Source organism: Cryptomeria japonica, chromosome 11 (assembly GCF_030272615.1).
Source record: "Cryptomeria japonica chromosome 11, Sugi_1.0, whole genome shotgun sequence".
NCBI classification, from domain to species: Eukaryota; Viridiplantae; Streptophyta; class Pinopsida; order Cupressales; family Cupressaceae; genus Cryptomeria; species Cryptomeria japonica.
Window position 1 is genome coordinate 259862833 of NC_081415.1, and position 72089 is coordinate 259934921.

Genomic DNA, 72089 nt, shown 5'->3' on the forward strand with positions numbered 1-72089 from the left:
CTCATACATATATGAGTATTTACAATATACCATGTTGGCTTACAAAGATCAATTACATTACAATACATAAACAAAACTTTGTCTCAAGTCGGCCTAAGATCTGGTATACTTCATTACAGGTGTAATCTAGATGTCGGTGAAAGTGTCTGCTGGTGTCGATATATGATGTCAGTGCCGATCATGTTGACGGTGTATGTGTAGAGTCCTATTACTGGTTGGTTGCCATCAATGACAACATCAACCATTCTCATAAGAGTGTAGAATGCCAACACGTTCCTCCCCTTAGGAAGAAAAAAAACCAAAGGTGTATCCATGAACTCTCCCAAATCATGAAGGGAAAATGTAGGAAAAAAACTCATGATGTATGGAATCTCTAAAAAATGGATCAAGTGTCCCCATGTTGATGTTGAAAGTTACCCCCTCGAAAGGTGGTGTAATGATCCACAATTCTTGAAAAAGACACTCCAAGATCTAGTGGAAATTAATGTAGGACAAGTTCCAAAGACTCACATGTCTCCTCTAAGGATAAAGAGACCTCCTCCAACTGTTCTAGATAAGAATCCAAAATCATATCAACCTCGAAAGAATGATCATGTACAGAATGAACACTAGGGTCAGATTTTTCCTCTCAACAATTAAAGGAGAATCTTCATCAAAGAGAAGATGAATATCATCAATGATGTCTCCCAAATCTACAATGTAGGACTCCACAAACAAACCTGCAATGGTTGTCAAATAGGCATCCCAATGAACTGAAGTTGGAAGACATGGAATACCCTGTTGCACAAAATCACAAGAAGGGAAAATTGTCGCATCATCTGCATCATCAGGTGCAATAGGCGATGTGATATCATGAGGAGGATATTAAATGCTATTCTTGAAAACAAGTTCACATGTGACAATCCCCAAGTTCAAGCAACAAAAATTATCCTCAAAATTTAAATCGTCACAAGTAGTGTGAGCATCATGTGAATAATCATCATCATCAAAAGGACCAAAATGTGAAAATGATTACAACTGAAATACATGATCGACTACCCTATTTTCAAGGATAGGTCTACTCTCCAAGTCTCTAATGATAATTGAAACAGGTATGAACTCCACAGTTCTGCTTATTGCCCCATAAGTGATTTTATAGATAGAAAGAAGATTATTTATCAAATGAGGTGCACACAACACATCATTGAAGGAGTTAGCCCCAATGGAAATAGATCCCTTCCCAATCAAATTCATGTAAGTATGATTGCCCATCACAATCGTTGGCATGTGGCAAGCTCAAATGAAGAGAACGTATACTACAAAGATGCCATATGATGAGAAGCCCCTAAAACTAGAAGCCATCTCCCTGACTCATGACTTGTAGTAGCACAAAAAGATTGTCCTTTATGTGTCCAAGAAGAATGATTCTTTCCCTTATCAATTTCATTTTCTTCGGAGGATGAAGGAGAATCTGAAGTAGACATTCTAGAAGGTAAATGGATTTTGTTCTTCTCAAGAAGATGCTTCAATTCATCAATATCCTTCTTGTAACAATATTGTTCTTCATCTCTTGAATTCTTGCAATATGCACAAGAATACTTCTCCTTAGATGATTTCCCCTTAGATGAGGATGAGGATGTAGAATCACTTTGTTGTGGAGAGGTTGGTTGTGTTTTCTCTTGTTGTGGATTTTTCTTAGAGTGCTTATGCTTCTTGTTGGAGCCTTTTCCTCGATTCTCTTGATTAGCCACCAAATCCATAGACTTTGAAGACTTGAGAATCCTCATTTGCCTCAACTTATCTTGCTCAAGAATCAACAATTTTGTCAATGTAGCAAAAGTTGGATCCTGGTATGAATTGCTTGTCAATCTTTGAGTATGGAAGCTAGAGGCAAAAGTTGCATATTCTGATGGAAGCTTGTGCACCAAATTGAAAACCAATTGATCATCATCCCTATTTATACCACAATCCATAACTTGTGATCTAAGATCATTAGATCTGGTTACATAATTCTCAATGGAATCAAAATTCTTGGGATCAAGACTAGAGAGTTGACTATCAAGCATGTATCCCTTAACCTTATCAACTTTGCCATATAAAGAAGCAAATTTGTCCTAAGCATCTTTGACAGTTTTACATTTTTCAATATGAAAGATGAGATCTTTTGAAACATATTTCCTTAAAGTACCAATAGCCATTGAGTTTTTAAGAAGCCAATCTACTTGAGCATTAGGATCATCTTTAGGATCCATGGGTGTTGTTATTGTTCTATCAACATATTGTATCAAACATTTTTCCATTAACTTGCTCCAAGCATCAATTTTCCAAGAACCGTTATGTGCAGTTAACAAAGGAAAATTAGGTGAAACAAAAGAGCACAAGATCACAAGGTAAGAGCACAAGAGAGACACCCCCCCCCAGATTCACTCAATCAAGAAACCCCCCTCCCAAAAAAAAGATGATTTTGGCACTTTATGTGTAGTGCATATACAATGGACCACTTGCAATCAATGAAAAAGTGGACTTTTGATTTTATTTTACAACTACCACAATTAGGCTCTTATAGACACAAATCAAAAATATAAATGATCTCCTAGAAATTACAAGTACCAAACGGGTCAAAATATGACCAAATGCTGAAAGTACAATATCCACTAAAAATCATTGTAAACTGATGGCAGATTATGAAAGTAGATGAAAAAATATGCACTTTAAAAAAAATGGCAACTAAAAAGGAGGTCATATGAGCCTGAATGAAGCCTTTGAAGTTGCAAAAACAAGGATTGGATGGGTACAGTCACCAAAAACTACAAATTATGAAAAATATGTCTACCAAGATCAAAAAATAGCACCACAACTATGAAGAGAATGAAAAATTAGTCCAACTAAAAAAATGCACCGAAAAAGGAGCAAAATTGAGAAAGTTATGGCCTTCCAAAGTTTTACTGCAAAACTCAAAAGTCCATTGGAAATGGAGTGAATTTTTTTTAAAATGCCTGACACAGTGTTGATGTCATCATTTGAAGTGCTTTAATTTGACACTCATCTGGTAGTCAACAAAACTTCATACCCCTACGTGGAATGTTCATACTATATGGATTGGATAGCATGGTTAGATTGGGACATGACACGTGGTGTACATATAGTACCAAAATCTGATGTGGCGGTCTGACTGTTCACTATACAAAATATAAGGTGGCGTGATGATGTGGCTTATGTACATTATGTAGGCCAAGTGTCCATTGTAGGCACTGCGGGATCTATTGCGTGGGCCAGTAGCAGATGGTTGTGTGGTTTTTGATTTGATGTGGCTTTGCAATGAAGCATAGGCAGTGAACAAAGAAAATGCCAATGGGAATTTGTAGGAAGCCAACAGGGCAGCATTTGTCAATGTGAGTTTCATGGCAGGGACGATTGATAAGAAGTCATGTGGGTGCCAGTAGTAAGATGTGGTGAGGAGAACATCGAGAAAGTTGCACTGTGTGGCCGATAGTCGGCAAGGTGGCTTGAACAATAGGCACCTGTGGGAAGCTTTGCTGACAATGTGGGAAATCGTTGTGGCTGCTGGGAGAGGAAGTAGTCATCGAGGTGGAGAGCCTACTGCCTGGAGTTAATAGTAGGTTGTCAGCAGGAGAAAGAGACGAGTGGCATTGAAACCTGTTGAGAGTAGCATTCGATGTCAAGAGTGTGGGCCTTGTGAAAAACTCATAGCGACAAAGTACGATGGCTAGGGGGGTTTAAACCCCCTGCCCCCCGAAAATAATTTTTTTGTTGAGAGTAGCAGTCGGTGTCAAGAGTATGGGCCCTGTGAAAAACTGATAGTGACAAAGAACGGTGGTGGGGGGTTTAACCACCTCCCACCCCCCCGAAAAAGAAAAAAAAACTTGACAATTAAATTTTAAAAAACTGCGAATATTTAAAAATTGAAAAATATTAATTTTTTCACCAAAAAAAAATAAAAATAAAAATTTTGAACAAAATCATAACATACAGCCTAATAAGCTAAATTCCTCCAAAGGCCAGAAACTGATTTTCACCCAATATAGTCAAATTTATACTCAAAATTCATGGAAACGGCCTCCTGGATGCAACAGTGAGGTCAAAATCGCCATAGAACACACCCAAAATGAGTAGCTCCCCAAATCCAAAAAAGAAAAGCTCCAAAATTTCTCAATGAAGCCCCAATGGCTCTGAGACCATGTAAGAATTTGTTGAAAATAGCCAAGATCAAGATCTTAATTAATATCACAATAGAGAGACAAAATAGATTGATAAGAATAAACTATATTTTATATAAGATGTAAAATACCGATCAACTGGATCATTAGAAATTACATACAATGTAAATGAGCTTTCTTATAAAGGCAAGGATAAGAGATGAGAACACACAATGATGACATGTGGCTCAATGAGATGCAAGGGTAGGTAGGAGAAATAATAAAATATTCCACATGAGGTGGATCACCCACCGAAGGTGGAATTATCATCTCACAATAAGTAGATATGTTAAAGTAACAACAATATCACACCATAAAAGGTGTAATTTCTCCTACATACACACTACTGATGTATGCACATCCCTAAGTGTCTCATATGCAGACTAAGATATTATGCATTTACCTAAGTCGACTTAAGTAAGGTGTAATTATATCCTATATGAATAAATAATTACATCAACAAAGGCTACTACAACCTACCAAGGTGGAAACAATTGGGGACTCATCAATTAGAAGATACCTTCACCAAGAAAATTCCCTATCGGGCAACCTAGGAACAGACCTAAAGGAGGTAATGTGTGGAACTTCTCTAAATCTTATGGATTTTACACAACACATCACATGATAAATATGAGGCAAGAAAACCTTCATATGATAACACATCAAACTAATTTCCTCTATGAAATGGAATAGAGGTAGCACAACAAGGCTAGTACAACCTATCAAGGTGGCAGCATTTGGAGACTCATTAATCAAAAGATCCCTTCACCAAAAATTTTCCCTATCAGACAACCCAGGACCAAACCTAAAGGAGGTAATGTGTGAAACTTCTCCAAACCTTTTGGAGCTTATACAACACATCACATGACATATATGAGGCAAGACAACCTTGAAATGGGTTTGCACCCATCTGTATCAAGTGGTGTGCCTTCTTCAATTATCTTGAGTCAAACTATACGTTTCACTTGAAACCTAATAGAAGTAAATGTGGATCACTCCTAATGCTTGGAGATAGTATATAAACACCTTCAATGATCTTTGGAAAGTATCTCTCACAATTACAAAGGTAGGGGCTAGAGAATTAACATTTGAAATATTTTTTTACATTTTCATTATAATAAGCCAATGGTACTAGCCTATGTTTTAGCATGTGGGTCCACTCATCCTAATGTATTTGAAATATGATGAGCCTACAAGCATGTATGATTTTTATTTTCTTCCATCTTTTTGTTTTATATTCAGTTAAAAGTTCAATTATGCTATAAGGTTGGATAATTCATTCCAAACCTTCCATCCTTAACTGCATTAAGTGGTAGCGAAGCTAGATTCAAATACTTTGTAAGTTTGTGTTCTATAAGAAATTGGTGTGGATAAATCACTGACATAATATAGGTTGTGGGTGCTATCAACCAAGTGCCAATCTGAAGTAGTTGCAACCTTGAACTAGATAGCCACATTGAGGCAATCGCACCTAAATTAAATGAAAGATGTCACTAAGAATATTGCCAGTAATATCCAATGTCATCATAAGGGTAGAGGAGATGATGGACATGATGAGATCCATGAAGAACTGATTGGATGTTGTGAAGAAGGATAGGAGAAAGGGCATAAACCCTAGTCCAAGGAGGGGAGTGATGATGAAGAACGAAGGCTCCAGGAGCAAGAAGAGGAGAGAAAAGAAGAAGAAGATTTAGATTGTATCAAAATAATGAAGATTGTCATGATAATTGGGAAGAGGTTGAGGATCTATATTCTCCCTTATGCCAAAATTTTGAATCTCATGGAGTGATTGATTGGATAAATGAGATGGAAGAGTAATTTGAGTATGAGAAGGTTGAAGATGTAGAGTGATTCAAGTTTTTCAAAACTAATATGAAAGGAAATGTTGTCATCTAGTGGAAGGAGATGCAATTGGATAGAAACTAGAGAGGAAAGGAGAAAAACACAAAAAGGAAAGGATGGTAGTGAAACTAAAGAATCAATTCACACTTCTTGATTATGAGTTGGAAGTGTTGAACAAACTTCAAAACTTGTGACAAAGAGAGAAGACAATAAAGGAGTACACTTAGGAGTTTCGTAAAATTATCATCAAGAATAAGACATAGTAAAGTTGAAAGAGAGAAGGTTGTGCAATACATCAATTATCTTAGAACCAACATTCAGAGGAATTAAGCTTGGTTCAAATGACCACCATGGAGGAGCCTACTAGTTTGTGTTGAAGGTAGAAGAAAAGTTATCTAGGAGAGTAGAATGGATGCCAACAAGTAGAAGTTAGAGACCTCTATAAGCCTAATCAAAATGAAATGAGAAGAGGTCATATATTGAGAAAAAAAAAGGGACATAGTCCTTACTAGAAGGAAAGAAAACCCAGGGATTACTCATATCGAGATTGAAGGGAAGGAGAAAACTACCAAAGTGATGATGGATAACAAAACAAAGAAAGAATATTTGATCGACGAACATGTTTTAAATGTAGAGAAGTGGGAAATTGTGCCTTTAAGTCCCATCAAGGAAGTATGAGGAAGCAAAGAGAACCCAAAGCCAAAATAGCCTATGTTGAGGAAGAACTAGACAGGTCATCTAGGTCCATGGAACATCTATAAAGAGGAGAATTGTTAGTCATGAGAAGAGTCATGTTGCAAACTGAGGTCAAGGAGAAATCAACATATAGAAAGATATTATTCTAAACAAAATGTAAGTTGAGAGGAAAGTATTGTAATGTCATCATTGACAATAATAGTATAGACATTTTGGTCATAGAAGAGATGGTCTAGAAACTGAACCTAAAGATGATGAACACCCAAAGTTGTACTGAATTGCTTGGATTCAAGATGACTATGAAATCTTAGTGAGTATTCCTTGTCAGTTTTTGTATTGGCTCCTATAGAGATGAAGTGTAGTGTGATATTATGCTAATGGATGCTTACAATTCAATGTTTGGGAGACCTTCACAGTATGACAGGAGATCTGATCAATGAATGAACACCTGCACTATAATTATGAATGGAAAGAAAAGCATCTTGATTCCCCTAAAGGAAGAGATGAAGAAAGTAGTGTGTGGCAATGAAATAATATGTTTGGTGGATGAGAGGAATTTCCTAGATGGATTGAATCTTGATAAAACCTATTTTGCAATCATTTTGAGAAAAATGTGGTAGTAGGGTTTCAAAATATATCGCCCTAAATATATAAGAAGCACCACAAAAGGAGGTCCAAAAATGCTTAAGGAATATCAAGATATTGTGTCAAAGAATGTTTTGAAAGGAATCTCACCAAACCCGAGTATCAACCATCACATAGATCTCATGCCCAAAGAAAGCATGCCTAACAAAGTGGCACACCGGATAACATTGATAGAGAATGCAAAATTGAGTAGACACATGTGGGAGTTGTTGGAGAAAGGATTAGTCCAAGAGAGTCTAAGCCCATGTGTGGTACATGTTGTCTTGGCACCAAAAAAATATGGAGAATGGAGGATGTGTACTGATTCAAGGGCCATCAATAAAATCATAATTGAATACAAGTTCCCTTTGCCAAGGTTGGATGACATTGTGGACTTTTTGAGCAATACAAGATACATCACCAAAATTGACCTCAAGTAAGGATAATTTACTATCAGAATTGGTGAAGGTGGTGAATGGAAGACTGCATTCAAATCCAATGAAGGATTATATGAGTGGCTAGTCATACCCTTTAGACTCACTAACACACCAAACACATTCAGATCAAAAAGTGGCTAGTGTGTATTCCCAAGAGCTCAACGTAGGAGAATGCGATAAAAAAAGAAATATTTCAAAGGATTAGTGAGACATTGTGGCATTGAAAAAATTGTAGACCTGGTGAGTGAAATTTACTTTTGGCCTATAATCTACAAGGATGTTATAAATTATGTACAAGAGTGTAGGACCTCTCAAGTGGTGAAGGGGACTAGTTCGAACACTAGCTTGTATCAATCTCTGTCAGTTCTAGAAAGACCTTGGGATGTTATAAATATATATTTTGGGTTAGGATTGCTAAGGACACAAAGAGAACATGACTCCATATTTGTAGTGGTGGAATACTTTTCTAAGATGGTGCATTTAATTCCCTACAAGCAAAATCATGATGCAATGCATATAGATAGCCCATTATTCAACGAAGTAATTAGACTACATGGACTACTATGGAGCATTGTTTTAGTCCGAGATACCAGATTTACTAGATACGTTTTGAGAACACTATGGAAAAATATGGAAACATACTTGAAGTTCAACTCCATATTCCATCCCCAAACATAACTCAAAGACATTATCTTAGAAGAAAAGTGGAGAGCGAATGCAAAAGAGTTTGTAGACCACATGAAGGTCATGCACAAGGAGGTCAAGTAGCACCTAGAGACCATGAATGGTAAGTACAAGGAATAGGTTGATACTAAAAGCTAACATGAATTTTTTTTATCAAAGACAAAGTCATGGTGTATCTTCAGAAGGAGAGGTTTCTAATAGGCATGTATAAGTAGTTGAAGATAAAGAAGTTTGGGCCTTGCAAGATCCTTCAAAAAATTGATTCATTTTTTAAATGCTTATGAGGTAGAGTTATCAAAAGGTATTGATGTCTCACTAATCTTCAACATCAAAGACCTCTATCAGTACCATGAAGCGCAAACCAATGAGGACAAAAAAAAGCACCACTTTAGGACCAACTATCACAAATTCAATTAGAGTATATAGAGAAGACTTTGGTTTGTCGAGAAAAGAAAAATACTGAAAAAAGGAATATTTTGCCAAGTGGAGGGGGAATCTAGTAGAAGATGGAACATGCATCTCATAACCTAAATTGGAGCAATTTGAATCATATCAAGAGCTAGAAACATCCGACACACAATTCTCACATAAACTTGGGAATCTAATACATGGGAATCCCAAATATTTTATTTGTATCATACAAAATCAAACTAATTTCCTCTATGGAATAGAATGGAGGCAAAAAACCAAGGCTACTACAACCTACCAAGGTGCCAATATCTAGGGACTCATCGATCAAAATATCCCTTCATCAAAATCTTACCGTATTAGGAAACCTAGGATAACACTTAAAGGAGGTAATGCATGGAATTTATCCAAACTTTGTGGAGCTTACACAACCCATCACATTGTAGATATGAGACATGACAACCTTTAGATGGATCTGTACCCATCAACATCAGTTTTTGTGTCTTCTTCAACCATCTAGAGCCAACCAACATATTTCATTGGAGAAAGAGCTTGGAACCTAATGAATGTTGATGTGGATTGATATAGGTGCTTGGAGATAGGTAATAAACATTTGCAATGATCCTTGGAAAGTAATTTTCATAGTTAGGGATTTAGTGATTAGGGACAAGGATCTGGAAGAATTTTCTACACTTTCATTGTAATAAGCCCATGGTGTCCTATGTGCCAAAATGTTGGCCTAATAGAACTAATGTATTAGACATATTAGGAGCTTGCGAGTATATATGAGCTTTGTTTTGATCAATTAAATTACAGGTTTCTATTTTGTGTTCAGTTCTATGTTGAATTTTGCTACAAGGTTGGAGAATTCATTATGGATCCTCTATCCTTGAATGCATCATTGATGCGCAATATTTTAGAGGGTTATTTGGTTTGAATTTTGAGTAAATATGAGACACAAACTAATCATATTTGATATTTTAGGATAGTCTTTTAAATGTTGGGATATACTATTAGGTTCACTATAATCATAAGAATTGCATATTCAATGTAATTAGTCATTGATATATTGGGCTTAATTGTATATAGGTGAGGAATTGAGGCTAATACTAAGAATATAAATATTGTTATTAAAATATCTTTGCCTCAAAATTTTACACAACTTTGTAGACACCAAGGTAAAAAATCAATTTATTTCACTTTATCTCACAACTAGAAAACTAGACTTTATGTTTCAATAAACTATTAAAGAAAGATATCGACTTCCAATGAAATGATGACGTGGCATTGTAAATTATAACCCTTTATTATTTATAATTTACACCACTTTATGTGTCCCCACTGTGTTCCCTCTTAGCTCTTATCCAAGGCCATTTTTAGCCTTTTTTACCTCAAAATTGATGTCATATGTCAGCATGGTGATATGAAACCCTATCTTGAGATGTGAGTGCCACATTCTCATCCTATTTACCTTGTTTTGGGTGGAAAAAGGAATTTGAAAGCCCTTGTCCCCCAAAACCAAGCCCAAAATTGAATATAATTGTGCTTTATTCTTGCCATTTGGTTCTTAATGATGGTGCCTCAATTTGACTATTGGAGGTTAGCCTAATTTGCAAACTACCTTGACAACCTTATATAAGAAAATTCTTTCATTCGTTCTTAGAGTCGTGAATATCCATCCATAATCAAACTCATTTATTCCAATCACAAGTATTTATCCACTCATTGAGCATCAAAAATACCATTCACTATATTCTTCAAGCATTCTTCAAGATCTAGGCACCTTGATGATTAAATTACTCATGCAAGCATGTGTTTATGATTGCACCATTTATTTCATGTTATTGTATCAACACTTGTGATCGCATTCAAAGAGCATTGCATCATCAATATTCATCAACTTTAACATGCTTGAGGTATAACATTCAACATTTCCAAGACTCTCCTTAGGGATGTAGTTTGTATGGTTGGGGATAGGCCTTGGACTCAATCATTGGACTATGAGGGTATTCCCTTTCGCTGTCAAAAGTACTTCTCTACAGGTCACTTGGCTTCAAATTGTTCTCTCTCTCAACATAAAGGCTCTGCTACTTGGTGGAAGGATGTTACTGCTAATCATTTGACATTCAATGTTGTTGATATTGATGACTCCTCTCAGGCGGATGTTGACTCCTCCCAAAATGAGGTTGTGCCTCTTACTATTTTTGAAGTTCTTGTTGAACCCCTCGGTGCTATTGGCTTGTCCTCCTCTGGCCCTATGACTGCCACTCCTATTATACATCATGGATCCACTCCTATTAATGTTCTACTATGGCAACCTGTTGATGTTCTATTGCAGTAGCGTACTACCATTCTATTACAGCAGCCTGTTGCCGATGTTGATTGTAACTTTCCAGGACACTCCCTTCCCAATCTTTCCTTTGATGGTCTTAATGATATCATTTCCCATACCATGGTCCATCGTAGGTGAAAGGGAAAATCTCCCCCCCCCCCCATTTTACCTTGGTTCGAATGATTTTCCTCATCTTTGAGTTGGGTTTTGGGATGTTGCAGGTTTGACCTTGGTTCCTCAGGTGACCTTGGTTCCAATGGGGTTCGTATCCCTATTTTTTGTTTCTTTTACTACCTTTGGGTTGTGTTTTTAAGATTCTACACCCTTGTCTATTTTTTTGTAATGTTGATAATCTTTGGCTATGTTAAGGGTTAGTGCCCTAGTTAACGTTGTTTTTTTTAAATCAAAAATATTTCACTTCAACATTGTCAATTCAAATTAATTCAAGAGTTAATTCCAGGCCCAAGATTAAACCTAGGCAAACTCCTATCCCCAACAAAATTTATCTTCTTTTGTGTGTAGGTGATGAGTTTGAAAGACACAATTGCATAATCAATAAAAATAGACAAAGATAATCAAATCTAGCTTTTAAAAAGGCAATAACTGGAGAAAAATGTCCCCCCACACACCTATGTCCAACAACTTGTTGGTGTATCCTTGTTTCGCACTCTTAGGCTCAGAGTTCAAATATAATTCATTCTCAATTCCTTGATTCTAGATCTATATTTGTGTCTACATATCAAATCTGAAACTACTTCTTCATGATGATTTACATTAATTTCACACATTTAGCCCTAGATTTGGCATTCAATTTACATATTTTCATTGTTCGTTTTCAACTCAAAGGAAAAAATAGAAATCAATCAACATTCATCCTATGAATCTATTTATTTCATCTCTCTTTAATGTAATGAACGCTATAAATAGGCTAATTCCTTGTTCACATAGCTAAACTAGTCAATGCCTATTTCCACCATTACATTTTGGTAAACCTGACGCTTCTAGCATTTTGCATATTTCTAATTGGGTGTTTTCAGATCTGATTTTTCATAATGGAATGAAAAAATCTGATCGGTTTTCTACTTCACATGTGATTTTATTGCTCATTATTTACTTTTATCAAAATCATGTGTTGGATAATAGTTTCTTTCACTTCATGTTGCTTGCATTCATTCATACAACTTTAATGTATTGTATTATGAGGGTTTCAAATATTTTTCCTACATTCAATTTGTTTCTCAAATCTTTCATACATATTTCATGTTGCTATATGATGGTATTTGTAAATAAGTTAATGGAATATTTAGATTTCATAAAAGCTTTGGTAGATGTTTCAAATGGAACCCATGCTAATCTTAGAGATTATATTAAAATGAATCATAATTGTACCTCTCCTAGAGTATCATTCATTTATAAAGAAAGAATCAATACTCCTATAAATGATCTCTCCAATGGAGATCCAACATTTAAGAGTAAAATTGAAGCATCCTCTTCTCATAAAGATGCCTTGGCACAACAGGGACAAGGCAAACATGTTATTTTTAGTACATCTATCCCTCTAGATCATTGTTATTCTCCTAGATCATATCTTAGTCACAAACACATTTTAAGGCAAAATGATGTTATGCATTTTAGTCATGACCTATCTCCTAACATAACATTAGGAAAAGATGAATCTTTAGATGATGAGAATACTTCTTTCCAACCTAACAAAGTGAATATGAATAGTGGTGATAGAAATGAGAATCTTCCTACAAAGGTTGTTTCTTCCTAATCTATTCCCTTGGCCATTAAACGTGTCCTTACACAACAAATTAAAAATATATATAATTAAAGTCCTTCACAATAAAAAAAAACTTTTTGTGAGGTTGGTTATGATATGATATCTAAACAAGGCTATAATGGACAAGATCTTGAAAATTTAGAACAAGGAATCAAGGTCCCTATAGATCCTTTCTCATAATGCACTAGAGAAGGCATAGGATATCCTCACTCATTACCTCAAACATCTATGGATGATCTACTTAAGCATAATTTATCTCCCTTTGTTTTGCAAATAAATAATTTGTAAACCTAATCAAGACAACAATCCTTTTTGCACATATCATCAAATCCATGGCCACCTTAAAAATTAATGAATAGCACTTCCTTCGCCTATTATGTTGCTCCTAAGTATGTGACACTAGTAGCTTGCCTTTTGGGGCTCTTTGTCATTCGTGGTGGTACAATTTTATGTGAAATAATACTTTTTTGAAACATAATAGTCTTTATTATTATTTTCTACATGCTTGTGGGCGAGAATAGTGTTCCAATCAAGCATGAATAGTGTTCCAATCTTCTCTCTTTCCAAGGATTTCACTTCCCTTTGTTGAGTTGCATCTTTTATAAGTTGATGTCCTTTATTGCATAGAATTGTCTCCCATGCAAGAACATGTGTGTCCCTTAGGAATTTTTATTTGCTTGAAATGGTACATCTTTTATGAATAATATCTCCTTAGTGAATGTGTACAATCCTTCACTAAGAATCTACTTTTTCTAGCATTAGGGAAGGTGTGTATTTTTAGTTTCCTTCCCCTTTCAAAGATGTCATATTTATTAAAGATCTCCTCTATTTTTTGGAGGTAGATATCTTTGGGTAAAGATCTCTTCCTCCTTTCATTATGCATCCCTCAAAAGGATCCCCTTACAATTGTTGCAAGATATTTCTTTTACAACTATCTCTTCCTTGCTTCAAAAGAGTTATGTCTCTTTAGCTTCGAGTGATGTACATTTTTGTTTAAAGAATATCTCCTTGGTGATGAAGCTATTTATCCTTATATTTTATTTATACCTTAAGACACCAACATATGTCTATGTTGACATATTAATGGGAGGGCATATATGCGGCCTCCTAGTTGCTTCTTTTCAATTTCATGTTGTAGGATTTATTTATGAACAATGTGCTTTGTTTGGTTATCATTATTCCATGTTGTAGGATTTCCTTACAAACAACATTCTTCATTTGGTTATCCTTGCCATGGTGTCCCACTAACACCTTCTTTGCAGTTGTTTGCCTTGTGATAAGAAATATTTTCTTGGAAAAATCTTTCTTTTTCAATGTATTTTTGTAGAATTCCTTACAAAAAATGCTTTCTTTGGTTATCCTAGTTGCAATGTCCCAATAGCACCTTTTTTTCAGTTGTTTTCCTTGTGATAAGAAAAGCGTCACTTGGAAAAAAAATTACTTATTGTGAGATTATTCTTGAATCAACCAAGATCAAAGAGACTGTAAGATAGCACAATGACAAGAGAGATAAAGTATGACAACAATAAATTGTATTCCTATCAAGATGCAAAAGAGATCAATTGGATCATCAAGATTACATACAATGTAGGGTAAGCCTTCCTATAAAGGCAAGGCTAAGAGACAAGAAACCACACAATTATGACATGTGGCTCAATGAGATGCAAGGGTAGGTAGGGGTAGGTAGGAGAAATAGTAGAATATTCCACATGAGGTGGATCACTCACTGAAGGTGGAATTATCACTCCACAATTAGTGGATATGATAGAGTAGTAACAAGGTCACACCATAAAAGGTGTAAATTCTCCTACATACACACTCCCAATGTAGCACATCTTCCTAGGTGTCTCATATGCAAACTAAAGTGTTATACATGTACCTAAGTAAATTTAAGTAAAGTGTAATTATATCCTAGATGAATAAATAATTACACCAACACCCCCCTCCCTTAAGTGCAACTTACGGGAATGCACTTAAGTATACAATGCAACTAAGCAATGCAAAATAGGTATTGGCTACATGGCCATGTTAGGTACCCATGTATAAATGCAAATGCATGCAAACCAATGCAATCTCTCATAAAGCGATGAAAGAGAGAAAAAACCAATGGGAAAAAACCCTCCCCCAAAAGAGAGATGAGGCCTATATACAAAGAACTCTCAAAGAAGTATGTGAAGGACAAAAGCCCATGTGAAGATAAAGTCCCCCCCATATGAGAGAAGAAGAGAGACTAAGTAGCCCCCCCCCCCCCCCCCCAAATGTAGAAATTGTACCAATGGTAGAAGCTCGAAGATGTATGAAGAAACTACTCCATGAACGGCGAACAACGTTCCTCCCCTTAAGAAGAAACAAAACCAGAGGTGTATCCATGAAGTCTCCCCAATCATGAAGGGAAGATGTAGGAAAAAAACTCATGATGAATGAAGTCTCTAAAAACTACTCAAGTGCCCCCATGTCGATGCTCAAAGATACCCCCTCCAAAGGTGGTGAATTGTTGCACACTGGTTAAAAAGGAACTCCAAGATCTAGTGGAGATGAATGTAGAACAAGTCCCAAAGATTCACATGTTTCCTCTAAGGATAAAGAGACCTCCTCCAACTTTTGTACATAAGTATCCACAATCATGTCAACCTCGAAAGAATGATCATTTAGAGAATGAACAAGAGGGTTAGAGTGTTCCCTCACAACAATCAAAGAAGGATCATCTTCATCGAAGAGAAGATGAATATCATCAATGATGTCTCCCAAATATTCAATGTAGGATTCCACAAACAAACCTACAATGTCTACCAAGTACTCATCCCATGGAATTGAAGTTGTAAGACAAGGTATATCTTGTTGCACTAAATCACAAGAAGGAAAAAACTGTCACACTATCTACATTGTTGAGTGCAATAGGTGATGTGATATCAATAGGAGGAGATGAAATGCAAGGATCAAGAACAGGGTCACATGTGAGAATCCCCAAGTTCAAGTACCCAAATTTCTCTTCAAAATCTGAATAATCATGTGTAAAATCATCATGTGAAGAATTGTCAAATGCAAAATCATCCTCATCAATAGGAACAAAATCTGAAAATGAATATAATTGAGATGCATGATCCACCACCCCAGTCGTAATGATATCTCTACTCTCCAAGTCTTTAATGAAAATTGACTCATGTGTGAACTCCGCAATTTTCTTTGTTGCCCTGTGTGTGATTTTATAGATGGAAAGAATATTGTTTGTCAAGTGGGGTACACACAACACATAATTGAAGGAGTTATCTCCAATGGTAATAGTTCTTTTCCAAATCACATCCATGTATGTATGATTGCCCATCAAAATCTGCAGCATGGTGCAAAGCTCAAATGTAGAAAACATAGACTATGAAGATGCCATATAATGAGAAGCCCTTGAATCTAGAAGCCATCTCCCTTATTCATGACTTGTAGTAGCACAAAGATCTTTTCCTTTTCTTTTCCCAAAAGAGTGAGTTTTCCCACTTGTTGAGGCCATGAATGCTTTCCCTTTCCCCTTTGATTGTGAGGAAGTGGAAGGTGATGAATCCTCCTTCTTGTAGGCATTAGGCAAATCAATGTTGTACTTTTTGAGGATATGTATGAGCTCATCAATCTTCTTAGAATGGAAACGATGCTCCTAATGACCAACCTTTTACAATAGGCACAAGTAGGTCTCTCCTTCTTTGGTGAATTGTCCTTCTTGGAAGAGGATGAATCTCCTTGTTGTGGAGAAGGTGGTGCTTTGTCCTTAGGCTTTGATTTCCATTTCTTCTTGTTTGAGTTATCCTTTCCTTGATTTCCTTTGTTCCCTTGAGTTGCCACATATGTGTTGGTTAGTCTTTTACACATTTTAATTCTTTAACTTCTGCATGCCCATAAACAAAAGACAAAACACACCAACAGTTGGATAATTGCTTAAACAATTAACCTCTATATATAGAATTACAACTCCCCAAGAATAATTTTCAATAAGCTTAGGTTACAACAATTTCTATGCACACTTTTACTAGAAAGCATCAAAGGTATTTAAGCATTCATATGTCAACACAAAATGAACACCACAAATGCTTTTATGCATGGATTTCTTTTAAAAGCTCACAGACTTTCATTATTCTAATCAGCAAGACAGACATTTCAAATTTTTTCTTTTGCACACTCACATACATTGTATTAGAAAGATGACAAATTCCACAGTTGAATCAAATCTTGAACAAAAAGCACATTGTCGTCAAGACCATGCACTGGTTTTTCTGCTAGGAAGTTCATTACTCCATACCTCTGGTTATCTCTCATTTGTTTCAGTATAGCTACCCATTTGCTTTTCTCTTTTTCCCAGACGATTATTTTTGTTTCTAACTCCTTGCCCACAGACTCTACATTTTCAAATACCTTAACCAGATAAGATTTATAGCTTGTACCTTGCTAGACAATTGATTCCAGCCACTCACTAAAGACGTCTGTTATCATCCAGCTTCTCTGAACCTAATCAAGCAATTTTTGGTTCGTTTGTGACCTTGGATCAAATGACAAAGGTACTTGGGAAAGCGGTTGTGGATTGGGATGCCGTATGGCATTGATGTACTGGGCCATCTGCATTATGATCCGTTTCATTTTATTTTTATCCTTTTCGTCCTTCCAAGTCCTAGTCAAAATTCTCTTGGTGGAGGTCTACAAGTGTTTAGCGTCAGCAGCTCGAGAGGTCACCCCCAAATCAATCTTCTCAATAACAAAGTCCTTCTCAGTGATACTCTTAGCATCTTTATCCATTGGGGGTCTAGCTACCTCTGCAATCCAATGCCATGTTTGATCATCTACATCTATCATTGCTTCAGTTTTAAGTCTCTTGAACTTTGACGTTCTCCCCAAACATTTATTGACCATGTCTTCCATTGGAATTGAGATTGGAATTACATTTCTTTTCTTGCTAAGTGAAGCACTTAACCATTTGGGAACAGTAGATGTTTCCTTGGGTGCAGGTGATTGTTAGTTAGTGATGACAACAAGCATGGTGTTTACAAAATCCTCGGCTTCTTGAGTTTCCTTTCTCTTATCAGCAACACCAGCAATGAGCTTGTCCTACATCTGGACATCCATCATCCCTTGAATTTCTTCTTCAGAGTCCAAATCTAATACAAGTGGACTTGTAGGGAGTTTCTGACTGTCTTCTTGCTACAGAATATTGTAACACGAGTAGGGGAGGAACTCAAAGAAGATTCTTCTAAGTTTGCAATTTTGATTTTCTCAGTCCTCTATTTTTCATTACCTGCAATATCAATAGCAACGTTAGAAGAGGGAAAAGATACTTGTGAATTTGCACGAGTTCGACCAACTTTTCTACTCTTAGGTGCAGAAATAGGTTGTTGTCCAAAATGGTAGTCCTTTAGCCATCTTTCTATCTATCTAATAACATTGAAGGTTCTATCTTGAATGTTGTCATCTCCTTTTCTATCCCAATCAACTTCTGGAATAAGATGCCCATGTATCTTCTCATTGAACTCAGGATCAACAACTTCTTTGCCTTCATCCTCTTGTAATCAAACAATTTCGGGAATAAAATAAATTCCACTATACAGCAAAGGAAACGGACAACGGCTAGCTTCTAGGCAAGAAAATACAACAGAAGAAGGAACAATTGAAACTAACCTGATCCTGACAGAAAATTATTGAAACTTTCAGAGTGCAAATACAATACCTTCGGCCTCCTTCGCTTTCACGGCTACTGAGAAGTTACTAGAAATATTGCTAGCTTTTGCAACAAAAATGAATAAAATCTCACTCAAATCCTAGCTAGTTGTACTAATTAAGTAAGCTCGTGTAAATTGAAACCTGATTTGATGGATATCCGGCATGCATTTAATTTTGGGTCATTCCATTACATGTCACATGAATTACCATGATTATTTGCCATAATTAGAAACTAACATCTCAAACTACCCAGAATATTCCCTTTCTTGCCACCATTTTCCCTCCATGATACGCGCACCACTTCTCAATGACAACTCAGACTATGAATTTCAAACTTTGAATGTTGAACCAAGAACCCAAAGGTTCAAAGGTTCAAGTTCAACTTTGAGGAAGAACATAGAACAGAACATAAAACAGTCTTCACGGCATAAAAATAAAAGACAATGAATGAGCAAAGATACAACTGGCGCACAACCAAATTTGAACCTTAAACCTTGAACCAAAAGGTTCAAAGGTTCAAGTTCAACATGAACTTTCAACAAGGCGCTCACCTTTACCATGAAACAAAGCCGCGAAGAAGACTATCTTTAAAGTGTGCATTGAACTTGAACTTTGAACTAAGACAAGGTTCAATCACTTGATTTCAAGGGAAGGAAAGACACAACCAAAAAGGAAAATAAAAATTAAAGGAAGACTTTCGAAATGAAACTCAAAAGAAAAGAAAGGAGGACTAACAATACGCTTGAAACTTAGAAGTATTAAGAATGCCCATGCTTATTAACTTAGTTTGTTACATCATCAACATATATGTGAAAGCATCAAATGTAGGCATTGTGTAGCTTGAACCCATTGTCATCCTATGGGTTTGGAAAGTAGAAACAAATGTTGCATATTCTTATGGAAGCTTGCCCATCAAGTTGAAGATCAATTGAGTATCCTTCTTATCAATGCCACAATCCTTGAGTTGTGCCCTCAACTCTTTTGCCTTAGTGACATAATCTTGTATTGTATCAAAGTTCTTGGAACCTAACATGGTGAGATCAATATCAATTTGATAACCCCTAATCTCATCAACTTGACCATACAAGTCTTGAAATTTTTCCAAGCATCCTTAATTAAGGTATATTTTTCAATATGAAAGATGAGATCTTTTAATACATACTTTCTTAAGGTACCAATTGCCATGATATTCTTAGTGAGCCAATCCAAGTGACCATTGAGATCAACCTTAGGATCAGTAAGAGCAACAATAGTTCCATCAGTGTAATGAGTTAACCATTTCTCCACTTGTTTACTCCATGCATCAATTTTCCAAGTAGCATAATTATGTGGAGTTAAGAGAGGAAACTTAGGAGAACCCATAGCAGAAAAATGAAAGAACACAAGAGCACAAAATCATAAGAGGCACCCCCCCAAATTCACTCAATCAAAGTAACCCCTTGACGGAAAGAAACGGCACCTGAAAAGGAGTTCGTATGAGCCCAAACGGAGTTCTAGAAGTTGCAGAAACGAGGATTGGACAGGTACAGTCACCAAAAAATAAATTTTCTGAAAAATATGTCCATCCAAATCAGAAAATAACACCACCATGTGAAAGTACACAAAATTTTATCCCAAATCAAAAAAAATTGCACTAGAAAAAGAGGTTTTGAGCCTGAAATATCGTCATTTGAAGTTTGCTTACCAAACTCAAAATGCAAATGGAGAGGGGCTGAAAATGCCTTTACATATCCTAACGTCAGAAAAAAAAAAATATTCTCTGATTTGACCATATATCTGATGCCAAAAAAAAAATTCCCTTTTAAAAAGTTTGTTAAAAAGTTTTTATTAAAAAAAAAAATTAAAAAAATATAAGTGGAGGAGCCCATGTGGGGCCTCCTCTCCTCACAGTCCACATCCCACACGTGGGATCTGAAAATAAATAAATTTAAGTTGGTTAAGAAATCTTCAAAACAAACAAGTGCTTTGCAAGCCAAATTTGGAAAGAGTCACCACGCAACCCAAATCATAAAACTATGACACCAATTAACCGACCTGCCAAGAGTCCCTACACTAACAAGAAAATATGGGAGTAGCTGCAATCAGAAATGACATCTTGCAAATAATGAATATCGATCAAGGCACGCAAGATGAGCAATGCATAACACGATTCAAATGGCAAAACTCACACAATAATGAATCGGATCTTGTCAGATGCTTGGTCAAGAGGATGATCCCATGAGTTGGATGTCTCTAGTTCACCATGGACAGAAGCAATGAAACCATTGGTTCAATGAAATGAGCCTGGAAAAATCAGAATACGAGCAATAATCATTGTTATCTGCAAAAGAGATTGTACCAGTAGGCCAAAGTATGTGCGACAATATACAACAAATTTGCAAACTATGCAAAGTCTGAAATACATATAAATGTCGCAATCTAATATTTTGCCTTGAATAATATAAATTGTCCCAAACAAATACTTTTTCACCCGAAACAATTGAATATCCCAGATCTGAAAAGAATTTGCAGAAATAAAATAATAGCATAAATAAATTTATGTTAATTGTAGTTGGGATGGGGCCAAATGACCCTTTGACTAAAAAACATTTTGCTACAAAAATAATTTTACTCAAATATAGGCATATTTTTAATCAAAATTCATGGAAATGGCCTTCCATATTCAATGGTGAGGTCGGATCTGATCTAGGATGCCTCTAAAAAATGTTGCTCCTCATATCTACCTCTTGACCTCCTTCAAAATCTCACCAAAGGCTATACAATGGTGCTCCAACCGCTCTGATATCATGAGGAGACATGGACTAGCTAGGACTCGAACCTAGGACCTTCCATACACTGCTTGAGTGCTCTACCACTGAGCTATTGGCCCCTCTTGGACCAATCCATCGTTGGTCCGGGTGTGGCTTATTTCCAACACCAACACCCCCCTTAAGCCACACATCTTGTGTGCTTGGGCCTCCTAGCCTGGACCTGGGTCTGATACCATGTGAGATTATTCTTGAAGCAACCAATATCAAAGAGATCGTAAGATAGCACAATGACAAGAGAGATAAAATATAACAAGAATAAATTGTATTCCTATCAAGATGCAAAAGAGATCAACTGGATCATCAAGATTACATACAATGTAGGATAAGCCTACTGATAAAGGCAAGGCTAAGAGACAAGAAAGCACATAATGATGACATGTGGATCAATGAGATGCAAGGGTAGGTAGGTAGGAGAAATAGTAGAATATTCCACATGAGGTGGATCACCCACTGAAGGTGGAATTATCACTCCACAATAAGTGGATATGATAAAGTAATAACAAGATCACGCCATAAAAGGTGGAAATTCTCCTACATACACACTCCCAATGTAGCACATCTCCCTAGGTGTCTCATATGCAAATTACAATGTTATGCATGTACCTAAGTAAACTTACGTAAAGTGTAATTATATCCAAGATGAATAAATAATTATACCAACACTTATAATTAACATCGATCGATTGCCTTTCAATAAGAAAACTTTACTTAGCACCCTTTTGCAAGATGAGTAAAATTAGCATAACATAGCTTAATAGATTATTTTGACTCTTCCTTTTCACATGGAGCACACAACATAACACAACTTGTCACATGAGAAACTATGCTTTCATGGATCACCTAGCATAACATAGCTTGATAGCCAGTGAAATCCATGCTCTCTCTCTCTCTCTCTCTCTCTCTCTCTCTCTCTCTCTCTCTCTCTTATGGATCACCTAGCATACAACAACTCACTAGTCAATGGAATCCATGTTTCCTTTCTACTTCCCCATGAACCCATAGCATAACATACCTTGCTAGTCATTAGATAATGGTTCATCATTTGATGTACGTTCTTTCTTTTTCTATGTGGCTACTTGTGCTCTTGTAATAACATTTCAAGAATGATATTAACAGTTGAGACATTTTGATTATCAAGATCTCTTCAACTAGTTGACTTGGAGCCTTTGATTTAGTACTAACCCCTCTTTTGTATCTTTTGTCTTTGTTTGTCTTTTTTGTCGTTTGTTTGTTTTGTTTTGATTTGTGTGTCCTTTTATGTCACTATGTGAGTTAATATCCTAGGCTTGGGTTTTGTTCCCTCGAATTTAGTGATGTCTTGTCTCTTTGTAATCTCGCCCCCAGTTGCTCATCTCTCTCTCTCTCTCTCTCTCTCTCTCTCTCTCTCTCTCTCTCTCTCTCTCTCTCTCCTTCTTTACCATGAGCATGAGCATGGGCTAATACTCTCACTAAAGTGGGGGTTGAATGTAGCATCTTAAATTGTAAACCTATACAATTTACACTACTTTATATGCTCCTTCCTTAATATGGCATTCCATCTTATCTCTTATCCAATACCATTTTTGGCCTTTTTTACCTCAAAGTTGATGTCATGTGTCTACATGTTGATCTGAACCCCTGTCTTGAGATATTGGCACCACATTCTCAACCAATTCACCTTGTTTTTGGTGGACAAGGGCGTTTGGACACCATTGTCTTAGATAATGGCACCCAAACACCCTTGTCCCCCAAAATCAGACCCAAAATTGAATATAACAATTCTCGCTTCCCACCAATCAATTCTCGATTACAATGCCTCAATTCGATCCACAAATCAAATTCAAGAATTCCAATCACAAGCGTTTATCAACTTATTGAGCAACAAGGTGGCATTTAACCATACTCTTTAAGAACACTTCAAGATCTAGACACCATGGAGAATCAAATTACATCAATCCTCATGCAAGCATGTGTTTATGATTGAGTCATTTATGTCATGTTATTACATCCACTTGTGATAACATTCAAAGAGCATTGCATCACCAATCTTTGTCAACTTCCACAAGCTTGAGGTATAAAATTCAGCATTATCAATTCAACTCAAGGGTTAATTCCAAACTTGACCTAGGCAATATCCCTAACACAATTTCTCTTCTTATGTGTGCAGGTGACAAGTTTGAAAGATACAATTGTAGAATTAAGCAGAGTAGACAAAGACAATCAAATCTAGCTTTTGCAAAGGCAAAAAGTGGAGGATAAGGTCGCCCAACACACCTATGTTGGACAACTTTCTAATAAATCTTTGGGAGAACATTCAAGATATATTATGATCCCAGAAAGATACTTGTTTCCATTTGACACTCTAAGACAAGGTCACCCGGAGCATCCTTGTCCTGCACTTTCAAGCCCAGATTCCAGACATGGGTTCTTCTCAATTCCCTAATTCTAGATCTATATTTGTATCTGCATATCAAATCTGAAACTACTTGTTCATGTTGATTTATGTCAATTTCACACCTCTTGCCCTAGATCTAGCATACATCTTTTCATAGTTGATTTTCAACTCAAACAAAGGAAAAAACAAAAATTAATCAACATTCATTCTTTGGGACTGAATCTATTGTTTTCATCTCCCTTTAATATAATGAACACTGGAAATAGGCTTATTCCTTGTTTACGTAGCTAAACTAGTGAATACTTATTTCTACTAGTGCATATGAATTCCAAAATAAATCATAATTTGAAACCATATTTGATGAGTTCATCAATTCTTAAGCATATTGTTCATAAACCTAGAATAGTATTTTTTGTGTTCTTAAGACAACTATTGGTTGGTTGTTGGCATAAAATATTGATAATGGTAATGGATTGTCTATTATAATGCAATATACTCTTATGGATAAATTATGCTTGGTTATCATCTTTTCTTCACAAAATATGAGACACTATATATTACACATAAATATGCATTTAATTGTAAAATATATTTTAAAAGATGTTTTATAATCCTAATCTTACAAGAAAGACAACACATTGGTTCATTTACTTACCAAATTTGATTGTTAGTGTATATCTCAAAAATTTATTCAAGGGCGAGTAATTGTAGATCAACAAGAAATATTGTCATCCTCTACTCACACATCTATTGCTAAATCCTTTCCTAATGAGAAATATTACAGAGAGATATTGCATCCCCATGGACCATATTCTTTAATGGTTTTATATGTGTGACTAGTTTAGGGACAAGTTTGATGTTGATACCACCATTTAGTAATTCTATCCCTTTACTTTTACATTAGATTTTTCATATCCCAAGAATAGGGTTGAATATTAAGCATTGACTGCATAATTGTGTAGCCATTTCCTTGAAAGTTAAATATATGGATACACATTGACATTTCTAGTTGGCGACTAGATGAGTTACGGGTGATTATAAGATCAAAGATGCTTGACTTGTACAATATCATAGGTTTATAAATAAACACTTGATTATCAACTCATTTACCTTCAATGTTATTCCCCACAAATATAATAGACATATCGATGTCATTCCCCACATGGATAATAGGCATATCGATGATATGGCTAAATTTTCCTCATTTATTAGTATGAATGAGAATCTACCTTACTTTGCATTTGCTCATTCATAGATTACATCAGCTAATTATACCAATATGCTTCTTTCTTGATTTGTGTTACACAGGTAAGGAGTGATTTCATGACATTTACACTTATCTTATATTGGGAGCATAGGCATATCGATGATATGGCTAGATTTTCCTCATTTATTAGTATGAATGAGAATCTACCTTACTTTGCATTTGCTCATTCATAGATTACATCAACTAATTATACCAATATGCTTCTTTCTTGATTTGTGTTACACAGGTAAGCAGTGATTTCATGACATTTACACTTATCTTAAATTGGGAGCATTTCCTCCTAGTGGTTCTAAAACCACTCATACTTGCATATATTTCATTAACTAAATATTTCATTCGTAGGGATATTATATGAATATGATTTAGTGGTTTATTACTTTCATGCCTCAATCATCATGAGAAATCAATTGCTTTTTATGAAGCCCATGGAATCATATATGGTGATCATGTTAGTGCTAATTTAGTGACTCAAATACTTGTGGATATGGGCTATTATTGGAGTAAAATAGAAAAAACTTCATATAATTATGTTAAAAATTGTGTAACATGACAAACACAACAATCTAGATCCTACAAACATATATGAGCTTCATCCATTTTCCTCTTCTTGCCCATTTTCTACATGGTGATGTTATTTGATTGGTAAGATTGTATTAGTACCTCCAAAGGGACACACTTTCATTATAATAGCTTCAACTTATTTCATTAAGTGGGTCAAACCCGTCCCCCTCAAACCCAACGCACCATCCAAAATTTGTGCTATTTCATGGATAAAATATTATATATAGATTTAGTTTGTCATTTATTGTTGTTGTCAACAATATACATATTTAAGCATAGATAAGAGAAAAAGGTTTTCAAAAAAATCTATAGTCAACAACATTTCTCTACCGCTTACTATCCACAAGCTAATGTTCAATTAAATGTTACTTTTGAGATAATGTTTGATAAACATTGTACTAATTGGCATACATGTGTTATTCTTGCAAAATGGGCATATCACACAAGAATCCACATTCTTATAGATACACACCTTATTGATCTGTTTATAGCACTAAGTCCATTATACCCCTTGAGCTTAAGATGCCTTCTTCATGTATTTCTTTTCATGACATTATTGAAAATGCTACATAAACTTGAAACACCTAAGAAGATGGTTAATATTTGGGTGTACTAGATATTATTAAATAAATTGTATAATATAGGCGTAATCCACAACAATTTTCACCTTTGTGACTTGGTTCTTAATGTTGTTACATTAAGAATGCAAATGTCAAGGAAGAGTTATGGTTAAATTTCATCCTAATTGGTTAGGTTCCTTCATTATCACTTCCAAATTTGGAACTAGTGCTTTTGGTTTATCTTCTCACAAAAGAAAACTAGCTAATATCATGCATTTGCATTATTATTATTGACTATTAATTCACTAATACAAAGGGTAGTTACTAAATATGCTAGAACTATTGACTCTTGATCCTTTACCTATTCCCACTATTCATTCTCATTTTCATTATAGGTGATCTTATCAATTGTCTATAAAAAGTCCCTTCATGTTCACATCTTTAGATTATCATCTTACACATTGCTATAGGCATTATTTACATATTATATGACATGTTACTTACATAGTTCTTTTTTATAATGCACAATATTGTTGTTGGAGACAATATTGGGGCATATAGTCCGCTTGACTTTGTGTGCTCAGTCACATACCTAGTTGATTTCCATGCTTGCTAAACCTTACACAATGTTATCCATTAAATGTCTACACAATGTTATATTCGCTAACATATCTTTTACTTGTGCTTTAATGATGGTCAACCTTGACATAGTATTGCATTTTGCATATTTCATGTGCTTTACATGATATTATTTTTTCCCTTACCTCCAATTCCTTGCATCCTTTATATGCAATCAACTAAAGGTAATGTACAATATCACTAACATTTAATCATAGTGATGCATTTATGACAATTATAATTATTTTCTATTTTATAATTTTTCCCTCACTTCCAATTCCATGTACCCTTGTATGCAACCAAGTGAAGGGGGTTTATAGTTCACTAACATTTATTTGTGGCTATGATCCCAAAAATGGACTTACAATGATTATGATTATTTTCTAGTACAAGACATCTCTACATTGTCATATCTAAATAGTGTATATTTCTACATAATTGTAGTATCCTAGGTGAAATCTTTTACATTTATCCAATGTCTAAGTTCTTTTTGCATAATCAAATCATTTATCATTTTCTATAACAAGCATAATCTCTTACCGAGATAATGCATTTTAGCATGGTAAGAACATTCTCATTTTTTAAATGTTTGATACATGTTACTCATCACCTTTTTTCTTGTTTTGGAGGTTTCTATGGAATACTCATTGCAATAAAACTTGGAGAATGGTTTGTATACTTAATAAATTTATTTAATTTATTTAAGGATCTGAAAAACATTTACCATTTGTTTTACTTTGACATTTATCCACCTGATAGTTCTTATACACAACAAATTTCAAGAAAAATGTAATGGTGAAAATTTGAAGCATAATCTCTTACCGAGATAATGCATTTTAGCATGGTAAGAACATTCTATTTTTTAAATGTTTGATACATGTTACTCATCACCTTTTTTTTTGTTTTGGAGGTTTCTATGGAATACTCATTGCAATAAAACTTGGAGAATGGTTTGTATACTTAATAAATATATTTAATTTTTTTAAGGATCTGAAAAACATTTACCACTTATTTTACTTTGACATTTATCCACCTGATAGTTCTTATACAAAACAAATTTCAAGAAAAATGTAATGGTGAAAATTTGATGCCCCATGCCCATTTCCCTTATGTTTTAGGCTGACTTTAATTAATGACTCAAATGTAACGAGAAGTTTATGGTGTCATATTCTTACAAATTTGACTCATGACATCACTATATCTCAAGCCCATTATCGTTTATCCCCAAATAGTTGATCATAATTCCTATATGCATCACTTGTTACACTAAATCAAATCCATAGGCACAAACTTGACCCAAGTTACATCCAAAGTCACATATATAAAGTTCAAAACTATTAAAATTCATATTCATAATAAATCACACAAACTCCCTCCTATTGGCCATTGTGAGCTTGCCTAGCTCACATATTTGTGTCGATTTGTATACTTGGTGGTTGTGTTCAACTTTTAAATTAATTTATTCGACTTGTTGAAAAGAGCATTAATGTAATCATCATAGTGGACTATCCCAACATACATCAGTGCACATCATTCTAAGTCTTTGCATAGTTCCTTGTCTTTTAATTTTTGCTCAAGATCATAAAGTTGCGCAGCTAGAAGTATGACCCTCAGAGTAATAAGTTCTGCAAAAGGTATATCTAGATATCTGTTTTCCTCTCCAAATGCAAGGCAAGCTGGTTTCAAATGATAGCTTTACCTCAGATCAAATCCACGAGTGAGGCATCATGTTCAAATCCATGTGTAAAAATCACACGCACACATGCAAGTGAACCCAAAAAAACACATAAATGGCAATCAAAAAGTAATTAGTAACATGCAAAACTTCAATAATATTTAGTTAACCTTGATGTTCAAACCTACTATAAATTGTCAACCTAATTAAGACATACGAATAATGAAACTTCAATTTATGGCCAATGTTCACATCTCAATATATTTTTAGTCAGAGGCAGCTCCACTGGCAAACCAAATGATAACTATTTTTTCAATTAGTCTCAATTTAATTAATAATTCGATGCCAAATTGGCATTGAACTTTGATTTTGCAAACAAAACTACAAATAAATTGATATTTTTCTCTCGTGTATGATAAAAGATCAAATGCTCGGTACACTAGAATTGGCATGTACCTCAAAGACGCCATTTGAATTCATTTGATTCTAAAATCACTAGCATCTGATACATGATCAAATTTCTCTTCAAAAGGAGTAACTACTTTGACCAATAATAGATATCTAAAAGAAAAAACCCATAAAAAAATCAAAAATTTTAACCAATGTAGGAAAACTCTGCCGAAAATTGCACTTAACTAATCTACACTAATCTACACTCTTAACAGATTCAATGATCCAATCTGAATTGAATCACCCTTTTTTCTCCGTACAAATGCACACATCTAAGGCACCAAAAAGTTAAAAACTCAGTTTAATTGCAATTCTATCTACAAAATCATAATTTAATCTCAGGCTGGCATAGGGATTAAAAAACACTATTTTCTCTGGTCGATTGACTGAAGTATCCTGTTGCCGGCTAGAGGTCACGAGGTCCAATCTCCCCCGTCCCCATGGTATCGGAGAGTGTGTCATCACTAGTCACGTGTAAAAACCATGTGCACTGCAGTTTATAAGGAGGCTACCTGATTCCTGCAGTCTAAAAAAAAATTAAAGAACTATTTTCTCTATATTTTTATAAATTTCCACTTTTACTTAGATTTTTTCCAATTAAATCCTCTGATTAATTGAAAAAATATTTATGATTTGGTATGGTTAGTCATTCCTTCGAAAGATTTTTTCTGTTATGATTTAACCCATAAGCTGATATTGTAGAAAAATACGAATACTTAAATGAAAGGTATTGTGATAAGTTACATAATATGTTCCATCATACCCCTGTTTTAGAAAATATCAACCAAAGAAACCTTCAGAAATTGAAACGTTCAGCAGATACAATATATCATGTCCCTAAATTCCATTTTTTTAAAGTTACCTTGTAGAAATTTTAATTTATAAAGCCTAGAGCCAACATCTAAACATTTCTCACATATTTCAAAGCAGAATGTAATGTTATGTTAGTAAAAAGAAAAGGAAAAACTATTTTCCGAAAGAATACTTTTATTAACACATTAATGAAGATACACTTGTTTAGTACTGGTGATAGCGTCAACAAAAATGGGTCAATATAGCACATTATTCTCGCTCCAATCATTCCTAGCTAGACCATATATAAACTCTCTTTCGGACCACCTAACAAAATTAGTCAATGGCAAACCCCTGCAATAGCACTTAAAGGAAGGTCATATAATTGCACTGGTTGCCAAAAATGGAGGGACTCCGGGCATAATCTGACCAAGAATGACTCCCAATATATATGAGAAATTAATCCGTTCCTTTGCGTTGCGTATTTCTGCCTGCTCTGGAAATAGAATTCATCAAAAATAGCAAACTTAGCATTACCGATTTGCTTTCTGCATCTTGAACCTTGAGACAGGTCTTGATGGCTTTGATTCTGAAACCTGCTCAGATCATTAAAAAAGAAACACAATTAAGATAAACTTTTGTAAATGCATTTTGTCTCTTTGAATGTGATTTAATCTTTCACAAGAATCCTCACCTGTGAAGTATTCGATCCTTTCACATTATCAGAAACTTCAGTTACACCATGCTCTACAACAAGACCTGTAAAAGCCTGAAATTTGGGAAAACTTTATTGAGTAATATTTTGCATGCATAAATACTTAAGGTGGCAATGAAACACTCATTGAATTAGAACTCAACTTCCAATTCCCTGTTAAGTTTCTTTAGCTTTTTCATATCACCTAACTTAACGACCACGAATCAATTTCAAATCTCAAGCATAGAGCACATGCTTTTGTAAACTACAAACAAGGGAAGAATAGAGTTCACTGCATGCCTTTCTTGCATCGGTTTGTCTTTTGTCCTCATGCTCAACTTTAGGATCCTTCGAAGCCTGCAAAAAGAAGTTAACAAATGCCATTCATTATATGATATTTGCATATTCTTCCTCGAAAAATAATTTTAGTCAAAACTGAAACAACAAATCATACAGTAAAAATGCCTTTGAACTCTAATAAGTTGGAAAAGTTTTAAAAGGCAAAAGAACATAGGTACATAAACTTGGAAATAAGTAGACACATTTGTGAAAACTCATCTAAGAAAATTACAATTTACGAAAAATTGACGCATTGCCCTAGATAATTAGAACAAGGTCCAGACTCCACAGCATTTATGTAAAATGCAAAAAAAGAAAGTCGTTCCTCTTTCCTCCTGGTTTCTTATACGATGATGTTTTTTCTCACAATGAAACATACTCTATATGTGATGAGCATTCTCAATCAAAACATGCAAATCAAATCATTTACAGGTATGCCAAAAATTCACAAGAAGCAACGTAGAATATGCCTGAAACATTCCTATTCCTTAGTACTCAAATTCTCCCATCCTGCCTACCTTGCTTTGGAGATACATCCACAATCAGCTATTCACAGAGCGCAGAACATAAGAAGAGGATTTGAAGCTAAATACTAGACAGCCTGATCAAATCTGCTCCATCTAATATTTAGCTTAGATTAGACTTCTTGTTTTTAATTTGTTTAGACTTCTAGCTTTGCTTATTGTAGGTTTCTTTGTTTAGATCAAGATGGATCAAAATTCTGTGTTATTAGTTAGCATTATTATGTAAGAATAATCTGTTTCTTCTTTTAGATTTAAATTGATTGGGAATAGGTTGTTTCTTAGATTTCAAAACCAGCGGGCATTGAGCTGCAGAACATTGAGCTGTATAATCCAAACCCCATACTCTCATTCCTCACAAGAAAAAAAAAATCTGGTTGTGCTAGGATAGGTTTTCGATACATTTATTTGTACTTTATTCTGTTGTCTTCAACCAGTAGTCAAATTTCCAACTTAGAACTACCATAACAAATCAGTGGTGTTGATTCACTTCATTCACGTTCCCATGAGGATTCCCCCATGGACTTCTAGAAAACTAATTTCAAAGGTAATTTCTTCTGAAAGATTTAGGGTCTAAATCCTCACTGCAAATTAACTTTAAATCTTCTCATACAGTTTCTGAAATAGCAAAATTTGTTGCAGTGTCCTTTCCAGAGTGCTTTCCATTTCATGTTCTCGTTAAATATTTGATTCTCTGTTGTAAACTTGGGTTAACAGAACATTTAATTTCTTGTTCAGAAAAGTTAAATGTTTTCCTGTATTCAAAGAAAAGAAAAGAAAAATTCTGAAAAATATAATTAACTGTCTTTAAATTGGTTGCATGCATTTTATACTAATTCTGAAAAAAATTGAAAAAACAAAAGCATTGTTAATATTTGTTTATTATTCTTGCAATCTAGAATAGATTATTCTAGATTTCCTTTATTGTTTACTTCTTGCAATTAGATAATATTTATTTTCATCTAATATCGGCCATCAAATTGACTCACAACCAGATCACCCTGGAAGGCATCATGAGCATGACTGCTGTGGGGTTGGGTGGGGGATATATTCTAAATTATGTGAAGTCGCAGCACCAACAATACCATATGAAGTTATGAACTAGTAGCAAAGACGGCAACTGACCTAGTTTTTCCAGCAGTTGCATTTGACTGCGCATCTTTATCCATAGGAAAAGGAAGTTCGAAAGCACAATCGTACCTTGCACCAACCAAGTAACAAGGATTGGATCACAGAAAATGCACCTGTTCCAACAAGAGATCCAAGTGGCTCTGGAATTTCTATTTTTCTACTTAAATATAGGGAAGTCATGGTGGAATTAATGGTGAACCATGAAAAGGGTTGACTGGAAGTGACCAATGACCATACCATACCATTGTTTTATGGCAAATTTGTGTAAAAGGCCAAGAGGAGAGCAAACGTTTTCTATGGTGTCCGCTTCACAGAACTGGACCCTACAGCTAAGCCTGGTGAAAATGCGGTTGAGGGAACAGCAGACTAGGGAGAAGCTAAGACCTTTAGGTTCGACCCCTGAGATGTGTACTGAAAATTGCCTAGTTGCTAGTTCTTTGGTACCGCTATGCATAGTCCTTATTGTGTGGTCAACATCTTTATATCTGTCTAGTTTTAAGGTTTCTTTGTTGGTTGTCATAGCAGTTTTGTGCATGGACACTTTCAGTTGATGGCAGTCTTTATTGTGGTGGAGCAAAGTCATTGGTTTTTGGCTCACCCATCAGGGTGCAAGGCAATTTGTGGGTGCTCGTGAGGTATTTTGCTGAGTGCTCTCACATTTTGCCTTTTTCCAGTTTTCAGTTCTGCCTTTTGCTGAGTGCTTACTCATATTGATAAATTTCCTGTTATTGTAAAAGAAAAACATCAGGGATAGAATTTCTCATCTTGATGCTGATATTCTGGTCGGTAGATACTATAACACACTCTCGAACTCGGATTCAGTCAAGAAGATAACTCCATTACAATCTCATTAAATCATCGATGAACCTCATCGACAAGATGTTTAAATTTGCATACGGCATAATTAGCTAGAAAAGATTTGGCCAGAATTATGGGAGTATCATTGGCATTAATTATCAGAAATGATATGAACGCCACAAATTCAAGCAAACACATTCATGTAATGAACTTACAAATAATTCCTTGAGCCTTCATTTTTCTTTCAATTAAGAAATATATTCAGTATAGTTTTTCAGAAAATGCAATCAAAATGTTTGCAAATAAACACTATAAATTAGTGGCACTGCATCAGCGACCAAAGGCTTTGTTCTCTTGATTTTTTTTCTTTTCAACTATATTTATCCAATTAATAAACTAATTGACCAAAAACAATGCATCTACCAAAATCGAAGTAAATTTTGATTATTCTATTCAGTGAATTAATGCTTTAACACTGCACTTACACAAAAACAATGCACTTATATAACAACAAAGGCCAAAAGCAAAACAAGACGGTAGTTTATTATTTATGCTTTCGCTTTCTTATACTCCATGATACTGTAAGCAAAGAGAACACGTATAAAGCAAGAAAAGTGAGTAACACCTGAGTATTTGATGGAAAAAATCGCTCATTATTGTCTTGAGAACTCAATATATTTCCAATCTCCTTTTCTGCCTTCAATCCTTTTATACATGTTGATTCAACTGGATCTAACTGGAAAGAGACCTTTTTCTGTGATTGTGATATGCGATCTACATCTAATACAAAAAATGAACAACCAATAATGAGTACAAATATATTAAATTAATGAATCCCATGTTGATGTGCACTCAATTGAGCTGCAAGACCAATAGAACAGTAAAAAAACGTTACATTAACTCGATTTTCATGTCAGCTCCAAAATATAATCCAATTACTGGAAAATAGAAAAATGGAAAACATAAGCTATGTTGAACGTGAAAAAAACAAATTTCAAGTTATTCTGTAGAAGTCCTAATATGAAATTCTAGATTGGGTGAAGTTAACTCAGTATTAATAAAACCTTACCCTCAGGTTACACTCAAGACCAAGACTGTCAACTACGTACTAGATAGAAAACATTGGGCCATCCCCATAAAAATAGGAATCAAAGACAAAGAACAATGGAATTGCAAAAATAAAAAATCATAGTTTAATTAGAAGTATGAAAACACATGCAAAAAACTTACATACCAAAATCTTGTTGTAGTACTTCTATAATAAATATGGTGCTTTTATTTTGTTGTTGATTCTATGTTTTATTTCACTATTCTTTAAACACCAGTAAATGTCAACAACATTAATGAGTTTCCTAAGGTGGCATGCTTTGGCATTATTTATGTCAATTATGTGATTCAAAGTTTATTTTGATAAGTTAATGAAAGTAAGTCAACAAGGTTTTGTGATCCAAAAATGAATCAAGTTGCTGCAATCAGTGAGCTTAGTCACATAATGTTCTCAAATTCATCCTTCTACTCCTCGCTCTTAATAAAGCAAGAAACTAAATGAAACTCAGTGGCAGAGGTCAGATTGTCAAGGCAGAACGGAGGCCTGCAGAGTGATCTAGACATTCAGGGTATTATAATCAGACAAGAACAACGCATAGGTGACAGATTCAACTGCAACTGAACACATTCAAGAGGTTTCACCCTAGTCAAACTAATCTTATGCAGAGATATTCAAATAAAACAAGTTTAACTCCAGTTGAACTCATCCTAACAGGGCAAAATGACAGTCCACGGCATATTGGGAAGCTGAAATGTTCTAGATTCCTTGATTTCTGTAACAAACATCTTTGGGCTGTTGAAATATTAGCTACCTTGGATACCTATTGTATTTTAATGTTGTCAGTGACAATTAAAATACACATGTATTATCTATTATGTAAATGTGTTATTGGGCTGGACCCAAATGTAACATGGAAGGCAATTCAATGTGTTATTGGGCTGGACCCAAATGTAACGTGGAAGGCAATTCAATGTGTTATTGGGCTGGACCCAAATGTAACGTGGAAGGCAATTCAATATGTTATTGGGCTGGACCCAAATGTCTAACGTGGGAAATATAACATAATTCAATAAACATGCAAGCCGACTTGAGGATGATCGGTGCCAAAAGGTTGATATATAACCACTCCAAGATGAAGTCATTTGAATACAATCACATCACAAATGCTATCTGCTCTCCTAGCAGAGATCCTTCCTCATGCGAACTGGTATAAGGCGATTGTGTGAACTTTTGAAGGTAGATTGATTTGTGGCGAATCTGATCTAGACATCTGCTGCTCCTCCTAACCACCTGCCGTTGATGAAGGGCTGCAATTCTCACTGATATATTGAACAGCAATCTGAGATAAGTCATTGCCTTGCAAAATGCCTACATTTAAGATAATAAATATTACATTTGAGGCTGGATTTTTCACCTCCAAGAGGGAGGTTTTCCCAGGGTATTGGTGTCTTTTGTCTTATGCTTTATTGCTGCTACTGGTTATTCATTGTCTGATTATAATCTAAATTGCTTAAATTAACATCTGATGGGCTACTTAGCAACCTCCTCTTGCTTCTCTTTTCCTTGTAAAACTCCAAGAGAGGCCTGTTTGGAAACAACTCAAAGTAACTTTCCTTAAAGCAATTGTTGATTTAGCCTATGAAGGTTAGAGTACTGATAGTGTGATTAGGAGAGTATGAAACCAAATCATAGGTTTCTATGCTCTCTGTGCATTGCTGCTTTTGTAAAAAAATATCTTCTAAGGCCTGAGAAAGCAGTAAAACATTTATTAAAATTCTTCAGAAATTGATTTTAGGCATTTAACACTCTTGTACAGTTTTCCCAAACAATGTGTTTTTCCTGGTCATATTGTTGTCGTCTCTGATTTCTACGCTCTCGTACTTGTTATTACATGTATCTAAGCATTGCTAAGTACACTTACATTTCTAGATTTGTTATCACAGGAAGTGTTTCTCTATAATTTTGCACACATAACAGCAACTTCTCTACTCAATTTGCATTGAGACTGGGAAGGATTCATATGATTCATGAAGTGGAATAACCACACTAATTATAGAACACGTCGGGAAGATAAGTTCGGAAAAGTAAGAACCCAAGGAGTAACCTCATATACAATAAGAAACCACTAGGTTACAAATGAAAAAAAAACATGGCAGGTGCCATAAGTGAAAAATAGTTCTTTATTAATGAAGAAATTCAAAGGAGCTTATTTTGTAAGAGAAATATTCTTTACACTAGAACATTTTCTTTCTGATTGAGGAATTGTCTTCTCTCAGCAAAAGCATTCTTCCTATCTATGACTGGGTTAAATTTGTAGTGCTATACTTCAAATTCATTTTATCTTTTGTCTTGTGCTGATTGAAGGACAATTCTTGCTCTTCTGGCCATAATTGCTGCTTGCAGGGTGTTCAGAGTTAGTAAAATATTTAGATAGAAAAAAATAAATTATTTTAATATCCATGATTGAACAAAGCAGGTCAATGAGTCTCAGAAGTAGAGATAATCCCCAGTGACGTATCCCCTTTATCAGGTGAATATTTATGGTGGTTTAGAATCATTTTCAAATCCATTCATGCAGACTCCCCCTACACTATATGCTTGTCCTAAGGGGTCAGGCTCTAGAGAATGGATTTTGTGCATATGTGACATTACATATGAAAATTTCACTAATCATGAAATGTGAGAGATAGAACGGTGCTCTCAATTATGCAAGAATTTGTGACAACGTCAATTTAGAAATGCCTCTATGTGATAGAATGTTTCTCAAACTCAGGAAGAAACAGTAAACTCCAAGAACATTTTGCTCTAATGGCAACTTTACCATCTTCAGGGACACCCACCCTAGGTGAAGGGGCTCAATGAGCAATAAATTTCTGCTTCCCAATCATCTATAATTCAATTGAACCAAACGGTGGACTCCACTACTGTTGAAGTGGGCAAATCTCTTCAAATTACAAGCTTAATAAGGGAATACTGCAGCAAAGACATGCTCTAGGAAATTGAAAAATGCAAAAGAAAAATTACGCTATCAATTGTTTCTTGATAATATCCAAGATAGCGGACTACGGAAGACTATCCTTGCTCAAACTATCATACAATAAATTTGAAGGTGCATGAGAATGCAGCTTAACACAAAAGACATAATCAAGCAAGATCAAGCAATGAGCTATGGTCCACATAAGCCCCCGTGAGAGTTTAAACTGCAGTAGACAAAGTATGTTGAGCTCAGGTTGCAAAAAGGCTCTCTCATGCCCTTACAAGATGAAAATAAGAGGAAGAAATTAACCAATAACAAAGTGGACTTCCCACAGTTAATCGTCTGTTTGTCAATAGACATTGCACATGTACAATCCAAGGAAAGATAGAATTTATGAGACTCAGAAAATTGAGAGATCCTACTATCAGAAGATTGGTTCTCTACCCAAAGGAATATCACAACTACAAAATTCTCAGTCAAAATTATCTGATCATTGGCCAATCCCTCTTGAAATATCAAACTTGGCCCCTTCTGACAATCTGATGCTAGAGCAACCCCAGAAATACAATGTGACCGTACACATGGAAGGGTGATCCTTGCAGCCCCTTGAGGTCAAGCAGGCACTCTCCTTGTCAATCCTCAAGAAACCTAGGCCCTGTTTGATGTCAAGCAAGCACTTGATCTTATCATCCCTCAGGCAAACTAAACCCTGTTTAAAGTGAAGAGATCAAGTGGGTATTTGATCTTGCTTATAGTGGTGCCTGACCTCAGCATACCTCAAGCAACCTAGACCCTGTTTTCATCAAATGGGCACGCTTAATTCAGCAGGGATCCATATGGCTACTATTACTAATAAAATTCCAATAGATTTTACATTTCAAGCCAAATGTCTCAAAAAATAAGCACTAATGTCAACAAATAATTAATAACCAAAAGGAAGAAAAAATTTAGCCCTTTTATTTAAAAAAAAAAAAGAAAAAGCAAACCTTTATCCACTGATTTTGTCTTCCACTCCTCAAACTGCAATCAAAAAAATGCAATTAGGATAAGCGTTCGAGGAATTGCAGTTCCAAATCCCAATTGAAGCAAAACATAGGAAGCCTAACACAAATGATCACATGATAAGAGCATTAGCATGGATGATCTTTACACTACCTCTACCCAAGTTGAGATATAATATGAAATAAAACCACATTAAAAACATGATTGCCTTTCAATTAAATAGTAAAGAAAGAAGGAACCTAAACCTTTAAAATGTCTGCTGGACTCCTTATCGTGGCCTGGTCCCTTGGTGATGCAAAGGAACCTTTACTCATTGGCAATTCCATGCTAGCCAAAGACATTTGTTTACCCGTGCTAGTTCCCAGGGAAATTTGAGTTTGTGACTCAACCTATTGCATCAAACATGTAAAAATGCTTGCAATACATAAAAGACAATAAAAGCTTGTCCCTTGCTGCATGTGTAAAGATTTGTAAAACTACCTTATCATCCTCACTATCGTCATGTTCATGGTCATTCATTCTGCCAAATTCTGATGATGGCTCCTCACCATCATCACTGCTAGAGCCATTCTCTTCAGCCTCGGCCTGTTCTAGTTCAGAAAGCCTTGACATGATACGATCAAATTCTTTATCCTCTGTGGAGGGATCATCATTGACATCTGTGGCAGTAGCAGGAGTGCTTGCTTCAAGTTTAGCTATAGAGTATAAGGAGATATAACAGAATAATCAGTGATAAATCAATAATCCCTTATTATTATGGAATTTTATATAACCTTCTACATTCTGCAAAACATAAACAGTAAACCTAGAGTAATAAACAAAATGTTCAAGGTACTTTCTTTCCTGTGATTTTTTCATCACCCCCTGAAATATTTCACCTATAAAATAACAAGTTCACCATGAACTCAATGTTATTCAAAAAAAAATATATATGCTTAACTAAAAAAAATTGACTCCATGCTCAGGCACAAAATGCCCAACATTGGTCAGCATATAGAGCACGTCCTTTCACTTACTAATTCGATGCTTCTTTAAATTAGTGTTCTTAACAAATAACTACTTCTAACACACTGCTGTGTATTTTATATTTCTTTCATGAATCAATCATAATATTAACTTGTCTGCCACCTTATATATTTGTTCATATTAGGACACTGTTCTGATCATAGTCGGCTATAATTATTAAGTCTTACTGTCTAAATTTACAAGACAGTAATTTGCATTTAAGGTTGTTAACCTAAATCTGATGGGGGCATGACAGAACCAAACCCATGAATTTTATATAAATCTACCAAACAATCTTCAAGAAAAAATTACACAAATTTTCGTTAGTTGATCCTTACAAAATCCTTTTGGTAAATTCTTTTCTCTGTCACAAACACGAACTCGCATTCCCCAATCCTGGGGTTCTCAAAGCTCAAGCTCTAATACCATATTATGAAAAGTGATGACACAAAGAATGATTACCAAGATATTTGATATAAAGAACGGAGCTAAAGTCTCCTTCAATAACACTTGCAAACAATTTATCCGATAGGGATAAGATCAACAACTAAGAAAAGCATATGACAACCAAAAGAATAAAGAATATTCCTAAAGTCTATCCTAACAACTTAATTGACCATTAAAACTAAATACTACAATATTACTTTAATATAGAGAAAATTAAAGAATGTTGGATAGGATAAACTACTTGTAAATAGGTTAAATTGTCAACAGAAAAATCAAGTTATTCATTCATATTTGATTAAAGGAACAATGCATCCAGACTCATGGTCCCCCATACATAGAAATGAAATACCAGTACCAAATCCTATAGATACAATATAAAGGCATTGTGCCAAGTTATAAAGTGAATTATAACATTATCTGTGTGGAAGAAGTCATTACCTGAAGATGAATGATGCCCTAAATCCGGTTTCTCTTTCAATGAAGGCTTTTCTACATAGTCCTCTCTTATTTCCATCACACCTGCCTGTCACAAAGATCAAAATTTTAGGAATAAAATAGCAAAGAAATATCACTAGACAAGCTAAACAAGGATCCCAATATCTAAGAACTTAGATACAAAAAAAGCCATTACAGTGATCATGAGGTATGTGGGAAGGTGCCCCTCTAAAGATAGTGAAGAAGATGAAAAGTCAGCCTGCACGACAGCTCTTGGAGCTTCATCTCTTCCTACAATTGAATCTGATAGATATGATTTTTCATCTTGATTCTTTTGTCTTTGTTTGCTGTCATATGTTTTTTATCTTAAATTTATATTTAATCATGATGATTGGGCCTGTTTGCTCTCTAATAGGACATTGATCTGTCACGTAGATTTCAAGATTTGTGTTAATTAATTCTATTTACCCCTTACATAAGATCCTCCCTTGATTTCATTAACCACGAGGCAAATCACTTTTTGGGTGGCTGATACGAATCTGCTCCATCACTAATAGAATACAGCAGAGTGGTCAAGTCTGCAGTAAACAATGGCAGAGAAAGGCAAAATAATTTACAGTGCTAGTTTGGAAGATGGTAAGAAAAACAGTGGCTTAACCTCCTCAAGGGCAGAGCAAGACATATAGACAGATTCTATGAGCAAAGATGAATTCAGAGGTGTCAGATACAGCCTCTTTTGGAGCTAATCCTTGCTGTGGAGGCAACATTGACAGCCTCTTCAAAGGTAAAGAGCCAAACCATGGAGGAGATGTGCAAGGTAAGATATATCCTAATCATAAAATGCTTGTTGTTACTACTATGATGAAACATAAGTGATTAGAAGGGAGGAAGAAAGGTTAAACCATTAAATAGTGTTACTATCTTTTTGTCTACCTTAATAATGAAGCTATGTCATCTAGAAGGTTCTTTGATGACAAGATAGCCACATTAAAAAAGAAAAATTTGGGTATTTATGTTACATTCTATAGAATGGTGCAATATATAGGTGCATGTACATGTATCTGCATACATATAGACATACATGCGTGTATATATTGTACAGCTGAACCCAGCCATAACAAACATAGGAAGAAAAAAGTTGATGAACAGCCAAACCCAAATCTGAACTGGAAGCATAGGTCAAATTAGGAAATAGCCTCATTGTTCCCATAACTATCTATCCTATCAGCCTCTTCTTTTCGCCCTATTCACCTCCCTTTCTTCTAGAAACAAACACAGGGAAGAAAACTTACATCAGCCTCAGCAGCTGTACTCGTGAAGAACATAGCCTCTGTTTGAAGATCCTCCATAACAGCCTTAATGCCCTCAATCTTAGAATCCAAAACTTTCGAACGTCTACGTAAAACTTCCAAAGTTTGCTTTGCTGTGCATTCTGCATGGTATCCCTCTCCTAATAGTACCTGAACTAGCCACAAAATTAAAAAACAAATCAAACAGGTAAGGGAATGACAATACATTGGAGAATAAAGACAACAGATATAAAGAAACTTCAAAAACACCATATTATAAGGAAAAGGGATTACTCCAGCAACTAAACTAATATGAAAAATAACAGGGCATACTTCAAATGAATCAAAAATTTAAGATAATTAACAGTATTTTGACAAACATGTACAGGTTTAATGAGATACCTTCAGAAAAGGACATATTCTCTCAACATCTAGAAGCGTATTTCCTAAACATCCAAAGAGTTTCTCAACTCGTAATATATATTGAAGTGTATCTTTAAAACTCTATATATTGTCTGCAGAAGCCAGAAAAATAGCTCCATAAAACCTGATTAGCTAAAAGTATAAAAGAAAAGGTCTGAAGTATTTATTTTCACACAATGACATCTTGAGAAAAAACTGTCTACTAGAGTTTATTTGGGACTTGAAAAAGCTCTAAAAACAGACATTTTACCCGCTTGTGTTTGCCACACATTTGCAAAAAACTGAGATAACAGCATGATACATTATAATACAGGAACTCACCCTTCAACTTATATGACATGAAATTATTCAAACTGTCATTGAAAAATAGCTTCCACATGCATGATTCTGCAGCTTGCTGCCAATAATATACTTGCAATAAAATCTAAGCCTGACTTCATTTCTAATTTGCGAGATTAATTCACAAAATTCATGGAGTTGAATTTAATGAGATTAGGAAAAGATCAAAATATTCCATTTTGGGATATAACATACAAAGCTTTGGTTTCATAGCTAGGAATACTTGTCAGTGAGGCGAGAGCCCGTTGGTGAGAACACCAGCCCCATCTGGTGTCACCTAGGTTCAGTATCCTCAAGGGAGAAGTAATATAAAATCTAATTGAAGGAGTCACATGCCCTCCACAAAAACTAAAAAGGTTTAATAAGTGAAAAATAATAATAACTTAGAATAGTCACCAACTGATAAGAACAACCACCAATCATGATGCTATTGTAAAAGAGTACGGTAATGGTAACAAGTAATGATGGAACACAGATCCCAATGATGGTGGCACCACTTCAATACAAGTGATTTACCCTTCAACATCAATTAGAAATAGTAATCAATGGCCAGTCCTGGTATTTCTCTCTGTTTAGTCAGAGAAAGATTGATAGAGTATTTGACCTTTCTGGGATTTTGCTTGGCAATTCAATTGTCTGCTACTATTTATCCTTGGTGAAGGCTGAAATTGCTCAAATGATTAATAGAATTGAAAAAGTTTCAGCATTAAGGCCCAATTCTATGTCCACATATGAGAAAAGGAAGAAATTTTTGGATATGTTTAAGAGTGAAATCAAGATAGAAAAGTTGTAGAAAGAATCTGGAACTCAAGTAAGGGGATCCAAAGGAATGCTTGCTAGGCCTGTGCTTCATATGCAGGAAAAGGTAATGAGTTGGTTACAATCAATAAAGATTTTAAGTTTACACAGTCAGAAATAACATCATGTACCTGAAAGCCACTGTGTAATGTTTTTAATTCCAATGTTTTGAATCCCTTTGAGGACCCTCTTCAGAAAAATAACAGGGACAATAATTCACAATTAGACAATGAGAGGGAACCCCTTACTGAATGGATCAATTGATGTGGCCCAGCAACAAATTTATCAGCATTGTCATCAACTGCCACAATAGGGGTAATGCAGAATTGGATGGCCTCCATAGGAGAACGCCCTGCACTAAAAGACCCTGGCTGAACAAACCTGAAGAAGCAGGGTACTCTTCTCAATATCTGTATCAACATCCATGGCTCCCTTAGACCAGAAGAATCTGGGGCATCTTGTAACTTATAGAGTTTTGTGAACTTTTTTTCATATAGTCAACCACTAATTGATGTTTAGGAAGATGAAAGATAATTGAAGTGTCAATGCCTGTCTCTGAGATATGTAGTGTATTGGGATATGTACAGAAAAGTCAGTCTAGTGTCAAAACTAATCAGTTGTTTCCAAAAAGGTCAATCATGTCATTCTCAGAAATACAACTCCAAACTCAAATTCTACTACAAAATAGTAGACTTCCCAGAAAATACATTATTGAGATAGCACTGGCATCAATCATATCGATCAAGAAGACTATGTTTTCCTTACATCCATGCATCCATACTCCATGGGTATCATTATAAGCAATGACAATCATTAAAGATGGAAAAAAGTTTAGAAGTGTAATGCAATTTCAAATCCAAAAAACAAAAAGCACGGGAACTATAGGCTGCTATTCAATGAAATCATAGATTTACAGGTAAGTTTTTCTTTTGACCAATATAATAACTACATGCATATTTCAATATTCTATATGAAACCTTAACTGGAAGGTCATATTTGACATTTCTCTGGCAGAAAAATACACATTACTTCATTAAAAATGAATTTAAAAAAATTAAATAGACATTCTTTCATAAACAATGCACAAAAAAAGAGTTAAATAAACATTCCTTCAGGAAAAAGAAATGAACTTTTTCCTAATTAAAAATTGGTATCAAAAAGTCAAGCGCTCTCCTCTCTTCTTTATGAATGAGTTCCTAAAGGCCCTCGACTTCCTCCCTGCTTTCATCAGTTCAGGCTTTTGTATTCCAACACAAAACCATAGCGGCCATGTTCATAAAAGATTAAATAAAAGAGGTTAAAAACTTGAAAAAGTAAAATAAGTTCAAGATATAAAGAAATTGGGAGACAAGAACCACCAATAGAATTTATTAAGAAACTGTCCCAAAGGATGTAGAATTTCCTTCACATAGAATTCTGAACTCAAAGTAATCACGAACAATAATTCTTGAATCTTTCCAAACTATTATCCGAAGTATATGCTACTTCTTTCATATACAATATTTAATACAAGGTAAACCCTAACAATATTCATGTCAAGCAACTATCACAAAGCTTCTAGCGTTCAAGTTATACTCCAACAAGATCTTCACACATTTTTTTAAAATACGAAAAATCCTGGTTTTCTGGCATTTGGACAATTTTCTAAATTTTTTAGCAACAATAAATAAATAGAACACGACCACACATAAAATACAGAGAAATGGTAGGGTTTTCATACCAGAAATTCATTGGTGTGTATCATTCGCCCCGGGAAGAACGCTGCTTTTCCAAAGGGAACCTGTTCACAAACAAATTATTGCGCCCCGGAATATATAAAAATTAATTAAATTGCGTAAAAGCATGAGAATGAAGCAACTGACAACCCACCATTATGTTATGAGACATTTCGTCTGGTAATTTCTGGACGAGCTTCATGAGTTTGCGGTTATCTTGGACGAATTCATCTAACTTATGGAGCTCCTGGCGCGATGTCTCAAGCGATTCCTGCAATTGTTGTGCAGCTTTCTTTGCTTCTTCAACAGGAAATGCGCTTGCCAGCGGCGTCACCGTTCCCTTCGCCCAACTCTCCATCTTCACAGAAAACAACAAAACTATTGCATTTTTGCTTAAATGTTACTCTCAGATGAACTGAAATTGCATATACACTCCTTACACTACCTTGAAGCTTCTTGCCACAAGAGGATTGTAATAAAGAATTTCTCACGAGCGAAAAGAATCAGTTTTATTTGCTTGGGTTTGAAATTTGAAGAAACGTCCTGTCCTTGTTCAAACTCTGACAGATTTAAAAACCCTAACAAATTCAGTCCCCAACAGGCAGAGGCAAGCTCTAAAGTTTTGCAACGTTGTCAAAATTTTATGTGTAGTGCGTCATTTAAAATTTCCCAGCTTTGTGCGGTGATCTTTCATTTGCAAATAGTGTAGGTAGTGTAAATAATAAATGTAACTAGATAGGTATATATAATAATATTTGAATTAGTTGGTACTAATTTTATTATATTGATTTTATATAGAGAAATAAATATTAAATATAATTGTAATTCTATTTTTATTATTTTTTTAATTTTATTATCTATATTTTGGTTAAAATGAAAAAATATAATTATTGTCCGTTAAGGGGTTTAGTTGGGTTCAAACCAACCTAGTTGAAGAGTCTGCTAAATGGGAGAGACCGTTAGAGGGATGGTGGAAAGCGAATTTTGATGGAGCTTCTCAGGGTAACTCAAAACCTTCAGGGGCAGGGGTTATTATGCGGAATTGGAAGGGAGATACTTTGGCCATCGGAGCGCAGAGATTGATGAATGGCTCAAATAACTTGGTTGAAGTGATAGCTACTTTGTTAGTTGTTAGGATGTGTAGGATGCTAGGCTAGGAAAGTGCATCTAGAGGGTGACTCCCTAGTTATCATCCTAGCTTTAATGAAGAAAGGAATTGATGCATGGCACTTCCAGGGTTGGATTCATAACATCCTTGAAGAGTTGACGTATTTTGAGTATTTTCAACTAAGTCATGTTAAACGCACTGGAAATGTTGAGGCCGATATTTTATCGAAGTGGGCTCTCACATTTGCTGAAGTGGGTGAATTTAGATGGGAGGATTTTTACACCGTCAATGTTGAGGAGGGAGTGGGCAATGGCATTAATGGCTTAGCAACTGAAGTGTACAGTGTCAGAAGCTTGTGTGAGAAAGGCAGCATTCGAGTTTAACGAAGCGCCTTGTTAATGATGCTTATTATGAGGCATGAGATGGCATTTATTTCAATCCCTTCTCTCTCCAAGCGTCATTAAGAAGTCATTATCGTTTGTGACAGAGCTCTGCAAAAATAACAGAACTCATTCTGAGCAGTGTGGTTGTTGTTTTGGATGCACGCATGGAGGCCAATTTCAATTTGCGTAGCAGGAGACGAATATTTGCTTTCTTTGGTGAGATAAACATAGGCCAGTTGCTGAAGTTTTTGGATGAATTGTTAGCCCAGAGTGTGGCTTTTGTGGTCGAAGGGGCTTTCAGCCAACTCAAATTTAGATTCAAAACCAGAATGGATGTTTATGCACTGATTATGGCTTGGGGCCTAGAATTAGGCGAAACTATGGCCATGGTCAAGAAGGTGATGCAGACTATTGTCCACGAAGATTATCTGTTACGAATGGAATCATTTATGGAATGGGTGGAGTCGGGTGTGGGGTTTAACGCGCGTGAAGGAATGGAGGATGAAGCACAAGGCGGCAATGTCGGTTTATTTATTTTCCTTTTGTGGGCAAAAGGAATGTACAGGTTTCATCGCACTCAAGAGGCGAGAAGGGGTTGGGATGCACTGAAAACGATGTCAAAATCAAAGAAATGGAGGCGATTATAGCACAGGCAAAGGCAGAGACAAGAGTTGCGACCTAGGCCAAGGAGATCATTGGAGAACAGAGAACCTAGGGTGGTGAGATGCAACTATCGAAGAAAATTCCAGTGAGTTGTTACTTTCTGTTTTTAGGGGGTGACGTGTCCCCATTTGATGGGTGTCTTTTTGAACAGTGACTTAGACTATTTTGGATGTAATTGGGTGGGTTGGTGGTCGAATGGTTAAAAAAAAATTGTAGGGATGTTCTAGTTAGCGGTGTTGCCTTCTTGGCTTCTGAACTTGTTTCAAATATACTTTGTGAACTTTATTTTTTGGATATCAATACAACATATATTATTACCAAGTCAAAAAAAAAGTATAATTATTATTATGAGTTGTTTTATCAAAATATAATTATAATAACAATTTTTTTATTTTTAATAATTTTTATAAAGTTGTTCAAATACAAATATGGATGTGATATGATATTAGATTTGAATACAATCATTTTTTAGGATCCCTAATTTTTAAGACTCCTAATATGGATGTTGAAGAGGGTGGAAAGTGACCGAGGTTAGCACAATGGTTATAAATTAAATAAAACATAAACATTCATAAAAATCAAAACCATTATACCTTATTGCTTTCACCTTCTCCTTCAGATTGAGCAAATGATGAAGTGGAATGCACCCAATTGCTCCACTTGATTGGATGTGCTCCTTGATTTGATTATGGTTGCTCTCCAAGATTGCACAACAATGGTGAATGAGAGAAATGGATGCTCAAAGGATGGATGCAATTGTTTAAGTGATTGGGGATATGGATTTGACTATGATGAGGATGTTTGGGATGATTTTTAAGCTTAAACTAACCGCATAAGATTGCACAAATTGGAGATGGAAAATGAAGGGGGGGGATCTCAATTTTATAGATTTGAGAGAGAATGAATGGACGGTTGAGATTGAAGATGAATCAAGGGTGGAGATTGGAAGAGAGAGGGCACGTGGATTGAGAGGACATGAGGTGACAAGTGTGGAGACCAAGAGATTTGTCATAAAGGCATTTCTTGTCTCTACACTCCACAATGTACATGGAGAAGAGATCCTCAAGTACATTGGGAAGACAAAAAATAATTAAAAATTCTTTGGGGGATGAAAAAGGAATTAAAAATTCCCAAAATATTGAATGCATGGGGAGATGGGATGAGAAAAGAAATTTAAAATTCCTTGGGAAGGTGAGAGGCATAAGAGAATGTGAGATTTTGAAATCCTTGAAATGACCCAATTGGGTGCATTTAAGGTGGAAGGTGAGGAAGGGACAAGTGGATTTTAGCCATTTATGGCTATTGGTTGACTTTGTGGCTAATCATGGAGATTAGCCACTAGCAAATTATTAAGAGGAGTGATTAGGTGGATTAATGAGAGATTAGAAGACAAATGAGATTTGTAGGAGGATTTGACAAAAGGAGAGAGAATGAGTGGGAGAATTTAAAATTGAAGAGTAATGTTAATCATGATTATGAGAGATTCTAGAAGAATTAATCAGACTAATGAGGGATTAGGGAAAGTGATTTGTAGGAATTACTTGATTTAGCTAATTAATTTAGATTAATTAACTAAAGGAAATTTTAGAAGAAATAAATAGTTAAAGGACTTTAGAAGAATAGGAAATAATTGACTTATTAAATAAATCAATTATGTGGACTATAGTGACAAGATTAATAAGATTAAATTTAATTAATACTGAGAGGAATAATGGTTAACAAATTAAATTAATTAATTATGTAGAAAGGATAAAATTAATTAAATACGTCTGCAGATACAATTGGATACGACATTCATAAAAAACACCTACACATATTTAACACAATTTTCTAAGTTATTAGAGGATATTTTTATTACTTCAAAAGCAATATAGCCACATAATTGCTACATAATCAATTATAACTGAAGTAAAAAACATTTCATTTGTCTTTCTCATTTGGTATAGGTTTTGTTTATACCAATTTTTGAAGTTTTTTAAAATTAAATTTAAGAAGATTTATGTCAAATTCTGAAAAAATCAAATCACATAGTAATTGTCACAATTGAAATTCGACATTTTTTGGGCATTCGTGGGTTTCGTATCTACATGTATCCAAATTGTATCAAATATGTATCTATTTCGGATATGGGGATATGAACACCCAAGAAGGAACACGTGTTTCCCGCTTCCCTGATTTTTTATTTAATTTTTATAACAATTGATGTTATGTGGAGTAGATTGTGAGTTTGACATTATTATGAAACAACATTAATTATGTATCTATTTTAGATATGGGGATATGCACACCCAAGGATGGACACAGGTGTTTCCTGCTACCCTATTTTTTTTTTTATAACTATTGATATTAGGGAAAGTATATTGTAAGTTTGACATTATTATGAAACAACAATAATTAAAATTTTATCATTGTAAAAGCAATTCGTTGTGCTAGGGGAAGCGTACCAGTAGTCGTTATAGCTAACTTCATACACCCACAGATTCTAAAAATTACATCAGATCTTGATGATTTTTTTTGTCTTTGCATGCAACTTAACTCCTTACAGCTATTGGTTTGTCTTTTGGGTAATAACGATGCATACTGTGAGATCCATTATGTGCGCAAAGGTCAAAAAGTACACATTTCAAAGTGTCGTTTGATACCTGTTTAAAGATGTCCCAATAAATGTGCACTTAAAATCATCAATACTAATGCACAAATGCCCCAGTAGTTGTGTGCTATGGGTACTAATAAAAGTGCACAAATTGGTCAATTATGGTCCAAAAAGCTAAAAAATGAGCGGTTATTGGTACATGTGAAATTTATTAATAAGCTTTTAGTTTTGTTTTTTTGGTTTTTTTTAAAGTTAGTAATTGGGGGTTGGGTGTGCAAGGAGTGAACGCTTATTGGTGCTCTCCCCTATTTTTATAAATTGTTTAATTATTATTTGATTTTGGCAATCAATATGATTGTACATTGGCTCCTGCCCCCGTATTGGATGGCAAAAAGTACTTTGTGAAGGCCCTCATTGGGCTGGCAGCTCACGGGCTTCGTGCCCTTGCTGGGCTACCATGCTCGCAGGTCTGGACCTCCATCAAATGTGTGTGTGTGTGTGTGTACATTCTCATCATTACTTGTTTTAGTGAATTATTAATATTCTCATTGATAAATGAGTATGGATAGTGGTATGAGAGATTATTTCAAGTTATGAGCTTATCTCATATATGTTGTCATAGCAATTCTCAAAGAAAGTGTTGTTTTGAATTTCAAAGGTCCACCGTGGTGATTTTTTGTTCTAAATTGTATGAAAGAAATTATAATGAATCTCTTTGTTATAAAAGCGTGTGTTGTACGCCTCTAGGTTGTAAGGCACCATATTTGTTTCATTGCAGTTCCCTCTAGTTTACATTTTCACTATTTTTGTAAGGTAACTAGATGCTTAGAGCATAGTTCTGAAAGTTTAATTTTAACTTGTCTTCATGATTTAAGTGTAAATAAAAATAAGTGGATGCCACTACATTCATAATTCATGGTTCTGTCAGATTTAAATTACAGACAAAAATTCAAAATAATTCAAGGAAGCACCCACACGGTTAATCTGTATTTTTTCTGCCCAAAATTTGTCTGTTTTCTCTCTAGGATTCATATTTTAGTCAAAATGCATCAAGGAATACGGTACATTTATAATCTGTACAGTAGATTTTTGTTTCTTTCTGGTTGACCTTGTCATGAATTTAATTTTGGAAAAATAACTTGTTACGTCCCACTTGTGCCCGATATATTTTGATGTTATTTTATGCTTTGATACTTGTGCTCAGTACGATGGAATGATGATTCATAACATATATGTTGATGATTTTAAGTATTAATCATGATGAAATATGAGATGTTCTATTTTTTTATTAATAAATGCAATAACAGAGATATGTCAGGATTTCAGCCTAACTACTTAAATTTGACCTAGTGTGTGCAGGAGATCGTCGTCCTTCAAGAAGGGAGGGGAAGTCTCCTTAGGTCGACAGATGACAAAGAAGAACTCAAATGTCATCTATAAATCCATTTGTAAGTTGAGTTGTGTTGATTTATGTTAACCCTTGTTATTGTTAACCAGTATGTGATAAGTAATGCTATTTTGGTCAGTGTAAATGATTAGGGTTTTACCATTATAGTCTTAGAATTGGTGTTCTCGTCTTTTGACCAAACCATTTTGAAACCCTTGTTTTTACTCTATATGTTTCCTATAGTTATGAAACTTCTTGAAACTAATTACTTATTATTATTATTTTTTTTAAAACACTAATTATGCGCACATTTACATAAATAAGTACACATGTGTATGTGTTAAAGACATTAATGAACACATACATATACGTGCTTGTATAGACATGTATATGTGTGTGTATTAATACTCTTGCAAATAAAGTTTATTTTGAGATCTTGTTCACCAAATTTCGGTATAGCTTATATACGGCACAATTTTTGCGGGTCTCTTATTCACAAATAAGATTGTTATTACTTCTAAGCACGACTTGCATATATATTAAAAACGAGTTGGTTTAAAAGGAAACCTCATAAGATAGCATTATTGGAACCTATGTTCGAGTGGAATAACTCCATAGTGCCTAGTCGGAGATTGAGGCATGTTTACCAAATTCGAGTGAGATGAAATCAAATTGAATTGGAATTGAACGAAATGAATCTAACCGTTTTCATTGGCAATATTTAGAAAGTAATTTGGTATTCAAAAACATGCTGAAATTTACTTCAGTATAGTAGCGCTACTGTAATTGCCAACCGTGGAAGTTTAGAAGGAAGCAAAGGGCGTTGGTTTTCTAATTAAGGCATCATAATATGAGACTAAACTTAACACCTTCGCATGAAGAAGACTTCATAGGCAACAATAATTACTTTGTGCTTTGCAAAAGCATAATTGTATACATATATACCTATACTCAAAGTAGAGTTAGTATGTTTATAGCACGAATAGCAAAATGTAGAACTGAACAAGGAAGGTCACATCTTTTGTTTTTAAAACAGTAAGCTGCATATTTTAAACTAATTTAAGAAGTAAGTCTTTCAAACTTCGAGTAGAGGCAAATAATATAAACAGTGTAAATAAGCTTTAGCACTTAATAGAAAACTACTGTTAAAGTTGGTACCAAGTTGTGAGATAAGTGGTCACCCCCGAGCTATATCTTCCTTGCAAAAGATTAAGATCTAAGAGTTCAAGTTGCAGTCGAGTAGGGTCATGAATATTTACTTCATGCATTAGCATGAGTGCAATTGTATTAAAACCTTTGGCCAAGGTGATGCTTCTATCTATGAGCGTCACTCAGTTCGTTAATTTAATTAGACAACCTAGTTAGAGGTCATACTAGTTAAGGGTAGCCTATAGTGTGTGATCGACTAGGGATTGTGTAGGGTTAAACACCAATCTCAGATGACATAAGTTCAAATTCTTGTTACCTCCCTGCGAAGGGTTGAGTCTTTCCAATTGGAAATGACACGAGGCACTAGTAAGTCTGAGGTTTGGCGAAAAAGAACCCTAATGATACTTCCTCTCCTCCAATTCATTGGTAAAAATATTTAAAAGATCAAATTGTACAAGTCATGAAATACTATAATCACTCAACCTCTCTTCTTCCTTTATTTGTATTGTTAAATTTTCACATGCACTAGATTATATCTTCCTAGATTAGTTTACTATTTCAATTAAAAGCTTATGATTTCAGTTTCACTGTTGTGCTTAACAACAACAAAAAATAGTTGTTGCAAGTTTAATTTCCTTTCTTGTTTTCAAAAGTTGTTATTTAATGTTGTATAGTGAATGTTGTTACATAACTCAACCTATTGACATTGTCTAATTTAACTCTTCACAAAAAAAAAAAAAAAACTTTGGTTAACCTGATTAAGTTTAAATATAGTTGAACGTGAGTTTTGTAGAAAATGCTTTTGTAAGGATGAATTGTCTAAAGGAACTTTGTTTCAACCTAATGCAGTGGCAGACAATCCTTAATTGAAAAAAAATAAATTATATTAAGAATAAATCTTCTACAAAAGTTTTGTAGGGTTTATATTTATTGGAGAAAACTATGGTTTAAATATACATTATGCAGAGAAACTCTTTGTAAAACCTAAATAATCTATATGGTACATAGTTAAGCTTCAATTATCTAAAGAAAGTCAGTTAAATAATAAACCTCATTGTTTGGCCTGGAAAAATAAAAAGTTCTTCTTTAAGGCTAAGTAAGTTTAAATTCAGAATTATTTTCTTGCTAGATCATAAATCGTCCAAAGAAGATAGAAGAAGTATAAAAGAGGCTCATAGGTTTGTAGGATTTTCTAATTCACTTTTATAGAGACAACAACTTTAATAACCATTTGAAGATTTTATAACACCCACATTGATTTTTTCTTGTAAAGATGACTTTAGTGGAGAAGAACGTGTTTGGATCAGAGCTCCAACTTGGATGAAATTTGGGGGACCTTGGAAGAAGTTGTTAGTGAGCCCAAGGTTGTAGTAGGAAACGCAAGTGTTGGAATCTATAAAAACATAGAACCTACAGTTTTTATCATGGTTCCACGAGGTTTGGGGACGTTTCCTCAAGGGGATAAAGGAATGTGTTTTGGGGCCTAAGTTTGGAAATGTCGGGGGGCAACGACAGGCGGCGACGGGGGAGCAATGCTGACATAATACATATAGTACTTGACAAATTAATTTTAAAAATATGTATATGTATAATTATATAAGGATTAAGTAAACACATTGCAACGATTGCAATGAACTTTGAACAATAAGTTATAATTTATAAGTAGAACCTAGAAAGATTGTGTTGGAGTATCTTAAAAGGATCTAACCCTAAAGATAGTTAAAGCTCTAATTAACCTACATGTATCATTTCAACTCAAGCTGTAGAAATAATAGCATAAAACTATTTCAGTTTTGTCATCATGAAAAACATCTTTATATGTGTAATGACCACTCTAGATGATCTTTAATTTTTTAACAAGCATAAGAACCATGCAAACTGAAACAATGATTATGTCTACTATTAAGTATTCTGGACAATTACAAGTTGATACAAATGTTGGTACAGGGCAACACATTGAAAAAACACTTTGTAGATTGCCTAAATTGCATGAAACTCGCATCTAATAGAAAACAATAAAGGAAAATACCTTGAAAAGGTAGCTGAAATGATCACTATAGGTAGGGAATACACATTGTTGTTTTAAATTACTATATCCAACAATGCAGGTTTGATACAACTGGAAAATATGTTATAGGTCTAAAACATCACAATTGTAGGTACAAACAACCTCTTAAAGGCTCCTAAAACTCACTCTATGCAACCATGTTCGCCCTAAAACAATGCCAAACATCTTACGATAGACTCAACCATACCAATCAATCTTAAAAAATTGCAAGTCAGTTGGCAAGTCCCCTCAGAGGTTGAGGGGCGTCTAGGAGTCTTGGGGATGCCTGGGAGTCCCCTTTGGCATTTATAACACAAGAAACTTATGAGAAATGTCCCCTTGGTGAAGAAATGTCTCAGAGATGATGGAGGAAACTTGGTGGTGGTGGAGGGATGACAAAGGGACATTCCCCAGGTGTCTACGTGTCTCAGGGAGTCTCTGTCTTGGAAATGGCTACATTTTCAATTGGGACACATCCCCATGGAACACTTGTTTTTATTGATATCAATAATATCTCAGATGTATAGGTTATTACAACACATGAATCTAAGATTGAAGTTGGAGCAGTTGTAACAATTTCCATGCTTATAGAAGTCTTCGAGGATGTTGGTGTAAATCATGTCTCATGATTACACTTTACTTAAGTTGACTTAGGATAATGCATTTCATAATAGTTTGGATATGAGACATTTAAGGAAGTGTGCACATTGCGATGATGCATTTAGGAGAAATTTTACTGTTTGTGGTCTGATCTTATTGTTACATTCCACTTTCGGTGGGTGATCCACCTCTTGTGAAATATTTTATTATTTCTCCTACCTACCCTTACCTATCCTTGTTTCTCATTGAGCCACATGTCATGATTGTGTTCTCACATATCTATTTGGCCTTGCCTTTATAAGCAAGCTCATCTACATTGTATGTAATGATCCAGTTGATAGTATTTGCATCTTGATTTGAATACAGTTTATTCTTATCAAATATTTTGTCTCTCTTTTGTGTTATTCACAGTGCTCTATATCGTGGCTATATTTGACAAATTCTTACATGGTATTAGAGTCATTGAAGCTTCATTGAGTAGTCTTTCTTGAGAGATTTTGGAGCATTCATTTTTGGATATGAGGATATGTGCATTTTTTGTGCATCCTATGGTGATTTCAACCTCATTGTTCCACCCGGGAGGCCATTTCCATGAATTACAAGTATAAATTTGGCCATTTTTGGTGAAAGTTGTTTTCGGGGCAAAAAAACTTTAAGTAGGCAAGTCGTACGACCCACCTACCTGACGATACATTTTTTTATAAAAAATATTATGTGAAAATTTTATTTTTCAATTATTTGCTTAAATTCGTAGCATTTTGTAAAAGTTTTTTTTAAATAATTTTTTTTTAAAAATGTTTTGTGGGGGTTTCTTAAACCCCGCCCCCGTATGTACCGTACCCTGCTATTTTGTAGGGTTCATATCATGCAATGTACGTTTTGGCGACCCCCACCACCGTACCGACACCACCACCTCAGAAGCTCCTTTGGTGGCCTTGCCTCCTACTCCACTAGCCACCTTCAACCCATTGGCTGCTTCGCTACCCTCCTCACGACCTTTGCACATGCTTCGTCCTGTGGTGATCCTCGACTTTCCCTAACGCTCGGCTTCCACCTCCCACCGCCGGCTCCATTTTCACTAATAGTCTACTTCCCCGGTAGGCCACGTAAATACATCTCAGTGCCATGTAGTGCATCTCCATTCACATCTTTTTTAGAGTCTCTTATAGCCTATTTAAGACAGTTGTAAAGTTGAAATAAAAAATCCACTTTGCCATTTTTTTCAAGTGGCCCATTGTACATGCATTACATATAAAGTGTCAAATCATCATTTTTTTTATTTTTTTTTATTTATTTTTTTTGGGGGGGGGGTTTGATCGAGTGAATTTGGGGGGGGGGGGGTGTCTTGTGTGATTGTGCCTCTTACTATCATGTGCTTTTTGCATTTTGGTGCTATGGGTTCTCCTAAATTTTCATTTTTAACTCCACATAATAATGCATCATGGAAAATGAAATCATGGAGTAAGTTAATGGACAAAAGACTCATTCATTATGTAAATGGAACAACGACAGAACCACCTGATCCTAAGGCTGATTCTAATGCTCAAATTGAATGGCTTATGAAAAATTCTATGGCAGTTGGAACCTTGAGAGAGTATGTATCAAATGACATTATTTTTCACATTGAGAAATGTACTACAATTAAAGAGGCTTGGGATATTTATGAAAAATTGTATGATCAAGTTAATAAGATTAAGGGCTACAAGCTTGATGGTGAACTCACAACATTGGATCCCAAGGATATTGATACAATCCAAGAATATGTCATGAAATAAAATGAGCTAAGAGCTAAGGCTAAGGATTGTGACATTGACAAAAAGGATGCTCAATTGGTTTACAACTTGTTGGACAAGCTTCCATCACAATATGCAGCCTTTGTTTCTAGCTTTCACACCAATCGGTTGGCTCAAGGTGCCTCATATACTCCACCATCATTTGATGCATTCACGAAGATGTTGATACTTGAGCAATCTAAGTTGACCAAGATGGGGATTCTCAAATCTTCAAAGTCACAAGCTTTGGTGGTTAATAAAGGGAATCAAAGCAATCAAGGAAAACGTAAGAACCAAAAGTAGTCTAAGACAAAGCCACAACAAGATGGAGCACAATCATCCTCTCCACAACAAGATGATCTTACCTAAGAGGAAATCATATAAGAACAATCTTTTTTGTGCATATTACAAGAAGTCAAGACGCGATGAACACCATTGTTACAAGAAATATATTGATGAATTGAAACATCTTCTTGAGAAGAATAAAATCAGTTTGCCTTCTAGAATGTCTACTTCAACTTCTTCTTCCAAAGAAAAGGATAAAGGGAAGGATCACACTTTTGGGACAAATAAAGGACAAGCTCTTTATGCTACTACAAGTCATGATTTAGGGAGATGGCTTCTAGATTTGGGAGCTTCTCATCATATGACATCTTCACAGTCTATGTTCTCTTCATTTGAGCCTTGCCACATGCCACATATTTTGATGGGCAATCATACATATATGAATATGATTGGGAAAGGATCTATTGCTATTGGGGATAACTTCTTCAATGATGTGTTGTGTGTACCCCATTTAACAAACAATCTTTTTTCCATCTATCAAATCACTCATTGGGTAACAAGGAAAATTATGGAGTTCACACTTGATTCAGTTATCATTAGAGACTTGGAGAGTATAGTTATCATTACGACTGGTTTACACTTCTTATGATGATTCAAATTTTGAGAATTTTGATTACTTGAACTTGGGTATTCTCACATGTGACCCCGTTCTTGAGCCTTTCATTTCATCTTATCCTATTGATATCAAATCCCCTATTGCACCTGATGATGTGGACATTGCAACAGTTTTGACTTCTTGTGATTTAGTGTGCAACAGGATATACCTTGTCTTCCAACTTCAATTTCTTGGGATGACTACTTGATAGACACTGCAAATTTGTTTGTGGAGTCCTACATTGCAGATTTGGGAGACATCATTGATGTTATTTATCTTCTCTTTGATGAATATGATCCTTCTTTGATTATTGCAAGGGAACACTTTGACCCTCTTGTTCGTTCTCTATATGATGATTCTTTCGAGGTTGACATGATTGTGGATTCTTATGTACAACACTTGGAGGAGGTCTCTTTATCCTTAGAGGAGACATATGAGTCTTTGGATCATGCTCTACATTCCTCTCCACTTGGTCTTGGAGTGCCTTTTTCAGTAGTGTGGATCAGTACACTTGATTTGGAGGGGGTAACCTTCAACATCGACATGGAGATACTTGAGCAGTTTTTAGACACTCCACACATCATGAGTTTTTTCCTACATCTTCCTTCATGATTGAGGAGATTTCACGGATTCACCTTTGTTTTTTTTTCTTCCTAATGGGAGGAACGTTTTTCAACAATTGTGGTGTAGTTTCTTCATTTAGTATCGAGTTTCTGCCCTTGGTGCAGATTCTATATTAAGGGGGGCTACTTGGCCTCTCTTATTCTCTCATATGGGGGGGAATTTTTCCTCACATGGGGTTTTGTCCTTCTCATACTTCTTTGAGAGTTATTTTGTATAGATTCCAACTCTCTTTTGAGGGGGAGTTTTTTTCCCATTGGGTTTTTATCTTTTTCTTCATTTGTGAGAGATTGCATTAGTTTACATGCATTTGCATTTGTACATGGGTACCTAACATGGCCTCGTAGCCGAGACCCATCTTGCATTGTTACCTTCAGTACATTCCCCTAAGTTGCACTTGAGGGGGGTGTTGGTGTAAATTATGTCTCATAATTACACTTTACTTAAGTTGATTTAGGATAATGCATTTCATGGTAGTTTGGATATGAGACACTTAGTGAAGTGTGCACATAGGGATGATGCATGTAGGAGAAATTCCACCTCGTGTGTTCTTATCTTATTGTTACATTCCACCTTCGGTGGGTGATCCACCTCTTGTGGAATATTTTATTATTTATCCTACCTACCCTCACCTACCCTTGTTTCTCATTGAGCCACATGTCACGATTGTGTGCTCACATATCCATTTAGCCTTGCCTTTATAAGAAAGCTCATCTATATTGTATACATAATGATCCAATTGATAGTATTTGCATCTTGATTTGAATACAATTTATTCTTACCAAATATTTTGTGTCTCTTTTGTGTTATTCATTGTGCTCTAGATCTTGGCTATATTTGAAAAATTCTTACAGAGGATACAAATGCCATTATAGATGATATTTTGGATAATGGAAAATTAATAATTTGTTTATTGCAACAAGTCTTTCCAGTGTTTTCAGAAGAATCCTCTCCAAAATAACCCTATTCTTGCTTTAAGTTTATATTCTGAAAGCAATATATTTACTTTATTCTTCCAAAATAATGTATAGTTTGTAGTTTAAAATAACAAAGTTAAAACATACAAAGAATTCCTAGTGATTGAAAAAAATGCAATTGTAGATCAAGGCTAACTATCAGAGTCATTGATTACTAATTATTTGAAAATAACAGAAGACACTTAACATGAATTTGAGTGCCTTAACAAGGAACAAAGAAGTGAAGTTAGAAGTTTATGTGCACCAATATTTTATGCGATCATAGAAACATATCTGGTGTATGTAAAAGATCCTATCATCCATTTGTTTGAAACTACAAAGTACTAGATCAATACAGTGGGAATGACTTTGTTATTATCTTAAGGCAAGTGGGAATAATCCATTATTGTATTGAAGAAAAATGCCCACCAAAAAAAATGGCTAGGAAGCAAGGTCTTTAAGCAAATTTGGTACAACTATAAGATGTATTCAAGAATATGAATCTTGCAAGGTACCTAACATATTCAAGTATCCTTTGTTGTTTATTGTTTACAATGATTAGGGACCAAAAAGTTGAGGTGGGGTGAAATCTTATTAAGCCCTGTAGCATGCTCAAAATACACCATTGCTAAATAGGAAATAAGGACGATCATGGATCCTTAACTATCTAAGCAATTCAAACATAAAACCAATGAAATAGATGCAAAATGGAATTAAATTAAGCAATATGAAACTCCCTATTTTGCATCATAGCTTCTATTGTTCTTCTTCTCTTTGTGATATGATGGCTCTCAGATATTGCACTGGCAACCTGTAATTGACACAAAGATTTGAAGTTCGTGATCTAGAGTAAATTGTCTAGGATTCAATGCTCAATTTATAGATTTCTAGATGAGATTGATTGAAAGGTGGAACATATTGATCAAGAGGGAGAACTCAGGTGAGCTCACATGTTGATTGATAGTTGAACTGCTGAATTGGAGGTGAAACAAAATAGATTGAATAGATTAATTGAGTCAACTAATTGAGAAAAAGCTAACTAAAAGAAGAAAAAGAATGATTGGAGGAAATAAAGAAGATGACAAAGAGAACTAGAAGATGGAAATAGAGACTGGAGAGATAAATGATTTAATTAATTTATTGATTAACTTAATTAATTTAGCATGTGCTTGCACTTTGACTTAGATTTTCAATTTAATATTTGCATGAAATTTATTCAAATAATTGAATTCATTTAATTCAATTTAGTATTTGAATACATTTAGAACTTGACTTTGATTTTCAATTTAATTTTTGAAATCATGCACATGTAACTAGAAGAATGAATTAGTTAATTAAATAGTTTAAAGAAACTATTTAATTATGCTAGAAATGGACTTTAATTAAATAATAAAGATTATTTAATTTAAAGGATTAAATTACAATTAATTAAATAATTAATATTTAGAAAAGGGTTAAATAATTAGTTGGTTAGAGAGATAGAAATTGAATAATTAGTAATTTATTTAAATAATAAAGATTATTTAAATTGGGGAACTAATCAAAATTAATTAAATAATAAATATTTAATTAATATTTAGAAAATGATTAAATGATGATAGAATATGAAATAGAATAATTAGTAAGATGATGAGGAAATACGAAATTAGAAGAATAAGATTAATTAACTTAATTAAATAATTATTTGATCAATTAGAAGAATAATTAGTACATGATCAATGAGACATTTTTAGGTGTCTACATTTGCCCCTCTTTGAGACAATGTTGGAATGATATTGTTTCAAAGAAAATGAAAAAATTATGCCCCAGTATGCCCCGATGATACGTAGGGTGTAATGCCCCCTTGAGAGATTGTTTGTGCACTAAAGACATGAATGATCTCTCGAAAAAAATGTGAGACGAAAGATAGAAGAATGGTTAGTTGATTATAGATAGAGATAGGTGATATGAAGATGATATTGAGATAGAATATGAGAGAATGAAATTTATAATGAAATAGAATGAATTAGATGAGAATTAGAAGCAATTGAAGATGATAGAAAATGATTTAGAAAGAGATGATGAGAAAAGAATCAGCAAACTAGCAATAAGCAAATGAGATGAAAATGAAATTGAATGGATCATGAACCCATGTCATTTATTTTATTACGCAATATATATTCATCACCGAGCCTTATTATTGAACAATGAAGCTTAACACATCAGGGTATAAGAAACCAAGATGTAAGATATCTCATTGAAGAAACAAACACGTAGCAGACAAGCAACAAACAAAGAAAAAGATAATGCCCATCATAGCTCCTCTAGTCACTTGTGGACATCCTTGAGTAGCATAGGAACAATATCTGTCGCCAAATGATAAAAGATAAAGACTGACCCGGACAAAATTCAGCAACTATATTGACCTTGTGCCTTCGTTCTTAGTTGCTTGATGTGATGGTTGATAATGTTTGATCTCAGAAAGTTGCGAGCCTCGTTTAAGATTGACCTGTCTGATTTCAAGTGTATCCTCTTCTGTTGAAGACAAGATAATGATCACTTTGATATGGATATGATACGATTGATAAGACTATTTGATCAGTTAATTGCAGATGTTTTACTGGATATTCGTATCCTTTGTTAACTTCGTGCGAAGTGTTTGCTGGATATATGCTAGGGTATTTGTTTCTCACAAGACATTTTATTGCACGTTTTTTTATTAGTTTTCAATTTTTAGTTCTTTTCCAAGAGCTTTTTCATTGTTTTTGGATTTTGTGGATTGATATTTGAATGTTTTTGGATATTTTCAGGATCATATTTGAATGTTTTTGGTATTTTGAATATTTTTCACTATTTTTGGATTTTTTGAGGACTTTATATGATTTTTTATAGAATTTTTTCAGGACTTTATTTGATTTTTAGGATTTTTTTTGGGACTTTTTACTATTTTTTAAGATTTTTTTAGTTATGCCCCCAGTGTGCAGACCTATATGACATGATGATCTGTTGAATGCATGTGGAGACAATGAATTTTTGACATGACCTATGTTAATGCAATATGCATGATGAAGATGCATTTCCTATTCGAACAAGGTTGACTGTGTTGTTTTAGCATTTGTAATACACCAGTTGAAATGGAGGTTTAAAACATTTCATAGATAAGCGGTAAATCGATCCTTAAGGTCCTTTGGAACATTCAACTCAACACACTTAGTGACTAGGATTTACAAATGGAGACACAGAAAACCTCCCAATTGGTTCTTGAAAATTTGATCTTCTTTTGCCCATGTGTGTGCAAATGAGTTAATTCTTGCTCTTGTGTTTACTAAAGATCCTTAGCATCCTATATGACTAGCTATGTGGATTATCCTAACTTCAAAAGCATCTTGAATAGAGCCTCGTTGCCAGCAAGCTCTTAGAGCTTCGACGAGGTTATAGACTGTAATTTCTCAAATATTGCTCCATTGCCAATAGGCGTTCATAGCCTTGATGGAGTTACTCGCATGTTCCCAAAGTCAAGCTTTTTGTCGCACTTGCATGCATGATATTTCAGTTATATAGCATTGCTCTTTTTGACTTGAGATGGATATTTGACATAGCTCTTTTTCTTTTTATTTTCTTGCCTTGACTTGTAAGTAATGAAACCTACTTGGGTGTGACAATTACAGCAGCGCTCAAGTAGAATTTTAGATTTTTCACTAGTCATATGATCAACTAGGTGTCTAGAATGAATTATAGATCTTCTTAATATGCTTGAGATATAGCAATTGATAGATTTTGGGTTAACAAGTCTCAAATAGTGAAATCACTACCCAACCATAATTAAAGCATTGTCACAAATAAATGTTGAAAATGAATGACCTTAGGACCTCAAAGACTTCATGTCCGAATATCGAAGAAAGAGATGACCTTTGTTTCTCTTAAATGCAAATAGATGATAAACTTGGACAGTTGCCTTGTTTTATTGGTGTTGCTATATGAAAATGCAAAAACTTTGCGAATGAGATGCATTTTAAAAAAGAAACTATGTGTAATGCAGTGCTTTGAATAATACGATATGCAATGAGGAAAGTAAAACCTAAACTAACCCATCCCTTAGGTATAATATCATTTAAGGTGCATGTTGTTCATAGGATCGAGGAGTTTTGTGTAGGTAGTTCATTGCTCTTTGTTTGAAGAGTTAGATAAAGATGTCTTTTCCAATAGGATATAAGGACTCGACTAAGTGTACACGTTCAACATCTCTAATATTGATTTCTTTAGTTTTTGCATTTTGTGGATCATCGGATGGAAATCCAGCTCTAGAACCCCTAAATTCACCAATAGTGTTATGATTTTCAATGCAATCCAATTGTGGTAGATCCTCTTGCCCCCAATCTTTCAAGTGTGGGTATATGAGGCAAATATGAGCAGGTGTTATGTTTGTTTCTATTGATGCACTTGAAGAGGATGATGAAGTCAACCAAGTGTTGATCTCATTAGTTGGTGTTATGCTTGTTTTTCTCACTACCTTAGCATTTGATGATAGCACACATACAATTGTTGACAAGTTGCTCTATGTAGTATGATCTGGATTAGCAATTTCATTGATAAGGGGTTTATAAACAACTCGTGTAGAGGGATTGGGATCACGAGGGAGACTAGGAGAAATGGTAATTTCATTTGAGAGGGAATATTGTGAAGAACATGGAGGATTATGACATGGAGATGAAGGGATGGAGGGATCTTGATCAAGATTTGGGGAAATAATGGGATCTTGTTTAGGATATGAAGTTAAAGGTGTTATTTGATCTTGGTTTGTAAAGGGATTATTAGGAAGGATGGAAGGGATGTCTTGATCTTTCTTAGGAGGTGGATGTTGGATGGGACTTGAAAGGACACTTTGTTCTTGAGATGAAAGGGTGTAATTATGAATAGAATAGAAAAGAGCAAGGGGATCATCATAAGATTCTTAGTCGGTGGGATCTTGATCAAAAATTGGGTAGGATGGAAGTGGTTGTTCTTCATCTTTATTTATTTTAGGACTCATTTCTTTTGATTTTGGATCACCATCTTGACACGGGGAAGGAGTTTGGAAATGTATGGGAGATTGTTGGAATGTTTCAACATTTTGGCTTGATGAAGAAGGATTTTGAATTAGATCCTTTGAATCATGACTTGAATTATATTGGATTGGTATTATGGATAGCCCTTGGGAGGTTGTGTTATTAGATAGAGATGGCATGGATTGGTCTTGTGTGATTTTAGGGGATGATGAAATGGTGGGTAGATATGTTTGATTTGGGATTTGGTTGAAAGGGATTTGATTTTGGTTGAAAGGAGTATGATTTTGGGTGAAAGATGTTTGATTTTGGTTGAATGAATTTTGATTTGGATTTTGGTTGAAAGGGGTGTGATTTTGGTTGAAAGAGGTTTGAATGTTGGATTGATTTGAATTTTGATTTGGACTTTGGTTGAAAGGGGTGCAATTTTGGTTGAATGAATTTTGAATGTTGGATTGATGTGATTGGTATGATTGATATAGTAGGTTGAAAGAAAAAGAAGGTTTGCACGACTCTAATGTTGGTTGAACTGAGGTAGGAACAATTTTGTTGAAGAATGAAGGTTGGCATGTTTGAATGGTCTCACAAGAAGAACAAGGTTGGTCTGATATTGATCCCCTCATGGTCATCACTTCTCTCATCATGTTTTCTAACTAGCCCCTATGGTTGTCAGGACTAGTCATGTCTATCACTTGTTGTTGCAAAGTCTTGATATGTTGAGCTAAGGTTTCTATGGATGGCGATGGAATAGGAATGGAAGGGATGAATCCTCCACCTTCCCTATGAAATGTATAATGCCAATCCATGATATTTTCTTGTTTGGTTTGGACCTAGGATCACAACATGTAAGATGTTTTCTCCATTTCTCCTGAATGTGACAATGTTTGATTTGTTGAAGTTGATAAACTTGTTTGAGTCGAGGTTGATTTTGATTGATCCTCTTATTGTGATTTGGACATTTGGTGTATGACTTTCTAGGATGATTATGCAACTGACGACAGACTAAGACAAATGTATATGAGATCTAGACAAGGATGTATATGAGGATGATAATAAGGACATTAATAAGGACTATGCAAGGACTAAAGATGATAGTAAGGACGTAAATGAGGACTATGCAAGGACTAAGGATGATAGTAAGGATGTAAGTGAGGAATATGCAAAGACTCCCTATGGTCACAAGCGTGTAAAATTTTGAGTTTGTTGGACTGTCTGATGTTTCAAAATGGACTTCATTTTTTAGTAATTATGTGTGTAGGACAAGTTTCGTGGTTTTTTTCAAGTCTGAGAATGATTGTTTGGAGGTAGATATAGCTGACTGAACTAGTTTTTCAAACAATCTCAGAGAATTCGGAGATATGTAGGATAGGGCCTGAAATAGCCCAAAGGACTGACTCAATAGTGGTTTGATACAACGATGCATAAAAAAGAATAGAATACAATCTTAGGCTGGAAAGTGGACACCATTCAATGAGGCCCTTACGAAATACTGAGAGAAAATGAACAGATAGAGAGTCTGGAAGCACTGGCTCCACTCTACGACACACACTTCTCGGGCATGCCAGTCTCTCTTACCCTGAAGATCTGAAGATCTTATAGCCGAGGGATTCCTATATCATAGTGTAAGGTACATGAAGGGTATCTATGGGGTACGATCCGCACTCTCGAAATCACTGAATGTAGGGTTTTGGGCTACTAAGTTGGTTCTTATTGTAGGGTTTCGAGGGGTCTCAACCCAACAACGGATTCTCAGAGCAAGCCACTTAAGACTTTAGTTGAGCTTATTGGTGTAGGGAAGGCCCCCACATATGTCGAATACACTCAACACTCTAGCCACTTGACCAATATATTTATATAGTAGCTCAAAAAACCCGCTTGAGAGTACAGTGGGAGAGATGATATCCCCAACGCATCTGATGTAGAGGTCTTGTGCCTAGCTCTCCAATTCGCCCTTACTCACCCAACTCCTCAACTCACCCTTCTACTCAAGCTCCTCCAAGGTAACTTGTTAGGGTACTCTCCTTAGACCTCCAAGGCCTAAACTCTATTGGGTTGCCTCCTAGGTATAGCTTCTTGAGGTTTCTTGTTGGTTTTGACCCAAATCTCTGATTTTGGGATGGTCTCCTACTAGATTCCCAAAGCTCCAACTAGGCTCCAAACACCTCCACCAAGGATCTTCAATCTAACAAAACGTTTAAAGGTTGTGGTTATGTTGTGTAGGTATGTTCAAGGTCATTTTATGCATTGACAAGGTCTGTACCTTCCTCCCAAGCCCTAGGCTTTCAACTTGCTTCTACCGGCTGCTATTAGGCCTAATTAACTAGCCCTTCTTTGACTATTTTTTGGTCTTCTTCCCAAAAATTTCCTAACAACCCCTAGACATTTTTACATATTTAGATACTCATTTGGAAGTTAAACAAGATTACTCAGTTTCCCATCTAGGTTTGTCATACAACTAGGGCTACTGAAAAGGAGCTATTTTTAAGGGATTTAGGGCTTCCAGGTAGTTTTGGAGGATGTGCTCCAAACTATTCACAAGTCACAATCACCAACCCAAAAAAACTTGGATTCTTTTAGTAAACTCATAGACCTTTCCAAAACACTATGGGTTGCTGGGGCATCACTTCTCCGTGGCTCTGAAAATGAGCAATCACTGCTACCCTCACACACTAGCTACAAGCTTGTTTGTTATTCATCTCACCCATTCTCCTCCTTGTGGCCTGGAAAAACACAAAACACCTAATGTAAAACTATTTAAAGGTCCTACCCAGGCCATCAACTAGATTACAACTTGTCCCATCTGTGGATGCTCAATTAAAATGCATTTTTACAGTCAAAACCCCAAGTTTCTAGGATTTGTGAGCAACTTTTACAAAAACAGTGAACTTTTGATCCAAGGAACTTCAAGCCTTCACATAATAATTTTTAGAAATATAAAATAAATTCCTAACTTCCTCTTCTATTATGAGCACCGTACCAAACCGTATAGGTCATACAAAAGAAGAAAATCAAAGCAAAATTAGTCCAAACGTGAGGAAAAGCATAGGAAACCCTTGGCAAATGAATTGAATGCAAACCAAAAGTTGATTAACCAATTATTGGAGATGCTTAGAAGGTTTTATAAAAAATTTTAAGTTGGTTCCAACCAACTTTCAACGCCATTTCCTTCATGGATAACTTTTGCCTAAAGATGCAAAAGTTGTCATGACAATTTTGACAACTTTTACCTATGAGTGCAAAAACACACTCCAAGGCTCTCAAGGCCTGAAACATCACTAAAATGACATTCCACAATGGATTTAAACCATTTCAAAACATTCTAAAAAGTTTGCAGGCATCCACCTGTTACAAACCAAAAATTGACATTTTGACAACATTTCAGGATAATGACAATTTTGGATCCTGAGCATAACAAAAGTGTGGACAACCAAACTATGGCTTCAAAAAGCATTATAGGATTTATTCCACCTTATTACAACATAAAATAAATTTAAATCACACAAAAACTCTAAAATGCAAGAAAAGACAACTTTGAGCTAGGTGCTCTGCACCAGCATCCCAATTAGAAGTGCCTCTGTGGGGTGATGAAATCCCCAGTCAAAGATACCCCTCACTACATGGAATAAAATAAAATTGGATGTCGTTGTCACCTCCTTCCTTGCTCCCAAGACCCCGAAGGTGGGTGAAAATTTAGTTAATGCAATAGTAGGTCCACCCCAAACACGATAAAAATTCTTTACCTTTAGAAAACCAAATGTGATTTAATCTAATGCAACCTGATTCACATTCATTTTATAGCCCAAATTGAGGTATTGAATACACATGTGCATGTCCATTTTAAACACCAAATTGAAATATGAAGGCATGCATGCCAATTTTAACCGTTGTTGATTTTAATCCCAAATCAAAGTGTTATACATGCATGTCAATTTTAACCAATGTTAATTTTAAGCACCAACAAATGAAGTGTGAGATTCTACACGCATGTCCATTTTAACCAATGTTAATTTTAAGCACCAAAAGATGAAGTGTGAGATTATGAGTGCAAATGATCTAACACTAATCCGATCCTTTGTGTAAATTTTCCACAGGCTGCAAACAGATGATTAGCAGTAAAATCAAATCAACAAATAACAGAGAATCAAAAAATTGACAGAAACGAATGCGTGACAATACCTGTGCGATTGTGTGACCTTGACAGAGCCACTACGTGAACATAATGGACCGAATGTGTAATCTTGACAGATTGAATGTGTGATACTAACAGATCGAATGCATAATCTAAACATGACGATTACATGACAGACATGCAGATAACATATAAAAAAAAAAAAAAAACTAAACCCGATCAGAAACTGGCAAAACCAATTGTGAGGCCCTAGATAAATCTCTCATCATCCATTCAATGTTAGATCATATTTAACTTGATATGAGAGAACTAAGATGCTATATCTATCAAAGTTTGGTTGATCTTCCCAATCTTGTATCTTCTTTTCTGTTGGGAGAACCCTTTGATAGCGTTTGGCTTGTCTTCTTTGTTCCTTTGTCCTTCTAGCACCCAAAATCCTGAATTGTAGCTTTCGTGCCATAAACTATTATAATAAAATCATGCAATATAAATAATCCATTTCCAGATTTACTCAATTTTAGACATAATTAAACAAATCAGAGAACATAAAGGATATGATAATAGAAACAATCAAACAACAATTTTCCCTGCGAATGCGTGATAATTACAGAGCGATTACGTAATAAAGAAATCTCGATTGCGTGACAATGTAAGGGCGATCGCGTGATGGGTTTCACACAAATGTGTAACCCTGTCTAGTTGATTGCGTGGCCCTGTCTATGCAATTGTGTGATGATGTAAGGTCGATTGCGTGATGAAGAGGTCTGTCTTGAAATCTATACAAAACCTGCAAAAAAGGAAAAAATCCGTACGATCTGCAAAAACAATGCAAAAAACAAAGAAGATTAATTAGCTGTTATTTCACGTCGGGTTCACCAAAATGTTGGGTGCTCAAATACACCATTGCTAAATAGGAAATAAGGACGATCATGAATCTTTAACTATCTAAGCAATTCAAACATAAAACCAATGAAATAAATGCAAAATGGAATTAAATTAAGCAATATGAAACTCCCTATTATGCTTCATAGCTTCCATTGTTCTCCTTCTCTTTGTGGCATGATGGCTCTCAGATATTGCACTGGCAACCTGCAATTGACACAAATATTCGAAGTTCGTGATCTAGAGTAAATTGTTCAGGATTGAATGCTCAATTTAAAGATTTTTGGATGAGATTGATTGAAAGGTGGAACAGATTGATCAAGAGGTGGAACTCAGGTGAGCTCACATGCTGATTGATAGTTGAACTGCTAATTTGGAGGTGAAAAAGAATAGATTGAATAGATTAATTGAGTTAATTGATTGAGAAAAAGCTAATTGAAAGAAGAAACATAATGATTGGAGGAAATAAAGAAGATGACAAAGAGAAAAAGAAGATGGAAATAGAGACTGGAGAGATAAATGATTTAATTAATTAATTGATTAAATTAATTAATTTAGCATGTGCTTGCACTTTGACTTAGATTTTCAATTTAATCTTTGCATGAAGTTTATTCAAATAATTGAATTCATTTAATTCAATTTAGTATTTTAATATATTTAGAACTTGACTTTGATTTTCAATTTAATTTTTGAAATCATGCACATGTAACTAGAAGAATTAATTAGTTAATTAAATAATTTAAAGAAACTATTTAATTATGCTAGAAATGGACTTTAATTAAATAATAAATATTTAATTAATATTTAAAAAAGGGTTAAATAATTTTTTATTTTTTATTTTTTGGTAAAAGGCCGAGGCCAAGAATTTATTAATCATTTTGAATTATACACTACTCCACTCATGCGGGCGCCGATAGGAAAGAGTGGAGGCGAGAAAACCTCCGGCCTTGCCCGGGACCATAGTCCAGCAAAATATTTATACTAGTTTTAGATTTAACACATCCTCACCCCGGGCCAGGGTGATCAAGTGGGGGGTATTTTATTTTCCTCCCCTTACAAGCCCAAAAGTATAATTTTAACAATTAGTTAATCATTCGTTCAGCTTCTGTTTGTTTGGCTCAGAGGTTGTTCTTTGACTGTTTTAACTTTCTCCTTAATTATCCCAGATAACCCATTTGACCTGCATTGTTATATCTCAAACACTTGGCAGATCTGTTAGTGTTATCCAATCATTTATATCATATGAAAATTCATCTGTAAAGTTAGACTTTGCCTATCATGCAATTTCCTGTGAAAACCATTCTTTTCAAATCATACAATAAAGAATTAACAAAAACAGAATGGAGATTCTGGTTACGATTAGGCTGGAGCAAGTTTGACCATTGTCCTAATCAACCAAATATTCTTTAGGCTACCAACTCTTGTTTATGCTCTTGGATTTTGTCCTTCATAAAGGATCAGACCCAGGCTACGCAAACAAGAGTAGGTGCAGGATATTCGGGCATATCGACCCTCCCAGCCTAGTAAATTTATTAGTAGCATCATAAGCCAAAAATTGTTGATCTATTCTACAAACAGTTATTGTAGACCTGTATAGCTCTTATTTTGATATCCCATTATTCTTGATTATACCAAGATAAAAGACTATCCAAGCTACAATAAATGAAGTTAAGTCATGTCTTACAATCTGGAGTTCTTGCCGGCCGCTTCCGGACTGGGCTTTTGAATATAAAGATGTAGGAAAATGAATTAGAATCTTACCATGTTTGCAGTGTCCCAGTTTACCTGGTTGACGAAGCCTTAATGCTACCAACGCTGCATTTGCCTCTTCTGGGTTCTTAGCCTTCAATCCTGAACCTTATATTCCAACTACTATTTCCAAGTCCATTACAGCCGTGGAAAACTCAGACAGAGTGTTAGCCAATCACAAAAGGAAAGTAAGCAGATACTAAAAATTTCATTCGTAAACCCTTGCTCATCTTACCATGCCATTTAGGACAGCTAATAAGTAGTATGTATATACCATCCTTATGTTACTATATGTATGTGTCTATATACATGAAGATATAGGTATGCATTCGATCAAAAAATTCAACCACATAATCTAGTAGAGTCGAAAGAGTGTTTTAAGAGCATAGTCTATTCTAATTTAAGTCTTAACTTAGGACTATATTTGCATACCTATTCACATACTAAACCGTCTTGCAAAAATATTAGAAAGTGTTTGCCTAAATACAGCCTTAGCCCATATTAACAAGAACCATTGGTTCCGCGTATACAGTGATATTTTCTGTTGCCAAATAATCCTCAAACCAATCCTCCTTTGTTGGAGTCTTCACATGCATTAACCAGAATAGAAAATCCATGCTTCACCTGATCTCTTCCTGTCGAGATCCGAAATTGTCTTCCTCCTCTAGCATTAAGATGGGGAACCTTGGTGGTGGTCTGTTATTCCTTATGAGAATGTCATAATGTCTAGGCCGAGGAATTGTGAGATTGTCATCTATATTGAAAAGAACCCTGTCTAGTTCTCCCAGAATGGATGGAATAAAGATGTTTCTGCATAAATTCCTTATATTATCTCTATTGTTGTCGAAATGCATGGCTACGGTGAGGAACATTGCAACAATGTCACTGTTTGCCTTGGTTCTGTCATCATTCTGAAGGAAACCCTTTCTTAACACCTTCTTTACTACATAAATGACAACTTCATGTGGAAGTAAGATAATCTCATTTAGGCATTTTTTTGGAAATTTCCCCACAAAAGGCCATTTGTCTCTCGTCACTCCTGAGTCTGATGATTGTATCCATTTTCCAATTTGAGTTTGAGAGATATGAGATCTATGTTTTAATATAAACGCGAGCCGGGCTAAATATCAGGTTATAATCATTATTCGAAATGGCAACATGTGTTTTCGTGCCTTTTTAGTTATTGATAATCCAAGTTTACTTTTTGTTAATTGTGAAGATCTAGATCGTATCTAAAAATCACTTGATGTCGTAATCTCCTTTAATGACTAGCAGATGTTCCGTAGATTGAGACCAAGCTTAATTTATCATTAATTGATTCATTTGAGATG

General features: G+C 35.0%; 1 protein-coding gene across 6 annotated transcripts; it reads right to left on the bottom strand.

Annotated features, from left to right (window-relative positions):
• Positions 1-29463: 29463 nt before the first annotated feature.
• Positions 29464-45457, bottom strand: LOC131069691 (uncharacterized). Of its 6 annotated transcripts, XM_058005209.2 has the most exons (13): positions 45204-45457; positions 44913-45116; positions 44764-44823; positions 41487-41654; positions 40198-40282; positions 38788-39002; positions 38553-38696; positions 38292-38325; positions 33906-34060; positions 30792-30848; positions 30492-30566; positions 30335-30393; positions 29954-30222 (listed from the first exon to the last, which is right to left on the bottom strand). In XM_058005209.2, the coding sequence occupies exons 2-13, from the start codon at positions 45114-45116 to the stop codon at positions 30138-30140; spliced, it is 1341 nt and encodes a 446-aa protein (XP_057861192.2). In that variant the 5' UTR covers positions 45204-45457; the 3' UTR covers positions 29954-30137. The 6 variants fall into 6 exon arrangements, with proteins under 6 accessions (XP_057861195.2, XP_057861192.2, XP_057861197.2 ...); XM_058005212.2 differs by lacking the exon at positions 29954-30222 and adding an exon at positions 29464-29531 and having other exon boundaries at positions 44913-45457; XM_058005214.2 differs by having other exon boundaries at positions 29954-30393.
• Between the last annotated feature and the right edge of the window lie 26632 nt (positions 45458-72089).

Bases quoted from the DNA above. Each gene is read 5' to 3' on its own strand.
- LOC131069691 (XM_058005209.2), bottom strand. From the start codon at position 45,116: ATGGAGAGTTGGGCGAAGGGAACGGTGACGCCGCTGGCAAGCGCATTT. The intron at 41,655-44,763 runs GTATGAAAACCC...TGGCTAGTTCAG, and splicing joins TACACACCAATGAATTTCTG to GTACTATTAGGAGAGGGATA. The intron at 30,223-30,334 runs GTAATGCTAAGT...ATTCTTGGTCAG, and splicing joins AAGATGCAGAAAGCAAATCG to ATTATGCCCGGAGTCCCTCC.